This window comes from Podarcis filfolensis (assembly GCF_964270895.1).
Source record: "Podarcis filfolensis genome assembly, chromosome: 3".
In the NCBI taxonomy this organism is placed as follows: Eukaryota; Metazoa; Chordata; class Lepidosauria; order Squamata; family Lacertidae; genus Podarcis; species Podarcis filfolensis.
The window spans coordinates 114,265,680-114,337,768 of record NC_139606.1 but is presented as its reverse complement, the minus strand read 5'-3'; the positions used below and the strand labels follow the sequence as shown (position 1 = coordinate 114,337,768).

General features: G+C 45.4%; 5 long non-coding RNA genes across 5 annotated transcripts; 1 reads left to right on the top strand and 4 right to left on the bottom strand.

Moving 5' to 3' along the window:
• Positions 1–20,555: 20,555 nt before the first annotated feature.
• LOC310758889 lies at positions 20,556–28,401 on the bottom strand. The gene is made up of 4 exons (XR_014546059.1): positions 28,280–28,401; positions 26,328–26,447; positions 24,709–24,849; positions 20,556–20,718 (listed from the first exon to the last, which is right to left on the bottom strand). It is a non-coding gene; the product is annotated as an uncharacterized lncRNA (long non-coding RNA).
• A 3,737-nt stretch (positions 28,402–32,138) lies between these two features.
• LOC310758858 lies at positions 32,139–35,893 on the bottom strand. Its single transcript, XR_014546017.1, has 4 exons — positions 35,785–35,893; positions 35,221–35,346; positions 34,026–34,151; positions 32,139–32,256 (listed from the first exon to the last, which is right to left on the bottom strand). It is a non-coding gene; the product is annotated as an uncharacterized lncRNA (long non-coding RNA).
• Positions 35,894–41,065: 5,172 nt separating this feature from the next.
• On the bottom strand, positions 41,066–45,874 carry LOC310758826. The gene is made up of 3 exons (XR_014545973.1): positions 45,568–45,874; positions 44,672–44,777; positions 41,066–41,196 (listed from the first exon to the last, which is right to left on the bottom strand). It is a non-coding gene; the product is annotated as an uncharacterized lncRNA (long non-coding RNA).
• A 4,238-nt stretch (positions 45,875–50,112) lies between these two features.
• LOC310758792 lies at positions 50,113–68,970 on the bottom strand. Its single transcript, XR_014545909.1, has 3 exons — positions 68,864–68,970; positions 66,881–67,005; positions 50,113–50,286 (listed from the first exon to the last, which is right to left on the bottom strand). It is a non-coding gene; the product is annotated as an uncharacterized lncRNA (long non-coding RNA).
• LOC310758778 lies at positions 53,387–57,170 on the top strand. Its single transcript, XR_014545886.1, has 3 exons — positions 53,387–53,531; positions 54,937–55,064; positions 57,018–57,170. It is a non-coding gene; the product is annotated as an uncharacterized lncRNA (long non-coding RNA).
• Positions 68,971–72,089: the final 3,119 nt, after the last annotated feature.

The window sequence follows — 72,089 nt, the reverse complement described above, 5'->3', positions numbered from 1 at the left end:
CGGGAATCGTCGCCGTATCTGGTCGCAGTGGCGGCGCCAGCATTGCCCCCCATCCGTTAGCACCTCGTACGACACGGGACCAGTGACCCTGGTGACTGTGGCGGGTACCCATGCTGGGCCTGCCCCAAAATTCTTTGCGTACACTGGGTCCTGGGCCTCGAAGGTCCGGGGGTTCCTGCCTTCCCCCACCACTACCTCATCCTGAGCTCTATCGGGGTGAAGGCGGTCCAATCTGATTGCAAGGCGCCGACCCATTAGTAGTTCAGCGGGGCTCCGGCCAGTCGTTGAGCTGGGGGTGCTGTGTTGTGCTAGGAGGAATGTGGCAAGGCGGTACTCCCAATCCCCTTGCGTCATGCGGCGAAGGGTGTCCTTGGTGGTCCGCACCATGCGTTCTGCTTGGCCATTGGTGGCAGGGTGGAATGGCGCCGAACGGATGTGGCGGATGGCGTTCTGCGCTGTGAAGGTTTGGAATTCTCCTGACGTAAATGCAGTCCCGTTGTCTGAGACGAGAGTGTCAGGGAGCCCGTGGGTTGCAAACAGCCTGCGTAGTACCCGGATGGCTGCGGACGTAGAAGTGGACGGTACCAGTGCGACTTCCAGCCATTTGGTGTAGGAGTCCACCACTATGAAGAATGTTTTCCCCTGAAAGGGGCCAGCGAAGTCCACATGCAGGCGTGACCATGGTGCTCGGGCGGACTCCCAGGACTGGACTGGGGCCCTTGGGGGATCTGGGCGGGATTCTTGGCAGGCCTGGCAGTGTTTGACCCAGGCCTCTATCTCTCCGTCGATCCCCGGCCACCACACATAACTCCTGGCAAGGGCCTTCATTCTTACTACCCCTGGGTGTGTCTCGTGTAGGGCTGTGAGGACCCTTTTGCGGAGGGGCTGGGGAACAACGACCCTGCTTCCCCATAACAGGCACCCCTTGTGGGCTGACAGTTCATGTTTGCGGGTTGTGTAGCCGGCGAATTCTGGCCCGGGGCTGCTGCTGGGCCATCCCCTCCACACCCAGTCCAGGACCCGGGAGATGACCCTATCTTTCTTGGAATGGTGTGCAACTTCTTGTGCCTGAATGGGGCGGTCGGGAAGCAGCTCCAGGCTCATAACCTCTTGTGCAGGTGCTGGGTCGGGGCCTGTTTCCGGTAGTGGTAGCCTGCTGAGGGCGTCCGCATGGCCCATCGCCTTCCCAGGGCGGTGAATCAGTGCATACTGGTAGCTGGCAAGGAAAATTGACCACCTGAGGACACGAGGAGACAGCACTTGGGGGGTCTGCTTTTCGGAGGCAAACAAGCCAAGCAAGGGCTTGTGGTCAGTCACCACGGTGAAGGGCCGCCCGTACAAGAAATCATGGAATTTTTTTACTCCCTTCACGATTGCCAGACCCTCCTTGTCGATTTGCGAGTAGTTCCGCTCGGTTGCGTTGAGTGTCTGGGAAAAGTATGCCACCGGTACCTCTCTTCCATCCGGGAGTTGGTGTCCCAGGACAGCGCCAATGCCATAGGGTGAGGCGTCGCATGCTAGCACCACCGGCAGCCTCTCGTCGAAGTGTGCCAAGACCGAGTTTGAGACAAGCAAGTCCTTGACTGCCTGGAATGCGGCCTCCTGGCGCTGGCCCCACACCCAAGGGGCCCGCTTGTCCAGGAGTCTGTGTAGGGGCTCCGCTACCGCCGCCTTGTGGGGAAGGAAGGAATGGTAAAAGTTCAATAGTCCCAAGAAGGCCTGAAGTTCAGTCTTGTTCTTGGGCGCTGGGGCATCACAAATGGCCCGTACCTTGTCCCCAGTCGGGTGGACCCCTTCTGCGTCCACCATAAATCCCAGAAAGTCCACCTGAGGCACTCCTAGTAGACATTTTTCCCGCTTCACCTTGAGACCCGCCGTCTGGAAACGGTGCAGAACGGTGCGGAGGCGGTCCTCAAACTCCTCTGGTGTGGGCCCGGCAATCAACACATCATCGAAGAAGGGGGTGACGCCAGGAATCCCTTTAAGGAGAGAGTCCATTAGATTCTGGAATATGCCTGGTGCCACGCTGACACCGAATTGCAGCCGCTTTACCCTGAACGCTCCTCTGTGCGTCACAATCGTCTGTGCCTCTGCTGTGGCCTCATCTACTGGCAGTTGTTGATATGCTTGGGCCAAGTCCAGCTTGCCAAAAATTTTCGACCCAGCCAGGGTGGCAAGGACATGGCTGACCACTGGCACTGGGTATGCATGGGCCGTGAGGGCCTTGTTTATGGTACATTTGTAGTCTGCGCAGATGCGGACCGAACCATTCGGCTTGACGGGTGTGACGATTGGGGTTTCCCAGGGGGCATTAGGCACCGGCTCCAGCACGCCTTGCTCCACGAGTCGGTCCAATTCCTCGTCTATACGGGGTTTCAGGGCGAACGGGACCCGGCGGGCCTTGAGCCTGACTGGTCGTACTGCGGGGTCAAGCTGTAGAGCAATGGGGGGGCCCGTATACTGTCCCAATTTCCCATCAAAAACCCCCGGAAATTCCTTGCATATGGCGTCCACGTCCACTTGTAAGCTCGTGTGGTTCACCCCGGTGACGGCTAGCCCCAGTGGTCCAAACCATGCCAATCCCAGTAAGCTAATGTAGGGGCCCTTGACCACAAGCAAGTCCAGTTGCCGCGTCCGCCCTCGGTATTGCACCCTGAAGGTCCCCACCCCCATTGTGGGGACCTTACGTTTCTGGAAGTCCCGGAGGGTGAATGGGGCCGGCCTGAGTTTGGGACCCCCAGTAGGACACAGTTTCCTTAAGGTCCTTGCCGAGATTATGGATAGAGTTGAACCCGTGTCAAGCTCCATGCGGCATGGGGCCCCCTCTATCTGTACCTCTACATAAATTTTCTCTACGTTGGGGTGGGGCAACTGGTATACCTGGAAGTCCGTGAGCTCCGTCGAGTTGCCTTGGTGTGTTGGGCCCCGGGACCTGGGGCTCTTGGATTGGTCATCTGATGCCTGGCGTCGGGTGGGCCGAGCTCGACACACCCGGGCGATGTGTCCCAATTTTCTGCACTGCCTGCACTCTGCGTTGCGGAAACGGCAGGTCCTCCTTTCGTGACTGTCTCCACAGCTTGCGCAGTTCCCTGCTTCTCGTCGAGGCAGCTGTGGTATGTGGGCTGCTTGAGTGCGCTGCTGTACTCGGTGCACCTCCTCCCTGTTGGATCCTGAGTCGTCGGTGAGGTCTTCGTGGTGGACCCTCGGTTGGGACGGCTGGCTCGGCCGTGCCTCTTGCGTCGACCTCTCGGCAGCTTCCGTTGCCAGGGCCTCCTCCAGAGCGACCTGGAACGTTAGGTCCTTCTTAGCGTAGAGGCGTCGTTGCAGCTTCTCATCCTTCAGGCCACCGACGAGGCGGTCACGAAGCATGTTCTCCAGCTCTGAGAAGTTGCAGAACCGGGCAGCTTGGCGGAGAGAGGTCACAAACCCAGTTATGGTTTCCCCAGGGGCTTGCCGCTTTGCATAGAAGGCATTTCGACGAGCCACCACAGAGGGCTGTGGCGAAAAGTGCCCCTTCAGCTGTTCCATTATTGTTTTGTATGGAACAGTAGCGACGTCTTCGGGTGCAAGGAGAGCCCGGGCGATTTCAAACGTCTCCTCTCCGCAGACGCTGAAGAATATCGCCCTCTTCTTGGCGTCTTCTTCATCGGTGACCCCTTTGGCTTCTAGGAGGAAGGTGAAACGGGAAGCATACGCTTCCCAGTCTCCAGATGCTGGGTTGAACGGCGAGAAGCTGCTGTCGGTTGCCATTCTGAGTTCCTTGTGTCCCGGAGCTGAAGCCTGGATACACGGTGCGAGGCAGCGGTGTGGCAGGTGGCGGTGCTGCGGTGCTGTGTGTGGCAGTCAGCTCAGCGGGATCCCACCTTCGTCGCCAGTGAAATATACTCAGAGTCGCAAAGTGATTTCATGCTCTTTATTCAGCTCATAGTGGTGAGGAGGAATGAATGAAAGTCCCCTCAAGGTATCTGCTTTATATACATTATTTACACAATGGGCTGCACATGATTGGCTAATTCCGGAATTCTACTGTAAGCCAATCAGGTTGTGGATTCACTTCTATCTGGAGCATGATTGGGTGGTTCCTGCCAACCAATCATATTGCTGCATTGTTCTAGGACCAATCTGACTGCTGCATTCTGAATCCTATTGTTCTAGGACCAATCAGACTGCTGCAGTTTGGATCCTATTCAACTCAGTACATAACAGTGTTCCTCTACCAACTCTCTTCCTCTCTTGCGCTGAGGTCCCCTCTCTGTATCTTTTATTCTATTTTCATCAAATTATACACTTTTGGAAGAAGACAGAGGCAAAGTAGGTGTTGAGGAGTCCAACCTCTCTCGGTCACCCAAAAGCATTTCTCCATCCACTCCACGCAGAAAACCTACTCCTTGTTTGTTCTTTGCCTTCCTTCAAGCATAACCAAACAACCCTGTTCATTATCTTCACCTTCTTTTCCAACTCATGAATGCGGCCCATAACAAAAAATTAGCATGTTACCTTTCTTTCGGCAGCATTAGACATGATCAGGATGATGGCAGGAGGTTGTTGAAGCCACATATTCTTTACGTGAACACCTTGGTTTGCAGCGACCTTTACACTTCATTTGCTCGGTGGGAGTGGATTCTGGAGAAATATTATGAAGATAGAAATCCATCCTTCAGATGAGAAGAAATTACCAACATCTCTAAGCATCTCAGTGAAAGCAGTCACTGAGATTTCATTACATTTTCCACTAAATAAAACTATGCACAAATGTCATAGTTTCAAATGAGCTAATGTTTTGTCCAAGGTAGAGTAGCAAAAGACACCAAAATGGACTAGACTTTTTTTTTACTACAGTCCATTGGTAGAACAGACCTTTATTTTTTACCCAGGAAACTATAACAAAATCAAAAAGAGAACCAGCAGGGCAAAGGTTATAACCACTGAATGTAGGAGTCACAAAAGTCACCTTCTGGCTCAAAGATATTGCAGGAAGAGAGCGGCTATCTCTGAAGCGGGGTCGGTGCACTGACCCTCTCGCTCTCCAGGCTTCAGCAAAAGCAACACCAAGCCTCCGGAGCACGGAGGAAGCGCTCCCTCTGCGCTTCAGAAGCTTCGTGTTGCTATCGCTTGAAGCCAAGAAGCCTGCATTTGATGTGTTTAAGCTTGCTCCGATCTTAGACCACAGATTTGGAAAACACATTCTGTATTTTGCACCCAGTAGTATCCTGACTGCGTTTTCCTTGCTGTATGGAATAGCACATCAGTCAGAACTTTGCATTTAGTCAGTGAAATATTTTAAACTTACTTAACACTTTGTGGTCTGTTCTTTTCAAGAGAGGGAGAAAGATGAGCTTTAGAGTAGACCAAATGGGATATGCAGGAGGACTGAACAGCCCACCTTCCACACTACTTAACCATGTGAGTGGTTTTAAACTCTGATGGGAGCTCTCTTGTGCTAGAGAGGTTGCAACGCCGGCATTTTGAATCTAGGCACTCAGCCAATTGTTTTGTTCATTGGCCAAGACAGGCTGGATCTATCTTTCACCTCCACAATTAAAGCACGTCAGTTCCAGTGCTGGGGTCTGTCTTGTGTCAGGGTTTTGTGCTGTCTGTGTTGGAGTCAGTCTAATGAAGTAACACAGCTTCAAACTCACAGATTCAAACTGTCTGTACAAGTATAATCTACAAAGCCTACATGGTGGGTGGGTGTGGGTGGGTGTGTCAACATTCATGTATTCTGAATGTTCTTATGTGATGCCAATAAAGGTTACTTGACTTGATATCAACATCCAGAAATGTATTACTGAAGCCTTATCTTTTGCAGCGGCGAGCTATTTTGGACCTTAAACTGCCTCTGTGGGGTGACTGGATCTGGGGGCAACATCCACAAAGTGGCTATCTCATTTCAGTTTTCCAGTAATTACCGGTCCTTTCACATAGGTAGACATGATCAGGATGATGGCAGCAGTTTGTTGAAGCCCCATATTCTCTCTTTTTTTTTAAAATAATATTTATTAAAAGTTTAAAGATTACAGAAAGAAGAAGAAAAAAAGAAAGATTAAACAAAACAAATCAATACATTACAATGCATAAAAAAACAAAAAAACAATACATCAAAACAAAAACAAAAGCAAAAACAATTAAAAACACATCCAATATTTCCATGTCTTTGTCTTTCATTTACTTGTTTCATCGACCTCCTCACACCTCCCTTTTTTGTATTCTAGTTATTAATTATTTCAGCAAATCCTTTCCATCTTTCTCTGTTTTCTGTCATATAATTATCTTAATTTATTTTAACCTTATCTAACATTAATACCATAAAACTTATTTGTACTTAACTTGACAGCAGCACCAAAAGGAGAAGTAGAGGGGCAGAGGTCTTCATGGCTGAATGTTGGAGCCACCAGAGTTGCCTTCTAGCTCAAAGATATTGCAGAGAGAGAAAGGATCCTCTATTTGTACTTCCCAAGGGAATGGTGAGAGGAAGCTTTCAGGGCCAAGGAAAGGACTGTGTGTTCCAAACATTCTGCTAATGATATTCATGGCTACCATGCACCCTTTCAGTCTTGAATAATTAATTCTTGCTCCCTTTCTCTAAAATAGATGGCTTTTAGAGGAATAGATAGAGGAGAGCCAGTGTGGTGTAGTGGCTAAGAGCGGTAGACTCGTAATCTGTTAAACTGGGTGTGCTTCCCTGCTCCTCCACCTGCAGATGCTGGGTGACCTTGGGCTAGTCACCCTTCTCTGAAGTCTCTCAGCCCCACTCACTTCACAGAGTGTTTGTTGTGGGGGAGGAAGGGAAAGGAGAATGTTAGCCACTTTGAGACTCCTTCGGGCAGTGATAAAGCGGGATATTAAATCCAAACTCTTCTTCTTATTCTTCTAGACAAATTCATGGAAGAGAAGACTGTTAATGCCTACTAGCTAGGATGACTATGCTCTACTTCCACAGCTGGAGGCAGCGATGCTTCTGAATGGCCGTTGCTGAAGGGCTGACTGCTCTTGTGCTCCTCATTGGATTGGCCAAAGCGAGAACAGGATGCTGGACTTGATGGGCCATTGGCTCTTCTTACATTCCTCATAGAATAATGGAGTTGGAAGGGACCCCATGGGCCTTCAAGTCCACCCCCCACCCCCCGCGATGCAGGAATCTCAGCTAAAACACCCAGGACATCATCCTGGACATTCTGAAACCCAAATACCCCTAACTGACCAGTTGGGTCTTTTAGAGCAAACTGCTGTGCTGAGAATAGCTGACCCGCCCATGGCAAATGTAGCAGTATGAAGAAGGAAACAAATAATGGAATAGAATGAGACATGTGTGGTTGAACACTGGTTCTGCTCCAGTCTCCAGGAGACTCACAGATATAATCAAAAGTTTCCCCTTATTTATGGATCATTGATGAAGGATGTTGTGGCACCCACAAGGAAAAGAACAAACAGGCTACTTGTTCTCAACAGCCCATCTCAATGGCTAGACAATATGTACCTTTCTGATGACTTCGTTTTTCCCTGAAAAGCAACCATCAGGAAAATCAGTAACTGTGTCCTCTTTGGGTGGAAACCCTGACCAAGATAGCCAGCTGGAGTCTCTCCTTTATTGATCCCTCGAGCTCCTGAAAACTGAAAGGAGAAGTAATTAATTATTATTATTATTATTATTATTATTATTATTATTATTATTATACCCTGCCCTCCCCGGCCAAAGCTGGGCTCAGGGCAGCTAACACCAATAAAATTAGAATAAAAACGTAATAGAAAAAAAATAAAGCAATTTAAAATACAGGTTAAAATGCAATTTAAAATGCAGCCTCATTTTAAAAGGAGCCCATAGATCAAAACCATAAAGGGAGGGAAACATAAGGGTCAGACGGAGTCCGCCAGGCGGAACAGCTCTGTCTTGCAGGCCCTGCAGAAATATGTCAAGTCCCGCAGGGCCCTAGTCTCTTGTGACAGAGTGTTCCACCAAGTCGGGGCCAGTACTGAAAAGGCCCTGGCCCTAGTTGAGACCAATCTAACCACCTTGTGACTTGGGACCTCCAAAGTGTTGTCATTTGTGGACCTTAACGTCCTCCGTGGGGCATACCAGGAGAGGCAGTCCCGTAGGTACATGGGTCCTAGGCCGCATAGGGCTTTAAATGTCAAAACCAGCACCTTAAACCTGACCCTGTACTCCACCAGGAGCCAGTGCAGTTGGTAAAGCACTGGATGAACGTGGTCCCGTGGCAAGGACCCCGTAAGGAGCCTCACCGCAGCATTCTGCACCCACTAGAATTTCTGGGTCAGCTTCAAGGGCAGCCCCATGTAGAGTGAGTTACAATAATTGAGCCTGGAGGTGACCATCGCATGGATCACTGTGGCCAGATCAGGGTGAGAAAGGTAAGGGACCAACTGCTTAATACGGCAGAGATGGGAAAATGCCACCTTTGCTGTGGCTGCAACCTGTGCCTCCATGGAAAGGGAGGCGTCAAAGGTTACACCCAAACTATTGACCGAAGGCCCTGGGCCCCTGCATATGCATAGTTTGTTAGATTGCTTAAGGACTGTGTCACTGTTTTTCGTGCCCGATTTAAGCATGCTATTTCATGCTGTAATTAACCCTTCTGAACTTTCCTCCACTTGTGCTTGGGTTCCTCTAACTCCAAAATGACTCTTGCATTTTGCAAAATACCAGCCAGCTGCTGAGTGGTTGGGAGCTTGCTTTTCTCAATCAAAGTAAAGTTTAAAGCTCCCAATTGTTCCTTTGAAGTCCCATTCTGACCCACGTGTTATCATGTATGACAGCATGAGAGTGTGGGGCTTCTTAATGGGGAAATCTGGAGGGAGTTATCCTCCCTCTCTGCAGGGCTGAGTTTCACCATCCCTGCCATAGTGGAATCAAACATTTGGCCAAAGTAGAGCTAGACTCTTATAATATGCCCCTTTTCATTCTAGGCCACATTCATGTTAGACAATACATTTGGCACCCAAGTCATATTCAGCATCATTGAATTGTTTGAATATTAGCCATTTTCAAGTGTTGCTTTGAAAATTTGGCTATGACTTCCCCCATCTAGTAGACAAATTGATATGGAATCATCATAGGGCGCCATTTTGTCCTTTACCTCTGAAAGAAAAATGCCTCAGGCCAGCTCTTATAATATACGTGCATGTCATCAAGTGTAGGACATACACAGTATCCCTGTGAGAGGGAGGGGGAAACCCAGGAACATCTTAAAAGAAGCCAGCTATTATCTTCCTTCTTGCTTGCTCAATCCCACCCAAAAAAAATATGTTCTGAAGGTCAGTGTGCACAAAACAAAGAAAGCACCGACAGAGAAAAACATAAGAAAAATATATGAAACCTCAAAAAAAAAAAACCCTCAATGGACCCAAGGAGGAGAAGAGGCCTCCTTTGCTTGCAAAAAGGTTTGTCCATCCGCTTTACATCCATAAGCAACCAAGAGGAAACTGCTTATTCAGTGAGGGCAGCCCATTCCATAAAGCTCTTTTTGCCTTTCTACAAGATGGCTACAAACATTCGTGGAAACTTCCTGTTTCAAGTATAATGTAGAAAAAGAACAATGCTGTAATCCTGTTCATAAGACAGGACCATAGACAACAGCAACGGGTGAGAATTCCCTGGACAATTGAATCATTCATTATATTCCTAAATTGTGGAATCTGGGGGCTTTCCAAGAACCTTTGCTGCAAATAAAATTTGCAACACCTGAAATCTAAACAGCATATTATTATACTTATTAACATTTTTATTGAGGCTGTTCTGCTTGTTTGGGACAATTTTGAGCTTCTACAGCTGCTCATTACATTATCCCTCTGATGACAGGGCAGGGAGAAATCTGCATATGTGTCTAGGAGACTGGGGAAGATGGAGCCTTTTGCACCTGGCAATGTGTGCCAGTTCAGTTTGAAGTGAAGGAGGAAGCAGGAGAGTCACAGGAGACTAGTAAATACAAACACACACCAGACATTGTCCTTTCAAGCTGAGTTCCCTTCCTTTGAAGCCAAAGAAAACCAGAGAAGTTTTTAATTCCACCATATAACAATGAAATAAAGAAGATAACTTTGCCTCCCAGTTTGCACAGAAAAAGATGACAAAGGACTTGGTCTGCAGAACAGGTTTGGTTTTATTAGGGGCAGAAAGGAATGAGATAGTTAATTCCTGGAAAGACTCTTGATAACCAAAAGTAACATCTGGAAGATTGTTCATATATCAAATGCTTCAGAATAGCAATGGAAATAGGGCTCCATTCTTTACGAAGACACAGGTGCGACTTAGGAATTTCCTGTTACAGTCTTCCATAATCTGCTATTCTTCCCCTATCAAAGAGAAGAGAACAAGATATGCTAAATCTCATGCAATATTCCACACTCAGGAAAACATATATTACATGAGCAAATTAGAAAAGCCAGAATTCTTGAGCATATATTTCTAACCGGAATGCTTTGGAAAGCATATATCTTGAAAGATAAAGAATGATTAGCTTCCCATCTTGCCATTTGATCTATGCATTCATTCTCAAGGGTTAGTACCCAAAGTTAGTCCGAGTCTGGTTAAAACCACTGGTAAAAATTGGCTTGACTAACTGAAGCCCATGAATTTTAATACTCCACTCTGAGTATAACTTAGTTGTCCTTTTCTTAAAGTTGCATCATCATTTTGCATGTTAATTAAAATAAAATTTTATATAATTAACTTAGATATTCCTTCCCAAAACTTTAAAGTTGTCAAAGCCATCAGCCCATTTTTTTCTGGAGCGGCTGTCCAAGTTAGGGGTTGTTGGTACTGCTTTGTGGTGGTTTCCCAAGGGTGATGCTTGCAGCCCCATGGAACCTTCAATGTGGGGCTCTTTAGCATTCCGTGTTATCCCCATGCTGTTTAACACCTACATGAAATCTGGTCTCTCTTTTTCTCTTTTACTGAAGAGCAGGATGTTTTAATGCCATCACAATCACAGAGATGTCTGTTGAGGGGATATATTGATGGAAACTGTCTACACCACGAGATCAGTAGTTGGATTCCTACTGAGGATATTTGGCAAGCCAACATGACAGTGTTGTGGGATCGAAGATTGGACTGATCATTCCGTGATATTGTGGCAGTGGACAAGAATGCATTGTATCTTTTGAATAAATGTTTTGTTTTTTTGGGGGGGGGGGTTAAGCATCTACATGAAAGCATTGAATGGGGTTATCCAGAGTTCTGGAGTAGATTGTCATTGATATGCTGGTGACACACAGCTCTACTTCTCCTTTACATCTGCAAGTGTGCCACTGGAAGTGATGGACCATTGGCTTGCCTCGGTAATGGACTGGATGAGAGGCAAGAAACGAAAGCTCAATGCAGGTAAGACGGAGGTACTCTTAGTGGGTGGGAGATTGCCTGCTCTTGATGGGGTTACCCTCCCTCTGATGGAGTGGGTACGCAGCTCGGGGGCTACTTCTGGGTCCTTTACTATCATTTGAGACTCTGGTGGCCTCAGTGATGGAGAGTGGCTACCAGCTTCACTTGGTAGCCCAGTTGCAACCCATCTCTATACAGATAGATTAATTTCTGTTCTCTATGCTCTGTCCACTTCAAGATTAGATTACCACAATGCCTTATATGCATATGTGCTGAGCAGCAGCACTTTTTCTCTGTCACCCAATAGCATCTCTTTATCTTCTCCCACACACAGCACCTGCTCCCTATTTGTTCTTCCTCTTGCTTTGAATACTAACTACTGTTTATTATCTTCAACCTCTTTTCCAAAGCATAATAATTGCGGTCCATAACAAAAAATTAGCATGTTACCTTTCTTTGCACAGCAGTAGACCATATCAGGATGATGGCAGAAGGCTTTTGAAGCCACATATTCTGTAGCTGAACAACTTGGTTTGCAGCTACCTTTACAATGTTTATTTGCAATGTGTCCTGGAGAAAAATTGTGTAGATAGAAATTAATCCCTCAGATGAGAAGACATCACCAACATCTCTAAGAATCTCCTATTGAGTGAAAGCAGTCCATTACATTTTCCACTAAATGGATACAACATTAATCCGTTCCAGACTTTTAAAAAGAATCCCTAAAACAGCAATTTAACATGAATTGTACTGTCTAACGAGATCATTGATCCATAAAATGAAAGCAATAAACAATGTAATGAAGACAGACAATCAATCAATCAATCAATCAATCAGTAGCTGAACTGGGTTCCACTCAGTCACAAAAACTTTACATCTGCAAGTGTAGAATTGGAAGTGCTGGACCGTTGTCTTGCCTCAGTAATGGACTGGATGAGAGGCAACAGAGTCTTGTGACATGCCCGACAGTGGCATAAACAGAAATCGAACATGGTGCAGCTGGGGGGAGGTTTGCACTGTCCACCCGGGCACCCGCAACCCGCTGCCGGTCCCCCCCCCCCGCCCATGCTTGACAGGCACCGCCCGCTCCCTAACAGCGGCGGCAGATTCTGGCTGGGCAAGAAGCTACATTCAGCGGGGTGGCAGTGGCGGTGAAGCCGTGCCTCTTTGCCAACCGCATTCCCCCTTCCCTATTCATTTTGACAGCTAGGGGGAGGCTTGGGAGGCTTCCCCCCCCCCCCCCGCTCGAAGCAGCCTGGGAGCATGGGGGAACAGTGCGCCACCTGCCCTCCACTCCCAAGCCATTGGAATGAGTTTGAGAGCCTGTGGGACAACGGCAGGTTGCCTGCCCTTCGCCCCCAAGCCGTCTGAACAAAGGGGGGAGGCCGGCGGCAAACACACCCCAGAAGCAGCCTGGGAGTCCAATGGTGTTCAGCCCGCCCTCCTTCCCCAAGCCTCACCTGAGCTGTCAAAATGAAGGGAGAAGGGGGGAATGCTGTCAGAAAAGTCGAACTGTCCCACCCTTACCCCCGACAGCTCGGGGAAGGCTTGGGAGTTGTGGGTGGGCATCATGTTGTTGTCACGCAACCCCGATGGCCCTCCTACGCAGCTGTTTCAGCAGCATATCACAAGGTCACGATTATAAGCCGCATTTTAACTTTTCCAGATTGGAATTCTGGAAAGATGTGAGGCTTCTAATCGGGCCAATACGGTAGCATCTCTCTTCTATGAAATGCTTCTTCTGGACTTCCTGGCATGGTGTGCTCAGCGATGGGTCGGGGAAAGCACTCTGCTGCAGTAAGAGCGCTCCCAGTTATGGGTACGGGCTAAACGGACGGGAAAGCAAGGGCAACGTGAACCCTGAAGAGGTCTCAGAGGAGGTTCCAGACTGAAGAAAATAGATCCAAGCAGAGCATAAAGGGGTTTTCTGCCGTTCTAGCACAAAAAGTGGAGGAAGGTGGAAGAACCTCAGCACAGAAAGATCGCACACCCGACAGTGAGATGCCCCTTAGAGCCAAATGAGAAAGCACCTGGCTGCTCCAAACTAAAACTGTAAAATCAAGAGTACTCCTGAAAGGAAAAAAGTAACAACGTTGGTTTAAAATAAAAGGAGTACGGAATAAGATTAGAAAGGAGAGTAAAGCTAACTGAGAGAGGAGCTTCAGCGTTCTGAGACTTAGCAAGTTGTGAAAAATAAGCCTTGTAAAGAGGCGGAAAATAAAAACGGACATACCGAGTACCTCCTTCTTCAAGGGGAATCACTGTTGAGAGAGACAAGGAGCTGAAACAGCAAGCAGCAGCAGCAGTGACAACAAAGCAGTGGCCTTTGAGAAGGAGATCAGTGCAAGACAAAGGGGTGAGTGAAAAAAAATGCTTCTACTGTTGAAATCCATAAACTTTGACTAAGACGTTGCACTTTTGGAATTGGAAATGTTTGATATATAATTGCTTTTTCAAAGCTGCTTTCTCACTCTGCTTCACATTAATCAAATCGTCTCACCCTCTGAGCACCTCCCAAATAAACACCACCACTAAATCAAAATAGTTGTGGCCCATAACAAAAATTAGGGATGTTACCTGTCTCTTTGCAGCAGTACACATACTCAGCCACATGGCAAATCATTCCAGAACCCTCACGTTCATCACTTGAACAACGAGCCTTGCAGCGACCTTTACAATCTTCTTGCAGGCTAGGAGTGGATTCTGGAGAAATATTAGGAATATAGAATTCAGTCCCTCAGATCAGAGATCACCAACATTTCTAAGCAATGCCTGGGATACCCAGAATACCTGGGACTGCAATACCCAGAATACCTGGGACTGACAGCAGCACCAAAAGGAGAAGTAGAGGGGCAGAGGTCTTCATGGCTGAATGCTGGAGCCACCAGAGTTGCCTTCTAGCTCAAAGATATTGCAGAGAGAGAAAGGATCCTCTATTTGTACTTCCCAAGAGAATGGTGACTGGAAGCTTTCAGGGGGGAGGAAACGACTGGGTGTTCCAAACATTCTGCTAATGATATTCATGGCTACCATGCACCCTTTCAGTTTTGGATAATTAATTCTTGCTCTCTCTCTCTAAAATAGATGGCTTTGGAATTCATGGAAGAGAAGACTGTTAATGCCTACTAGCTAGGATGACTATGCTCTGCTTCCACAGCTGGAGGCAGCGATGCTTCTGAATGGCCGTTGCTGAAGGGCTGACTGCTCTTCTGCTCCTCATTGGATTGGCCAAAGCAAGAACAGGATGCTGGACTTGATGGGCCATTGGCTCTTCTTACGTTCCTCATAGAATAATGGAGTTGGAAGGGACCCCATGGGCCTTCAAGTCCACACACACACACACACACCCCGTGATGCAGGAATCTCAGCTAAAACACCCAGGACATCATCCTGGACATTCCGAAACTCAAATACCCCAAACTGACCAGTTGGGTCTTTTAGAGCAAACTGCAGTGCTGAGACTAGCTGGCCCTCCTATGGCAAATGTAGCAGTATGAAGAAGGAAACAAATAATGGAATAGAATGAGACATGTGTGGTTGAACACTCGTTCGGCTCCAGTCTCCAAGAGACTCACAGATATAATCAAAAGTTTCCCCTTATTTATGGATCATTGATGAAGGATGTTGTGGCACCCACAAGGAAAAGAACGAACAGGCTACTTGTTCTCAACAGCCCATCTCAATGGCTAGACAATATGTACCTTTCTGATGACTTCGTTTTTCCCTGAAAAGCAACCATAATAGAAAAAAATAAATGTCATTTTGTCCTTTACCTCTGGCAGAAAATTGCCTCAGGCCAGCTCTTATACTATATGTTGTATCTATTGTCTTGATTCAAGAAACACATTGTTCCTTTAAAATCCCTTTTGAGTTTATTTTGTGCATTTTGGATCGTGTTGTGGTGTCATAATTTTAGCAGCATGTCAAGATATTATGAGAGGAAGGGGTCGTTGCTCATCCTAGTACACACAATTCAATTACTGAAGAGTGGAATCTGCAGCTGAAAGGATCAGAGAGCAGACGACTTGAAAAACTGAGATGTAAGGGAGCAGTTCGGAGTTATAGTCAAGAATACTACACCAGCAAAAGGCAGCTTCCTAAATGCTTACACAGAAAGAACAATCTCCTTATTGCTACTTGCATTTAAGGATCATCTGCACCTCTGCAGGGAAAGCAATTTGGATTCAAAGTTCCTCCTCAGGTGCTTTGCAAACAACTTAATCCCTCCAGATCCCTTCAGCTGCACTTGGGAGCCCCAATGAAGAATCCCTGGAGCAGCTGGTCCCCAACTGCCCTTTGAAACTGAGCATCTGTGCTTTGAGAGGTACCGTATTTTTCACTCCATAGGGCGCACCGGAACATAGGGCGCACCTAGTTTTAAGGGGGGGAAATAAAGAAACAAAAAATTATCGCCCCCCCCCCCGTCCAGGAGCGGCGGCAAGATTGCGCGCAACCTCGCCACCGCTCCTGGAGCTTGCGGGGCGGGGGGCGGGGAAGCCCGAGCTTCCCCCGACCCCAGCCCCCAGAACAGGCAGCTATCCTCAAGCCTTCTGAGTGCAGCAGGAACTCCCGCCGTGCTCAGAAGGCTTGCGGATGGCTGCCTGAAGCCCGGTGAGCGCAGCCGGAGTTGGCGCAGCCGGAGTTGGTGCAGCGCTCGCTGGGCTTCAGGCTGCAGGCTGCTGTCCGCAAGCCTTCGGAGCGCTCTGAAGGCTTGCAGAGAGCTGCCTGAAGCCTGGAGAGTGAGAGGGGTCAGTGCGCACCAACCCCTCTTGCTCTCCAGGCTTCAGCGAAAGCCTGCATTCGCTCCATAGGACGCACACACATTTCCCCTTCATTTTTGGAGGGGGAAAAGTGCGTCCTATAGAGCGAAAAATATGGTAGCTGCACTGCACTTTGAATCTCTGACAATTAGCTGAGAATAGCGCCATGCCAAACCCAGACACAACATTGCCTGCCCCACACGTGCCAACATGCATGTCATCAAGTGTAGGACATACACAGTATCCCTGTGAGAGGGAGGGAGAAACCCAGGAACATCTGAAAAGAAGCAGATATTTTCTTCCTTCTTGCTTGCTCAGTCCCACCCAAAAAAACATGTTCTGAAGGTCAGTGTGCACAAAACAAAGAAAGCACCGACAGAGAAAAACATAAGAAATAATAATAATAATAATAATAATAATAATAATAATAATAATAATAATAATTTATTATTTATACCCCCCCCATCTGGCTGGGCCTCCCCAGCCACTCTGGGTGGCTTCCACAGAAACCAAAAATACAGTAAAATATCACACGTTAAAAACTTCCCTAAACAGGGCTGCCCTAAGATGTCTTCTGAATGTCAGGTAGTTGTTTATCGCTTTGACATCTGCTGGAAGGGCGTTCCACAGGGCGGGCACCACTACCGAGAAGGCCCTCTGCCTGGTTCCCTGTAGCTTTGCTTCTCACAATGAGGGAACCGCCAGAAGGCCCTCGGCGCTGGACCTCAGCATCCGGGCAGAACGATGGGGGTGGAGACGCTCCTTCAGGTATACTGGACCGAGGCCGTTTAGGGCTTTAAAGGTCAGCACCAACACTTTGAATTGTGCTCGGAAACGTACTGGGAGCCAATGTAGGTCTTTCAAGACCGGTGTTATATGGTCTCGGCGGCCGCCCCCAGTCACCAGTCTAGCTGCCGCATTCTGGATTAGTTGTAGTTTCCGAATCACCTTCAAAGGTAGCCCCACGTAGAGTGCATTGCAGTAGTCCAAGCGGGAGATAACCAGAGCATGCACCACTCTGGCGAGACAGTCCGCAGGCAGATAGGGTCTCAGCCTACGTACCAGATGGAGCTGGTAAACAGCTGCCCTGGACACAGATTTGACCTGTGCCTCCATGGACAGCTGTGAGTCCAAAATGACTCCCAGGCTGCGCACCTGGTCCTTCAGGGGCACAGTTACCCCATTCAGGACCAGGGAATCCTCCACACCTGCTCGCCTCCTGTCCCCCAAAAACAGTACTTCTGTCTTGTCAGGATTCAACCTCAATCTGTTAGCTGCCATCCATCCTCCAACCGCCTCCAGACACTCACACAGGACCTTCACCGCCTTCACTGGTTCTGATTTAAAAGAGAGGTAGAGCTGGGTATCATCCGCATACTGATGAACACCCAGCCCAAACCTCTTGATGATCTCTCCCAGCGGCTGCATGTAAATGTTGAAAAGCATGGGGGAGAGGACAGAACCCTGAGGCACCCCACAAGTGAGAGCCCAGGGGTCTGAACACTCATCCCCCACCACCACTTTCTGAACACGGCCCAGGAGGAAGGAGCGGAACCACTGTATGACAGTGCCCCCAGCTCCCAGCCCCTCAAGATGGTCCAGAAGGATGTTATGGTCGATGGTATCAAACGCCGCTGAGAGATCCAGCAGAACTAGGAAACAACTCTCACCTTTGTCCCTAGCCCGCCGGAGATCATCAACCAGTGCGAGCAAGGCAGTTTCAGTCCCATGATGAGACCTGAATCCCGACTGGAAGGGATCCAAATGGTCCGCTTCTTCCAGGCGTGCCTGGAGTTGTTCAGCAACCGCTCGCTCAATCACCTTGCCCAAGAATGGAAGATTTGAGACTGGGCGATAGTTGGCCATTGTGGCCGCATCTAAAGATGGTTTTTTAAGAAGCGGTTTAATAACCGCCTCTTTCAGCGGGTCTGGGAAGGCTCCCTCACGGAGGGAAGCATTCACCACCCCACGAAGCCCATCGCCCAGTCCTTCCCGGCTAGCTTTTATAAGCCAGGATGGGCAAGGATCCAGGAGACAGGTGGTTGGTTTCACTCGTCCAAGCAGCCTGTCCACATCCTCAGAGGTAACAGATTGGAATTGATCCCACTCAACTTGACTAGACAAAACTCTAGCACTCTACCGCCCTGGCCCTGCTCCCACGGTGGAGTCTACTTCTTCCCGAATCTGAGCGATTTTATCTGCAAAAAACTTTGCAAAATCATTGCAGGAGAACATGTGGCCCGTACTGGGCCCCGATGTTGCAGGTGGTTCCGCTAAATTGTGAACCACCTGAAAAAGTCTCCTGCTGCTGTTTTCTGCAGATGCAATAGAGGCGGTGAAGAAATTCTTCGCCGTCGCTATCGCCACTTGGTAGGCTCGACGTGTCCGGTCAGATTCGGAATGAGTTATCCGCCACCGACACTCTAGCCGTCTCAACGATTGTTTCATTGCCCTCAGATCCGTGGAAAACCACGGGGCTGTCCGGGCTCCATGCAATCGGAGAGGGCGCTTCGGAGCCAAACAGTCAATAGCCCTGGTTAACTCCACATTCCAGCGGGCCACCAGGGAATCAGCTGAAAGGCCATCAACATGGGATAAAGCATCCCCTACCACTCTCTGGAAACCATTTGGATCCATTAAGTGGCGCGGGCGGACCATCCGAATTGGTCCCGCCTCCCTGCAGAGGGGATGGGTCACAGAGAAGTCCAGTTGCACCAGGAAGTGATCTGACCATGGCACTTCTTTCGTTTCGCTTTTACTTAGTGTCAGATCACCAACATCCATAGAAGTAAACACCAGGTCCAAGGCATGTCCGCGGCTATGGGTTGGGCCAGACTTATTCAGGGACAGCCCCATGGAGGCCATGCTTTCCACGAAGTCCCGAGCGGCCCCTTGTAAGGTCGTGTCGGCATGGATGTTAAAATCCCCTAGGACGACCAAGCTAGTTGTCTCCAGGAGAACATCTGCCACGACCTGCAGCAGCTCGGGCAGGGAATCCTTGGTGCAGCGGGGAGGTCGGTACACCAAAAGGAATCCTGTACTGCCCCTATTGCCCAACTTCTAGAACATGCACTCGGAAAACTGGGTCTTCCCAATAGGACGTCTGGTGCAAACTAATGACTTCCTAAAAATCACTGCAACCCCCCCTCCCCACCCACATGACCTGGGTTGCTGTGCGTAAGAGAAACCTGGTGGACAAGCAGCGGCAAGGACAGGCCCATCTGCTTCATCCAACCAAGTCTCTGTTACACATGCCAGGTCAAGTCCTCCATCCATGATCAAGTCATGGATGGCAGTGGTCTTATGAATCAGTGACCTGGCATTGCACAGCAGCACCTGCAGGTCATGTGGGTATCCCTTGCTGATTCTAGTATCCATCCGGTCAAGACCAGACCCGGAGGCAGGAATAGTCCTCAGACAACGACTAAACCTGCCCCCTCTGTAATGACATGGTCTAGTCTTAGCGTAACTCCTCCTCCTACCCGTGATCACTGAGATCAGTTGCCCCAGTGCATCCCCCCTGCGGGACATGCCCCAGCCATTTTGTGGGCTGGGGCCCACTCCCTGGCAGCCCTGACCCCTCCCCTTAAGAACAAAATAACACCTTAAACAAACAAACAAAACCAATAAAGCAATACAAACAAAAAAACTGTAAAAATTACAAAAACATCAAAATCAAAAAAATTCCCCAAGCCCAACCAAACATCCATCCCACCCCCACCCCCCACATACAAAAAATACAAAAGAAATTTTTAAAAACATTTTTAAAACATTTTAAAAAAATATATATGAAACCTTAAAAAAAACCTCATTGGACCCAAGGAGGAGAAGAGGAAACTTCCTGTTTCAAGTATAATGTAGCACCTTCAATGCTGTTATCCTGTTCATAAGACAGGACCATAGACAACAGCAACGGGTGAGAATTCCCTGGACAATTGAATCATTCATTATATTCCTAAATTGTGGAATCTGGGGGCTTTCCAAGAACATTTGCTGCAAATAAAATTGACAACACCTGAAATCTAAACAGCATATTATTATACTTATTAACATTTTTATTGAGGCTGTTCTGCTTGTTTGGGACAATTTTGAGCTTCTACAGCTGCTCATTATATTATCCCTCTGATGACAGGGCAGGGAGAAATCTGCATATGTGTCTAGGAGACTGGGGAAGATGGAGCCTTTTGCACCTGGCATTGTGTGCCAGCTCAGTTTGAAGTGAAGGAGGAAGCAGGAGAGTCACAGGAGACTAGTAAATACAAACACACACCAGACCTTGCCCTTTCAAGCTGAGTTCCCTTCCTTTGAAGCCAAAGAAAACCAGAGAAGTTTTTAATTCCACCATATAACAATGAAATAAAGAAGATAACTTTGCCTCCCAGTTTGCACAGAAAAAGATGACAAAGGACTTGGTCTGCAGAACAGGTTTGGTTTTATTAGGAGCAGAAAGGAATGAGATAGTTAATTCCTGGAAAGACTCTTGGTAACCAAAAGTAACATCTGGAAGATTGTTCATATATCAAATGCTTCAGAATAGCAATGGAAATAGGGCTCCATTCTTTACGAAGACACAGGTGCGACTTAGGAATTTCCTGTTACAGTCTTCCATAATCTGCTATTCTTCCCCTATCAAAGAGAAGAGAACAAGATATGCTAAATCTCATGCAATATTCCACACTCAGGAAAACATATATTACATGAGCAAATTAGAAAAGCCAGAATTCTTGAGCATATATTTCTAACTGGAATGCTTTGGAAAGCATATATCTTGAAAGATAAAGAACGATTAGCTTCCCATCTTGCCATTTGATCTATGCATTCATTCTCAAGGGTTAGTACCCAAAGTTAGTCCAAGTCTGGTTAAAACCACTGGTAAAAATTGGCTTGACTAACTGAAGCCCATGAATTTTAATACTCCACTCTGAGTATAACTTAGTTGTCCTTTTCTTAAAGTTGCATCATCATTTTGCATATTAATTAAAATAAAATTTTATATAATTAACTTAGATATTCCTTCCCAAAACTTTAAAGTTGTCAAAGTCATCACCCCATTTTTTTCTGGAGCGGCTGTCCAAGTTAGGGGTTGTTGGTACTGCTTTGTGGTGGTTTCCCAAGGGTGATGCTTGCAGCCCCATGGAACCTTCAATGTGGGGCTCTTTAGCATTCCGTGTTATCCCCATGCTGTTTAACACCTACATGAAATCAGGTCTCTCTTTTTCTCTTTTACTGAAGAGCAGGATGTTTTAATGCCATCACAATCACAGAGATGTCTGTTGAGGGGATATATTGATGGAAACTGTCTACACCACGAGATCAGTAGTTGGATTCCTATTGAGGATATTTGGCAAGCCAACATGACAGTGTTGTGGGATCGAAGATTGGACTGATCATTCCGTGATATTGTGGCAGTGGACAAGAATGTATTGTATCTTTTGAATAAATGTTTATTTTTTTCTATTATGTTTTTATTGTAATTTTATTGGTGTTAGCTGCCCTGAGTCTGGCTTTGGCCGGGGAGGGCAGGGTATAAATATTCTTATTCTTATTTATTATTACTTCTCCTTTGCTTTTTCAGGGAAAAATGAAGTCATCAGAAAGGTACATATTGTCTAGCCATTGAGATGGGCTGTTGAGAACAAGTAGCCTGTTCATTCTTTTCCTTGTGGGTGCCACAACATCCTTCATCAATGATCCATAAATAAGGGGAAACTTTTGATTATATCTGTGAGTCTCTTGGAGACTGGCGCCGAACCAGTGTTCAACCACACAGGTCTCATCCTATTCCATTATTTGTTTCCTTCATACTGCTACATTTGCTCTAAAGACCCAACTGGTCAGTTTGGGGTATTGAGTTTCAGAATGTCCAGGATGATGTCCTGGGTGTTTTAGCTGAGATTCCTGCCTCGGTGGGGGGGGGTGGACTTGAAGGCCCGTTGGGTCCCTTCCAACTCCATTATTCTATGAGGAACATAAGAAGAGCCAATGGCCCATCAAGTCCAGCATCCTGTTCTCGCTTTGGCCAATCCGATGAGGAGCACAAGAGCAGCCGGCCCTTCAGCAACTCTGGATAACCCCACTCAATGCTTTCATGTAGATGCTTAAAAAAAACCCAAAACATTTATGGATGCTGGACTGGGTAGGCCATTGGCTCTTCTTATGTTCCTCATGAGTCTGACCAAACTGCGGGAGGAAGTGGAAGACAGGTGTGCCTGGCGTGCTCTGGTCCATGGGGTCACGAAGAGTCGGAAACGACTAAACGACTAAACAACAACATGTTCCTCATAGAATCATGGACATTTTGAAACCCAAATACCATTTTTTCACTCTATAGGACACACTTTTTCCCCTCCAAAAATTAAGGGGAAACGTGTGTGCATCCTATGGAGCGAATGCAGGCTCCTTGGCTTCAGTGATAGCAACGCGAAGCCTCTGAAGTGCAAGACTCTCCTGCTTCAGCGAAAGGAACCCGAAGCCTTAGGAGCACAGCGCGAGGTCCTGCTGTGCTCCAAAGGCTTCAGGCGACTATCCCTGATAGCAAGACTCTCCTGGCTTCAGCAGAGAGGGAGAGCTGCGCAGCGCCCCTTCAGCGAGGCGGGAGGAGAAATGGAAGGGGCTCCGTTTCTCCTGCTGCTTCGCTGAAGGGGTGCTGAGCAGAGAGGGGGAGAATTTTTTTTTCTTGTTCTCCCCCTCTAAAACAAGGTGCATCCTATGGTCGGGTGTGTCCTATAGAGTGAAAAATACGGTACCCCAAACTGATCAGTTGGGTCTTTTACAGCAAACTGCAGTGCTGGGAATAGCTGGCCTTCCCATGGCAGATGTAGCAGTATGAAGAAGGAAACAAATAATGGAATAGGACCTGTGTGGTTGAACACTGGTTCTGCTCCACTCTCCAGGAGACTCAAATATATAATCAAAAGTTTCCACTTATTTATGGATCATTGCTGAAGGTTGCCGTGGCACCCACAAGGAAAGGAACAAATGGGCTACTTGTTCTGTACTTGGACAACTTGGTTTGCAGCTACCTTTACAATCATCATTTGCGATGTGTCCTGGAGAAATATTGTGAAGATAGAAATCAATCCCTCAGGGGGCTACTTCTGGTCCTTTACTGTCATTTGAGGCTCAGGTGGCCTCAGTGATGGAGAGAGCCTCCCATCAGCCTCAGCTGGTGGCCCAGCTGCAACCCATCTCTATATGGATAGCTTAATTTCTGTTGTCTATGCTCTGTCTATTGACATTTCCATTCCACCTTAATGAACAGGCATGAGATTGTTGCGTGTCACATGTCTGTTTACATTCCAGCACAGTATGCTGGGAACTTCCGTTTGTGTATAGCTTTTGCTTTTCTCTCTGAGACGACATGAGAGAGAGACGACATGTTTCTTTGTTCTGATTTATGTTTAATAAATCTGTAGTGTAGCATGACTTTACACACCTCACGCCTACTTCTGTGTGCACAGTACACTCTGCTAATAGCATGCCCTGGCTTTTGAAGTCCGGGTCGCTGATGCTGGTGACACACAGCTCTACTTCTCCTTTACATCTGCAAGTGTCAGATAGGTAGCCGTGTTGGTCTGCCATAGTCAAAACAAAAAAAATTTTTTTCCCTTCCAGTAGCACCTTAAAGACCAACTAAGTTAGTTCTTGGTATGAGCTTTCGTGTGCATGCACACTTCTTCAGATACACACTGAAGAAGTGTGCATGCACACGAAAGCTCATACCAAGAACTAACTTAGTTGGTCTTTAAGGTGCTACTGGAAGGGAAAAAAATTTTTTTTGATCTGCAAGTGTGCCACTGGAAGTGATGGACCATTGTATTGACTCGGTAATGGACTGGATGAGAGGCAAGAAACGAAAGCTCAATGCAGGTAAGACGGAGGTACTCTTAGTGGGTGGGAGATTGCCTTCTCTTCATGGAGTTACCCTCCCTCTGAAGGAGTGGGTACGCAGCTCAGGGGCTACTTCTGGGTCCTTTACTGTCATTTGAGGCTCTGGTGGCCTCAGTGGTGGAGAGGTCCTTCCATCAGCCTCAGCTGGTGGCCCAGCTGCAACCCATCTCTATACAGATAGACTAACATCTGTTGTCTATGCTCTGACCACTTTAAGATTAGATTACCACAATGCCTTATAGTTATATGTGCTGAGCAGTAGCACTTTTTCTCTGTCACCCAATAGCATCTTTTTGTCTTGTCCCAGACACAGCACCTGCTCCTTATTTGTTCTTCCTCTTGCTTTGAATACTATTGTTTATTATCTTTAACCTCTTTTCCATAAGGTCACAATTATAAGCTGCACTTAATTATAATTATAAGCTGCACTTTTCCAGATCAGAATTTGGGGGGGAAGTGTGGCTTATTATTGGGCCAATACGGTATCATCTCTCTTCCATAAAACGCTTCTTGTGTTGAAATCCATAAAGAATGAAAGAATGAATACTTAACTAAGGTGTTGCTCTATTGCAACTGGAAATGTTTGAAATAGAATTGCTTTGTCAAAGCTAATTTCTCGTTCTCCCACTCTGCTTCACAGTAATGAAAATGTCTCACCCTCTGAGCACCTCAGCCCAAAATCCCATCAAAATAGTTGTGTTCCATAGCAAAAATTAGGGATGTTACCTGTCCATTTGCAGCAGTACGCATGCTCAATATTATGGCAAGTCATTCCAAAACCCTCATATTCATCTCTTGAACAACGTGGCTTGCAGCGACCTTTACATTCTTTCTTCTGGGTGTGAGTAGATCCTGGAGAAATATTAGCTATAAAGAAATCAATCCCTCAGATAAGAGATCATCAACATCTCGAAGCATTTCATATACAGAGAAAGCAGCCCATTACATTTCAAAGAAATAGATTTTTTTAATACTGGACAAATGACATAGTTTTTCCTTTACAAAGGCACAGGTGCAATTTCAGAATTTACACCATTTTATGATCTGCTACTTTGCCCCTGTTGAAGAAAAGAGAACATGTTAAATCTCGTGCAATAGACCACATTCAGGAAGAAAGAATAATTAAATAAAATAACTGTATGGTCTTTTGGAAAACCCAGATTCTTGAACCCATATCAGCTTTCTAACAGGAATGCTTTGTAAAGGAAATATCTTCTAAGGTAAAGAAGACTAGTCAGATGCCCACAGATTATTTTCCAGATTCTTTTTCTAGGGTTAGTACACAAAGTTAGTCATACTGCAGATAAACCCACTAAAATTAATTCAAATGACTAATTTAAGTTCATTAATTTTAATGTTAATGACTCTGCTCTGAATACAACTTAGTTGTCCTTTTCTTAAAGTTGCAAATTCATTAAAAGACATTCTGAACCATTTGCAAAGAATTCCTTCCCAAAAAGTAAGGCTATGTTTTTCAGAGGGAGGGTGGAGGAATCACATTATCAAAGAGCCCGTTGAGACATTTCTTTTATGAACTAAATCCATGAGTATATCTGAATGAATATGTCATTCTTCACTGCAGGCCTGGCAAACCTCCTTCATTCCAGATGTTGTTCACTTACAGTTTCCATCATTCTTGACCTTTGATTCTGGGTGGGGCTTGTGGGTTAAGGGACTCCAACCCCTGCAATGCACCACTAAATAATCCCTGAAAGATGGCCATCTAACCTCTGTTTCTAAATCACCAATGAAAGCAAAGTCCAGCACTTTCCCAAGCAGTATGTTCAGCTTTGAAACAGCTCTTATCATGAATTCTTTCCTATGTTTAGTCAGAATCTCATTTCTTGCAATGTGCCTGGGTCCACTTTTTTCACTTTTCGAAGATGGCGACAAAGTTTGTCCACTTCTCATCTGCACGGACACCACCTGTTCTCCAAGGATTCCCATATATTATATACAGAGGCAGTGAGATTCCATCTGCAATTTCATTTAGTATGTTTGGGTGCAGATCATAAGGCCCTGAAGATTTGAATTCATTCAGAGAAGCTAGGAGTTCCCTTACCACCTCCTTTCCTCTCTTGGGCTGCAGCATCCTCGCTGCATCATTCATTCTATTATCACCACGTTGTACACTGTTGTCCTTATGGGTGAAGACAGAGGCAAATTAGATGCTGAGCAGTAGCACTTTTTCTCTGTCACCCAATAGCATCTCTTTATCTTCTCCCCCACACAGCACCTGCTCCCTATTTGTTCTTCCTCTTGCTTTGAATACTACTGTTTATTATCTTTAACCTCTTTTCCAAATCATAATAATTGAGGCCCATAACAAAAAATTAGCATGTTACCTTTCTTTGCACAGCAGTAGACCATGGCAGGATGATGGCAGAAGGCTGTTGAAGCCACATATTCTGTACTTGAACAACTTGGTTTGCAGCTACCTTTACAATAATCATTTATGATAGGTCCTGGAGAAATATTGTGACGATAGAAATCAATCCCGCAGATGAGAAGACATCATCAACATTTCTAAGAATCTCCTATTCAGTGAAAGCAGTCCATTACATTTTCCACTAAATGAATACAACTTTAATCTTGCACAAATGACATACAGTGGTACCTTGGTTCTCAAACTTAATCCGTTCCAGAAGTCATTTCAAAAACCAAAGCGTTCCAAAACCAAGGCACGCTTTCCCATAGAAAGTAATGCAAAATGGATTAATCCATTCCAGACTGTTAAAAACTGTGGGATGTGAAACACAGAGCAGTCAAATACAACATTCCTAGAGTGTACATAAAAATCGGAAAAGTTCACAAACCGGAACACTTACTTCCGGGTTTGCAGTGCTTGGGTTCCAAGTTGTTTGAGTACCAAGGTATTCGAGAACCAAAGTACTACTGTACCATCAAATGAGCTAATATTTCGAACAAGGTAGAGCAGCAAAGGACACTCAAATGGGGTAGTTATATATTTATTATTTTACTACAGTCCTGTGGTTTGAGGGACCTTCACATTTTGTCCAGGGCAGTAATCAGCATCAAAAGCATCATAAGTCTATCATCATAAGTCTTAGGTCTTCATAGATGAATGCTAGAGCCACATGAGTCATCTTGACTGAAAAATATTGCAGAAAGAGAATGAAAGTATCCTCTGTTTATATTTCCTAAGGGAATAGTGATATGCCCAGAGACAGGCAGCAGAGAAGTTTTCAGGAGGAAGGAAAGTGTCTCCTAAGGATATTCTTCCAAGCTCTTAGTAATCACAGCATCCTTTTCTTTCTGTCTGGTTATCAACTGAACTGATTACTGAAGCCCTATCTCCTGCAGCAGTAAACTTATGCTGCCTCTGTGTGGTGACTGAAACTGGGGTCAACTTCCACAAAGTGGGTATCTCATCTCATATTCCCAACAATTACCATATTTTTTGCACCATAACACTCACTTTTTTCCTCCTAGAAAGTAAGGGGAAATGTCTGTGCATGTTATGGAGCAAATGCCTACGGATGGTGGGGGGATCTGCTGCAGTCGTGAGCAGAGGATCCATGGTTCCCATTCCTTCCCTCCTCCGTGGCTCGCTTTGAAACAGCAAAGCGAGAGAAGAGCCGCTGAGTGAGGAGGAGAGAGGAACAGAGAGCCTGCTTGCTTTAAAGGAGCAAAGCGGGAGAGGAGAGGAGCCGCTTACACTTGTGTAAGCGGCTCCTGTCCGGTTGGCTCCTTTAAAGCAAGCAGGCTCTCTGTCCCTCTCTCCTCCCCACTCAGCTGGCTAAATAGCAGCAAAGTTTTTCAGTGAGCCGGGGAGGAGGAGAGAAGCAGAGCCTGCTTGCTTCTCCTCTTATACCCCTCTTCTGCATTATTAACAGCATCCTTCTCCACCCACCCCACGCGTGTTCCTTGTCCCTTGAGTGCTTTTCCTTCCCTCCCCACTTAAAACGTGGTTACAAAGCACGGATCCACATGGATCCTCAGGATTTTTGCACTGGGTCACCCCAAATTCACCATCAGATCACATAGCATGTCCATGGCTACAGCTTGCACCAAAAAAATAACGCACCCACTGTTGCCTGGGGCCGGAGTGGTGCAAAAACGTGGTTACAAAGCATGGATCCACATGGATTCTCAGGATTTTTGCATTGGGCTACCACAAACTCACCGTCAGATCACATGTCTGTGGCCACAGCATGAACCACAAAAATCATACATCCACTGTTTCATTTAGAATATTTTTTTTCTTGCTTTCCTCCTCTAGAAACTATGTGCGTGTTATGGTCGGGTGCGTGTTATAGAGCGAAAAATACGGTACCTATCTTTCTACAACAGAAGACATAACCAGGTAGATCACAGCGGTCTAATGAAGCCACATATTCTCTATTTGAACATGATTGTGAGCAGTGACCGCTACAATTATCGTTCAGGGTGGGAGTGGGTCCTGGAGAAATGTTAGAAAGATAGAAAGATAGAAATCAATCCTTCAGATGAGAAGAAATCACCAACATCTCTAACCATTTCTTAAGCAACATAAGCAATCTATTACATTTCCTACTAGATGAAGAAATAGAACTTTAATTTTGCTCATATGACATACATGGTACCTATGGTTACGTACTTAATTTGTTCCGGAGGTCCATTCTTAACCTGAAACTGTTCTTAACCTGAAGCACCACTTTAGCTAATGGGGCCTCCCGCCACCGCGCGATTTCTGTCCTCATCCTGAAGCAAAGTTCTTAACCAGATGCAGCCTAGAATTGCATAAGCTTTCTTCCTGCTGCATCAGTGTTGATTCATGTTAAATTTGTTGTCTACTAAAAAAGAATTGTTGTCTACCCCTAAATCCTTTGCACATGTATGGTCTTTTGGAAAACCCAGATTCTTGAACCCATATCAACTTTCTAACAGGAATGCTTTGTAAAGGAAATATCTTCTAAGGTAAAGAAGACTAGTCAGGACTTCCGGGTTGGTGCCACTGTTTAATGGCGGATTCCCTCCGAGCTCCGGAGGGAATCGGCTCCGTAGCGTCTGGGTCTGGCCGCTGCGGCGAAGCGGGGACCCTTAAAATCACAGGCGCGGATGCCTGTGAACACAGAGACTCGGCGGGCACCATTTGCGCCCCCCCAATCCGCGACGGAGCCTCTTTAAAGGCTTCGGAACGGAGGCAGGGTAAGGCGTGGTGCTGAGAGTACTCCCTCGCCTACGGAGTGAAGCCGCAAGCCATTGACAGAGAGCGCCAACTTCTTCTAAGAGTGATTGGATCCTAAAACATCAACCCGTGAGTAATACGGAGATTGGAACTTTAAAAAATTTCTTATCTTGGATTTGGAACGAGCGGGAAGGGGCTAAAAAGGAAGTCCACCCCCCCCTCTTTGTAAACAACTTAAAGCAAAGGACTGGGCAGCTAAGGTCGAGAGAATCTGTTTTTTGCTTTTCTTAACAAAGATCCTGACCTCACGGTTTGGACATTATAAGAAGATATTCTGGAGGATAAAAAGAATTTTGGGAGCTGAAACTACACCCCCCCCCCCTAGACCCGGGAACGTCCGATGAGAAAGCCTGTTGTATGGAAGATTTTGACAGCTGTCAAGTGAGCTGCTAGTCAGCTAGTTGTCAGCTGGAAAAAGAGAACATTGTTTCTGCTGTTTTTGCTGGTTTATTCGGGATAACTTGTTGAAAATAAGGTTGATACAAAATAACTGGACTTTTGGTTTTTGAGCTGAAAGGAAGATTAAGGAATTAAATCCCCCTAGAGGGGTAACAAGGATACTACATTACAAAAATGGCTGGAGTGTCTAAATTCCAAGCAGAATTGGACAGAGCACTGGTTCTCTTGGGAAACTTACAAGATGAGTACGATGCTTTGTCTACAGAGGTATCGCTATTACACTGGACAGTAAACAACAGCTTGGAGTCTGATAAGGATTTGAAACAGGAAGCCTATTCAACTGAACAAATAAATGAAACCGAAAGCGTAGACACGATGGAGCAATATGTTCTTTTTGAAGAAAACGAAGGAGGAGATGGAGGTTTGCAGGAGTCAAAGGAGAGCTACAATATGAGGCCTGACATGATGATAAAAAAGGACAATAAAAACTGGATGCGGAAAGCCTGGTTTGATTGGGAATTTGGAAAATGGAGAGATCCTCTTTTGAGGAGATCTGAAGACCTGAGGATTATAAATTTGTTGAAGGTGGAAGCTGGAGCTGTGGGGACATTTGGATTTGAAAGAAATTTGAAACAAGAGTTGGAATACCCCATAGGCTTTGCTTTTGCTTTTAAGTATGGAGGACTGGCTAGAAGTAACACCGATTCTGTTGGGCCGGAGCCCCTCCGAGACCTGGGGCTTAACATCAAGGTCTATCAAAGAGACCGGCAGAAAGGAACTGAGAGAGACATAAGGGCCTCGGACCTGAGATCTCCAGGCTAAATAAATAATATAAAGACTGATGGATATTGGTTGGGGACTGGAACCGGGAGAAGGGTGGGTGGAGGTTGGGAATCCAAAGGCTACATAAGGATAATGTGCATTGCTTTATTTGTTTTATATTTTGTTAGTGGTAAGGAAATTGGGTAAACCGTGGAAGGGAAATTTTGGTCGACCTTAGGAAAAAGGTTTAAGAATAAATTAATGAGGTATAAGTATTGATGAGTAATTTCAATAAGGTGAAACTGGTTTTTTTTTCTTTTTTTTAAATTAAGTGAAAATAAGGCTGTTAAAAATAAATGGAGGAAATGGAAAAAAGAAATAAAGTAAAATAACAGTATGTTAGAATAAATGTTTAAGTTAAGGTGAAGAAATAAGTTAAGGACTTGCTGAATTGACAATTTAAATTGGAATACAAGAAGGGGAGGTGTGAGGAGGTCTGAGAAACAAGGTTGAGGAAAATAAGTATCAGAAACTGTATGTGTTTTTTCTATTTTTCTGTTTAGTTTCGAATATGCTTTTTTGTGTTGTTTTTATTTTGTTTATTTTTTTGTTTTTGTTTGTTGTGTGTTTTTTTTTTTTTGAAAATACCAATAAATATTTAATAAAAAAAAAAAAAGAAGAAGAAGACTAGTCAGATGCCCACAGATTATTTTCCAGATTCTTTTTCTAGGGTTAGTACCCAAAGTTAGTCATACTGCAGATAAACCCACTAAAATTAATTCAAATGACTAATTTAAGTTCATTAATTTTAATGTTAATGACTCTGCTCTGAATACAACTTAGTTGTCCTTTTCTTAAAGTTGCAAATTCATTAAAAGACATTCTGAACCATTTGCAAAGAATTCCTTCCCAAAAAGTAAGGCTATGTTTTTCAGAGGGAGGGTGGAGGAATCACATTATCAAAGAGCCCGTTGAGACATTTCTTTTATGAACTAAATCCATGAGTATATCTGAATGAATATGTCATTCTTCACTGCAGGCCTGGCAAACCTCCTTCATTCCAGATGTTGTTCACTTACAGTTTCCATCATTCTTGACCTTTGATTCTGGGTGGGGCTTGTGGGTTAAGGGACTCCAACCCCTGCAATGCACCACTAAATAATCCCTGAAAGATGGCCATCTAACCTCTGTTTATAAATCACCAATGAAAGCAAAGTCCAGCACTTTCCCAAGCAGTATGTTCAGCTTTGAAACAGCTCTTATCATCAGTTCTTTCCTATGTTTAGTCAGAATCTCGTTTCTTGCAATGTGCCTGGGTCTACTTTTTTCACTTTTCGAAGATGGCGACAAAGTTTGTCCATTTCTCATCTGCACGGACACCACCTGTTCTCCAAGGATTCCCATATATTATATACAGAGGCAGTGAGATTCCATCTGCAATTTCATTTAGTATGTTTGGGTGCAGATCATAAGGCCCTGAAGATTTGAATTCATTCAGAGAAGCTAGGAGTTCCCTTACCACCTCCTTTCCTCTCTTGGGCTGCAGCATCCTCGCTGCATCATTCATTCTATTATCACCACGTTGTACACTGTTGTCCTTATGGGTGAAGACAGAGGCAAATTAGATGCTGAGCTGTAGCACTTTTTCTCTGTCACCCAATAGCATCTCTTTATCTTCTCCCCCACACAGCACCTGCTCCCTATTTGTTCTTCCTCTTGCTTTGAATACTACTGTTTATTATCTTTAACCTCTTTTCCAAATCATAATAATTGAGGCCCATAACAAAAAATTAGCATGTTACCTTTCTTTGCACAGCAGTAGACCATGGCAGGATGATGGCAGAAGGCTGTTGAAGCCACATATTCTGTACTTGAACAACTTGGTTTGCAGCTACCTTTACAATAATCATTTATGATAGGTCCTGGAGAAATATTGTGACGATAGAAATCAATCCCGCAGATGAGAAGACATCATCAACATTTCTAAGAATCTCCTATTCAGTGAAAGCAGTCCATTACATTTTCCACTAAATGAATACAACTTTAATCTTGCACAAATGACATACAGTGGTACCTTGGTTCTCAAACTTAATCCGTTCCAGAAGTCATTTCAAAAACCAAAGCGTTCCAAAACCAAGGCACGCTTTCCCATAGAAAGTAATGCAAAATGGATTAATCCATTCCAGACTGTTAAAAACTGTGGGATGTGAAACACAGAGCAGTCAAATACAACATTCCTAGAGTGTACATAAAAATCGGAAAAGTTCACAAACCGGAACACTTACTTCCGGGTTTGCAGTGCTTGGGTTCCAAGTTGTTTGAATACCAAGGTATTCGAGAACCAAAGTACTACTATACCATCAAATGAGCTAATATTTTGAACAAGGTAGAGCAGCAAAGGACACTCAAATGGGGTAGTTATATATTTATTATTTTACTACAGTCCTGTGGTTTGAGGGACCTTCACATTTTGTCCAGGGCAGTAATCAGCATCAAAAGCATCATAAGTCTATCATCATAAGTCTTAGGTCTTCATAGATGAATGCTAGAGCCACATGAGTCATCTTGACTGAAAGATATTGCAGAAAGAGAATGAAAGTATCCTCTGTTTATATTTCCTAAGGGAATAGTGATATGCCCAGAGACAGGCAGCAGAGAAGTTTTCAGGAGGAAGGAAAGTGTCTCCTAAGGATATACTGAAGCCTTATCTCCTGCAGCAGTAAACTTATGCTGCCTCTGTGTGGTGACTGAAACTGGGGTCAACTTCCACAAAGTGGGTATCTCATCTCATATTCCCAACAATTACCGTATTTTTTGCACCATAACACTCACTTTTTTCCTCCTAGAAAGTAAGGGGAAATGTCTGTGCGTGTTATGGAGCAAATGCCTATGGATGGTGAGGGGATCTGCTGCAGTCGTGAGCAGAGGATCCATGGTTCCCATTCCTTCCCTCCTCCGTGGCTCGCTTTGAAACAGCAAAGCGGGAGAAGAGCCGCTGAGTGAGGAGGAGAGAGGAACAGAGAGCCTGCTTGCTTTAAAGGAGCAAAGCGGGAGAGGAGAGGAGCCGCTTACACTTGTGTAAGCGGCTCCTGTCCGGTTGGCTCCTTTAAAGCAAGCAGGCTCTCTGTCCCTTTCTCCTCCCCACTCAGCTGGCTAAATAGCAGCGAAGTTTTTCAGCGAGCCAGGGAGGAGGGAGAGAAGCAGAGCCTGCTTGCTTCTCCTCTTATACCCCTCTTCTGCATTATTAACAGCATCCTTCTCCACCCACCCCACGCGTGTTCCTTGTCCCTTGAGTGCTTTTCCTTCCCTCCCCACTTAAAACGTGGTTACAAAGCACGGATCCACATGGATCCTCAGGATTTTTGCACTGGGTCACCCCAAATTCACCATCAGATCACATAGCATGTCCATGGCTACAGCTTGCACCAAAAAAATAATGCACCCACTGTTGCCTGGGGCCGGAGTGGTGCAAAAACGTGGTTACAAAGCATGGATCCATATGGATCCTCAGGATTTTTGCATTGGGCTACCACAAACTCACTGTCAGATCACATGTCTGTGGCCACAGCATGAACCACAAAAATCATACATCCACTGTTTCATTTAGAATATTTTTTTTCTTGCTTTCCTCCTCTAGAAACTATGTGCGTGTTATGGTCGGGTGCGTGTTATAGAGCGAAAAATACGGTACCTATCTTTCTACAACAGAAGACATAACCAGGTAGATCACAGCGGTCTAATGAAGCCACATATTCTCTATTTGAACATGATTGTGAGCAGTGACCGCTACAATTATCGTTCAGGGTGGGAGTGGGTCCTGGAGAAATGTTAGAAAGATAGAAAGATAGAAATCAATCCTTCAGATGAGAAGAAATCACCAACATCTCTAACCATTTCTTAAGCAACATAAGCAATCTATTACATTTCCTACTAGATGAAGAAATAGAACTTTAATTTTGCTCATATGACATACATGGTACCTATGGTTACGTACTTAATTTGTTCCGGAGGTCCGTTCTTAACCTGAAACTGTTCTTAACCTGAAGCACCACTTTAGCTAATGGGGCCTCCTGCCACCTCGCGATTTCTGTCCTCATCCTGAAGCAAAGTTCTTAACCAGATGCAGCCTAGAATTGCATAAGCTTTTTTCCTGCTGCATCAGTGTTGATTCATGTTAAATTTGTTGTCTACTAAAAAAGCATTCTTGTCTACCCCTAAATCCTTTGCACATGTACTACTGTCAAGCCAGGTGTACCCAATTCTATATTTGTGCATTGGATTACTCCTGCCTTAGGGTAGAAGAAGAAGAGAGGAAGTTTGGATTTGATATCCCGCTTTATCACTACCCTAAGGAGACTCAAAGTGGCTAACAATCTCCTTTCCCTTCTTCCCCCACAACAAACACTCGAGAGACTTCAGAGAAGTGTGATTAGCCCAAGGTCACCCAGCAGCTGCATGTGGAGGAGCAGGGAATCGAACCCAGTTCACCAGATTACGAGTCCACCACTCTAATCACTACACCACACTGGCTCTCACAGCATTCTTCTGATCTACCAAGCCTGCCACTCTATCCAAAAATAAAAAAGATTCATCTGCCATGACTTGTTTCTTTCGAGAAACTCCTGCCAGTTTTTAGTAACCACGACATCCTTTTCAATGTGCTCACAGATCCACTGTTTAATTATCTTTTCTAATGCTTGTTGAGCAGTTCCACCTTCACTCCGTCACACAATAGCACCTCTCTGCCTTCTCCACGCAGAACCCCTGCTCCTTATTTGGTCTTCGGCTTGCTTTGAACAGAGCAGCACAAAACCCTGCTTCTTATCTTTTCACCACTTTCCCAAATCATAATGATTGCAACCCATAATAACAGTTTAGCACGTTACCTTGCTCTTTGCAGCAGAAGACGTGACCAGATTCCTGGCAGGGGTCTAAAGAAGACTCATATTCTCCAGCTGAACAGCGTCGCTTGCAGACGCCATTACAAAGTATATTGTTGGTCGTAGTTGGTCCTGGCGAAATATTATGAAGATAGGAATCAATCCCTCAAGTGAAAAGAGATTACCAACATCTCTATGCATTCCCTATTGTATATGTGAATGGAGGTAGGGCTCTTAGTAACACCCAAGGCCAGCATGAGCATAACATGAGTTAACAATGTGATGCAGCAACAAAAAGAAAAGCTTATGCTATTCTCGGCTGCATCAACAGAAGTATATGCATGGCAGGGGATTGGGCTAGATAATGCCCTTCCAATTCTACAATGCTACAATTCTATTCAGCAAAAGCAGTGCATTCCATTTCCCACTTAATCAGGAAATAGAACTTCAATCTTACACAGATGACATAGTATCAAATGGGCTAATATTCCAAGCACTACAAAGCAGCCAAGGGGCTAGTTTGGCAGGTCTTCTTGGAGTGCTGTGGATGGACAGCCCTTTAGATTTTACCTGGGACTGACAGCAGCACCAACAGGAGAAGTAGAGGGGCAGAGGTCTTCATGGCTGAATGCTGGAGCCACCAGAGTTGCCTTCTAGCTCAAGGATATTGCAGTGAGAGAAAGGATCCTCTATTTGTACTTCCCAAGGGAATGGTGACAGGAAGCTTTCAGGGGGGAGGAAAGGACTGGGTGTTCCAAACGTTCTGCTAATGATATTCATGGCTACCATGCACCCTTTCTGTTTTGGATAATTAATTCTTGCTCCCTCTCTCTAAAATAGATGGCTTTGGAATTCATGGAAGAGAAGACTGTTAATGCCTACTAGCTAGGATGACTATGCTCTGCTTCCACAGCTGGAGGCAGCGATGCTTCTGAATGGCCGTTGCTGAAGGGCTGACTGCTCTTGTGCTCCTCATTGGATTGGCCAAAGCGAGAACAGGATGCTGGACTTGATGGGCCATTGGCTCTTCTTACGTTCCTCATAGAATAATGGAGTTGGAAGGGACCCCATGGGCCTTCAAGTCCACACACACACACACACACACACCCCGCGATGCAGAAATCTCAGCTAAAACACCCCAGATATCATCCTGTACATTCTGAAACTCACATACCCCAAACTGACCAGTTGGGTCTTTTAGAGCAAACTGTAGTGCTGAGAATAGCTGGCACTCCCTTGGCAAATGTAGCAGTATGAAGAAGGAAACAAATAATGGAATAGAATGAGACATGTGTGGTTGAACAGTGGTTCTGCTCCAGTCTCCAGGAGACTCACAGATATAATCAAAAGTTTCCCCTTATTTATGGATCATTGATGAAGGATGTTGTGGCACCCACAAGGAAAAGAATGAACAGGCTACTTGTTCTCAACAGCCCATCTCAATGGCTAGACAATATGTACCTTTCTGGTGACTTCATTTTTCCCTGAAAAGCAACCATCAGGAAAATCAGTAACTGTGTCCTCTTTGGGTGGAAGCCCTGACCAAGATGGCCAGCTGGAGTCTCTCCTTTATTGATCCCTCAAACTCCTGAAAACTGAAAGGAGAAGTAATAAATAATAATAATAATAATAATAATAATACCCTGCCCTCCCCGGCCAAAGCTGGGCTTAGGGCAGCTAACACCAATAAAATTAGAATAAAAACGTAATAGAAAAAAAAATAAAGCAATTTAAAATACAGGTTAAAATGCAATTTAAAATGCAGCCTCATTTTAAAAGGAGCCCATAGATCAAAACCGTAAGGGGAGAGAAACATAAGGGTCAGACGGAGTCCGCCAGGCGGAACAGCTCTGTCTTGCAGGCCCTGCAGAAAGATGTCAAGTCCCACAGGGCCCTAGTCTCTTGTGACAGAGTGTTCCACCAAGTTGGGGCTGTTACGATATGAGAGCAACGAAGCTGCAAACTGGTAGCTTGTTTACATCACACGATGTGACTAGCTGTGGGAAAGAATCTTCCCGGAAGTTCACAGGCTTCAAAAGTCTTTTCTCTGTGTGTAATATGAGACCTTCCTGTTGTGTATGTGAAGGAAGTCTTTGTCACTTGCTTGCTGAACACTGAACTGTTCGGACATTTTTTTTGTAGAGTTGCACAGTCAGCAATAAACAACGTGTTAAGCACTTTCTGACTATCTTCTTTCCCTTGCTGGGATGCAAGGAGGGAAGGGGGTGTGCATTTTCCACGCTGGGAAATGTCGCCTATCGAGATCTCCTGGACTGTGGGGATTGCAGCCAAGGCAGATCACTAGTAAACAAGCCCGGGAGCCTGGGAGAGTTGCCAGCCTCTCCCGATGGGGCTTGTTTTCCAACATATGGTAGCAGATGGAGGTCGATGGATCGTAAACATCCTCTGCAAGGAAATGGTAGCACGCGGGTGGTGGCTACAAAGTAACGGCTACGGATGGCTGGTGGAGACGTGTTTGCTGTTTTGCTATGTTCCACGGACCCCTGACGATTACTGATTTATGGCTGGATAGTGAACGCGGAAAGAATCGTTCTCCGGTGATTTTACCTGGGACCGACACCAGCACCAAAAGGAGAAGTAGAGGGACAGAGGTCTTCATGGCTGAATGCTGGAGCCACTAGAGTTGCCTTCTGGCTCAAAGATATTGCAGAGAGAGAAAGGATCCTCTATTGGTACTTCCCAAGGGAATGGTGAGAGGAAGCTTTCAGGGCCAAGGAAAGGACCGTGTGTTCCAAACATTCTGCTAATGATATTCATGTCTATTATGTACTCTTTTAGTTTTGATTGGTTAATTCTTGTTCTCTCTCTTTCTCTAAAGTGTGTGTGTGCTTTCTAAAGGTGCACAAAACAAGGAAAGCACCAACAGATAGCGACCTAAGGAAACCTATGTCTTCAAATGGAAGCTTGATTCAGAAATGATGGAGATAATGGAATCGGAGAAGACTTCAGTGGTTGAGCCTTAGTTCTGCTCCATGAGGCTCAAAGATATCATCAAAAGAGAACAAAAGTTTCCCTTTATTTATGGATCATTGCTGAAGGATATCATGGCATCCACAGGGAAAAGAACACACTGGAGATCATGGTGCTACTTGTTCTCATCATCCCATCTCAATGGCCAGACAATGTGTACAGTAAGTCTCTCAGATGGGGTCTGACCCCTGGAGATTCATCAGAGGCCCTGGCTGCGATGGGGCTGCATACTGGCCAACTGGCGTCTCCCCTTTATTGATCCTTGGAGCTCCCAAGGACTGAATGGGGAAGTGTTTTACTGTGCAGTCATACCTCATGTTGCGTTTGCTTCATGTTACGTTTTTTCAGGTTGTGTCCCGCAGCGACCCAGAAGTACCAGAAAGGGTTACTTCCGGGTTCCGCTCTCGCGCATGCACAGAAGTGCCAAATCATGCCGCGCACCTGCACAGATACGGTGCTTCAGGTTGTGGGTTTTTCATGTTGTGAACGGGCCTCTGGAACAGATCCCGTTCGCAACCAGAGGTACCACTGTATCTTGTGCACGCTCTGTTAGTTTGCTTGAAGACTGTTTCATTTTTGCTGTGATTGCCCCTGACTTCAAAATAACTCTTGCATTTGACAAAATACCTACCAGCATGCCTTTGTCTGTCAAAGCAACAATTGGGAGCTTAAAACATCATGCATGTCATCAAGTGTAGGACATGTGGGCATGGCTTGGCCAAAATGGTAGGTCTGGTGGGACAAATTGGACCCAGAGGCTAGAGGGCAGCTCTCCTGCAGCCAACACACTGCCTTCCTGGTTTGATGATGATGATGATGATGATGCCACATGGGGCTCATTAATCTGGGAAGGTAGCGCATCCAGGAGAAGGAAAACTCTGATCCTAAACCTTCGCTGCCTTTTGGGATATCTTCAGGAGAAGAACAGGGCTAAGGAATAAACCCTACAGAAATCCAGAATGGTGTCCCTGAATCTCTGCATCTGCTAATCTGCAGGCATCCATCTTGCGTATGTAAACTCTTTGCTCCAAGTTATTTAAGAGAATGGATGTGCTTATCTCTGTTCTCCAGTAAACAGCCTCAGGCTATTGGAGGTTGTTTGGTGAAGAGACGGAGAGTTTATTTTCAGTTCAGGTTGCAAGATATTTGTAATCTAAGACAGTGATCTAGAGCCAGTGTGGTGCAGGGGTTAAGAGCGGTAGTCTCGTAATCTGGTGAACTGGGTTCGTGTCTCCGCTCCTCCACATGCAGCTGCTGGGTGACCTTGGGCTAGTCACACTTCTCTGAAGTCTCTCAGCCCCACTCACCTCACAGAGTGTTTGTTGTGGTGGAGGAAGGGAAAGGAGATTGTTAGCCGCTTTGAGACTCCTTCGGGTAGTGATAAAGTGGGATATCAAATCCAAATTCTTCTTCTAAGACAAATATGCTGAGATAAGTATAAGAAATTGTGCAATGATCTGAATGCAACTTTTATTGCTTTAAGCTGTTTTGGAGTTAAGTTCCATAAGCAAAGTTTTGAACCATATTTTTGGGCTGGAAAATTTTTATTTCAAAGAAGAGCGGGCTTTTATTTAGCCAATGGCTTCCATATGCGCTATATTGATAACTCCAATATATGTAACTGAAGTGGGGGGACTTTTTTTAGCCCAGCAGGCACATTTGCAAGCAAGAGACATTATCACAGTTCAATGACATATTCTTGCCAGGCAAAAGTACTTGAGGAGGGTGCAGAACAGAGCCAGTCTTGTTGAGAAGACATGGCCTAGTGAACCAATCAGCATGAAAGATGATTGTGTTGGCCGCTGAGAAGAGTCTTCTCACTTGGCTGACATGCTTCCTTGTCCTCTTGTGCTGCTTAAAGCAAATCAGAGTGGAAGGCGGGGAGTTAGCCAGTGAGGAGACCCTTCCTCTACCCTTTCATGCTGATTGGTACTGAGAGACGGCTGCTGTTGTGGGAGAAGGCAGGCGTGGAACAAACACCAAGGAGGAGTGCTGACTTGGAGATGATGATGATGGAGAGAAAGTAAGCAATTGACAGAGTTTGCAAAGAAAGAGGGTCAACAGTTAGCATAATAGCCAGCAGGAAGGAGGGGAAGAGGAGGAGGATGTGGTGAAAGAGGATACCAGTGAAGGAGGAACCACAGAGGGGTTTGGAGAAGGCAGTGGAGACAAGTGAAAGTGGAAAAGGAGAGGAGATAGAAGAACTTGGGCTGAAGGTGCTTAATGGCTGTTGCCTCTCCTTGCTGCAGGACCCAGCTGAAGAAGACCTAGGGGTTCAGCGTCTGGTGGGGCGGGGTGCAGGTGCCTCTTCATTCAGACACAACAGGCCTATAATGGAGATCTGTGTTATCTTTGCACTTTTCCTTGGGTGCATGCTGGCCCAACTTTTAGAAGAGGCAGCATAACTAAGCATTCTCTCTCTCTCTCTCTCTCTCTCTCTCTCTCTCTCTCTCTCTCTCTCTGTCTGTCTGCTTGTACTTCCTTTGTTTGGTTTTTTAACAAGAATCCCAAAATCAAAAAAGTGGGGAAGATGTGTGAGAAAAGATGTATGGTTTTGTTCCAGCCCAAACCCAGTAGCAACAGAGGAAAAAAGAGAATAAGTTTGGGGCGAGATGAAGTGTGTTTGTATAGTTCAGTCCACTTAGAACAGAGTCTGGATGTTTCTGTTGAGGTGGCAATATAATGTAGGAGATTGCAGGTGGTCAATGCTGTGGGGAGCATATACATAACAAGATGCATTCTTGGGATGGTGAGTGATGGGATGAAACTTCAATAAGTTATCATTGCCTTCTTTCCCACTCAACCTCAGAAAGACATACCCTCCTCTGGCATTCATAACTCAACAGAACTTCAAACAAAGTACGAGACTAAAAGCCCATTTTTATTGTATAATTTCAGGTGGTTGGCTGTGGCTGTGGGGGGGCATCGTGGACTCAGAACATCTGGATTGGCTGATACACAGCACACAATTGGTTGACGCTCTTCAGTCATCTACAATCATAAGAAACAGAACATCAGAATAAGAACCAAAGAGCACATTGGAAGAGTTTATAACAAAATACTAGACTCGTGTGAGATAAATTTGGCCCAGGGTCACCCAGTAAACATCATGGCCGAGCTGAGATTTGAACTTACTCTACTTGGCCTGAACCACCACCCTGACCCTATACAGCATATTGAGATTCCCCACCTCATCTTTATCAGTAAAAAGGTAAAGGGACCCCTGACCATTAGGTCCAGTCGTGGCCGACTCTGGGGTTGCGGCGCTCATCTCGCTTTATTGGCCGAGGGAGCCGGCATACAACTTCCGGGTCATGTGGCCAGCATGACTAAGCTGCTTCTGGCGAACCAGAGCAGAACACAAAAACACTTTGACGTGCTTTCGAACTGCTAGATTGGCAGGAGCAGGGACCAAGCAATGGGAGCTCACCCCGTCACGGGGATTTGAACTGCCGACCTTCTGATCAGCAAGTCCTAGGCTCTGTGGTTTAATCCACAGCGCCACCCACGTCCCAATCTTTATCAGTCCTGGGTACCAAAATGCCTTTCTTTGGTTCAGAAGGGGTCACTGCCATCACAATTTATAATCTGGGCTCATGCCGCAATAACTGTACATTATCCTGAAGTAAGTCCCACTGACAACAGATGGAGTCAGAGCCAACCCAAAGGGGCTAGAGAAGAAGCAATCCCCTACAATTCAAATGTCAGTTACAGCATTTTTTTTCTGCCCAGAGAAAGATGGGAGGGACCTTTTTTCCATAGCTATCACTCACATCAAATAGAGCCATACTTCTAAAACAGGTTGAGGATTCACCAAAGACATCTGTGAGTGCTGGAAGACTTGTTCCCTGCCTTGCAGGCCTTTTCTCACCTGGCCTAGGAAGGTAGGGCCTGGACTGACTCCAGCTACAAAAGCTGAGGCTACAGGCAGTGGCGTAGCGTGGGTTGTCAGCACCCGGGGCAAGGCAAGTAATTTGCGCCCCTAACCCGTGGATTTGCGCCCCCTAACCCGTGGATTTGCACCCCCTAACCCTAACCCCCAGATGTTGCGCCCGGTGCGGCCGGCCCCCCCTGCACCCCCCACGCTACGCCACTGGCTACAGGCCCTTGGGCTGGGATCTTGTTTAGTGGGGGTTGTAGAATAGTGGGGGTTTTGCTGTTATTTATATAATCTTTTTGTATCTTTGTTTTTAGATGATTCATGATTTATGTGAAAATTGCTCAGTTGGATTGTGTATTTATTGTTTATGACTGATTCTGTTCAGTTTGTAATTGTGTGATTTGTTTTCATGTTGTAAGCCACTTTGAGCATGGTTTCAACTATGGAAAGGTGGCAGCCAAATAAAATGATGTATGCATGCATGCATGCATTACTGTGAACTGTTGCCTTGAAGATAATATAATAATAATTTATTATTTATACCCTGCCCATCTGGCTGGGTTTCCCCGGCCACTCTGGGCAGCTTTCAACAAAAGATTAAAAATACATTAAAACATCAGTCATTAAAAACTTCCGTAAACAGGGCTGCCTTCAGATGTCTTCTAAACGTCAGATAGTTGTTTATTTCTTTGACATCTGATGGGAGGGCGTTCCACAGGGCGGGCACCACTACGAAGAAGGCCCTCTGCCTGGGTCCCTGTAACTTCGCTTCTCACAGTGAGGAAACTGCCAGAAGACCCTCTGAGCTGGACCTCAGAGCTGAACAATGGGGGTGGAGACGCTCCTTCAGGTATACTGGGCTGAGGCCATTTAGGGCTTAAAGGTCAGCACCAACACTGGATTAGTTGTAGTTTCCGAGTCACCTCCACTTCTTTGCCGCCACTATCACCACTTGGTAGGCTCAACGTTGAGCTCTAACCCGTGTCTGGTCCGATTCAAAATGAGTTTTCCACCACCAGCTCTCTAGCCATCTCAGCGATTGTTTCATCGCCCTCAGCTCTGGGGGAAACCATGGGGCTGTCCAGGTTTCATGCAACTGAAGAGGGTGCTTTGGAGCCAGACAGTCGATAGCCCTGGTTAACTCTGAATTCTAGCAGGCCACCAGGGAATCAGCTGAAAGGCCATCAACATGGGATAAAGCATCCCCTACCACTCTCTGGAAACCATTTGGATCCATTAAGTGGAGGGGGCGGGCCATCTGAATTGGTCCCACACCTTCCCACTGGCGGAGGAAGGTGGGTGTGGGTGTGGTGCACACCGGGTGTCAGCCGTGAGGGCGGGTGACATCACCGCGCCGCCACCCCCCACACTCGCTACATGGGCGGCACCCCCAGACGCTCACTGCGCAGGCGGTAGGCTGCTAGGGATGCTGCTGCTGCATGCGGCTAGTGGCGCCCCTCCAGAAACTCGCCGCGTGGGTGGCAAGCAGCTAGGGACGCTTGCCATGCGGGCAGCTAGCCCCACCCCCCGGGCCGGCTAGCGTCCCCCCCGCCCCACTCCAGGAGCCAGGGCAGATAGCTCCTCCGCTGCACCTCCCTGCAGAGGGGAAGGGTCGTGGAGAAGTCCAGTTGCACCAGGAAGTGATCTGACCGTGGCACTTCTTTTGTTTTTTGTCAGATTTACCTACATCAATAGAGGTAGACACCAGGTCTAAGGCATGTTAGCACTATGAGTTGGGCCAAACTTATTCAAGGACAGCCCCATGGAGGCCATGCTTTCCATGAAGTCTGGAGTGGCCCCTCGTAAGGTCGTGTCAGCATGGATGTTAAAATCCCCTAGGACAACCAAGCTAGGTGTCTCCAGCAGAACATCCGCCATGACCTGAAGCAACTCAGGCAGGGAATCCTTGGCACAGAGAAAAATCTTACAATCCACTGCAGCAATAGAGCCCTGTACCACATGTCCCAATATTTTGGGTCTTAGTGTCACATGGGACCTTATTGCAAATGCCTGGATGCTTGGCACACTTCTTTAGACAGTTAACTGCCATGCTGATTTCACCACCTACTCCTCAACTCTCCTTATTCTTTTCTGTCCTCTCACCAGGGCCTCTGAAATTAGAAAGTTTCCACTCTCTTCAATCAGTGGTTTTCAGTAGACTTGTATCTTAGTACCAACAGCCAGATGGGCTGGATATAAATAATAAATTATTATTATATTATTATAACACCTTGAACTTGGGTCTGTGGCAGATCTGCACCAGTGCAAATCCTGAAAGCAGGGTGTTATATGCCTTTTATTGGAATCAAACAACTCAAATCATAGAGCGCCACCATTCCTTCTCATTCGCCTTTTTTGGATCCTAACTCCCACATGTTCTGAGCATTGCTAAAGATGCTACTATACTGTCCTTTCACACAAAAATTGGCATACCTGTTTGCTTCAGCATACTCACTCCTACACAGGCATTCTCTCATATTCTTCTTCACAGTTCCCATCATACTCCCAGCCTGGACCCTGCATTCCATTTAATGCAAGACTGATCTTGCAGATCACAAATGAGCACTTGAAGGAAACTTATCTTACTTTTCACAGCAGTAGATGTTGTCATGTTGTTGGCATATCACGCTTCCAGACCATTGCTTTTCATCTTCACCGCACTTATCCTTGCATTTGCCTTTACAAAATGGTTCTGGATATATGTTTCAAAAAGAGAGAGTTGGGTTAGATGAGCAGCTAAGGATGGTGAGCTGGAAGCTGTAGAATCTCATATCCCATAGCCATGTCCTCTGACGAGAATCTCTTGGTTGCAGTTTTCTATATGGGCTGGTTCAGATGTCCTATTCATTCAGCATTCATTCTTAATTACTTACACAAAGCTTATGCTGAGGTTAGGTTATATCTTTTTTAAAAAACCAAGTTTTTATTCCAATTCGTTTGTTGGAACACAATGAACATTCATCCTGACTTGCTTGAAAGGTTCTTTTTATATGATTTCACCATGTTATCCAACCCACATTTCCGGGCATTATCCCATCACTTTCCTAACCTCAGAAAGTCAGTTTCCACTTTTAACATGGATTTGTTCAACCAGGGCAACAAATAACTTATTATCCAGTTTAATTGAGCAAACCTAAATCTCTCACTATGTGTTGGAACCCCTCTTCCAAAATACCAGCAACCCACAGGCACCCAAAATTTCTTGTTTTTCCTACCTTAAATTTAGTTCACCACAGCTCTCCATCGGTTTGCTTTCTTTAAGCTCTCGTGAGAATATATCCCCATTTTGAAGATCTCACGAGAATATATCCCATTTTAGCACACATTTCTTATACACATTCTTGTATAATATTTTAGCTTTGGTGCCCCCTATATTTTTGGGGTAGGGGGGTCAACTAGACCCCTGTGAAAGCAAGCTTGAGCTGTCCACATAGCTCTTTCAGTGCATGTCACAATCTAAGCAATATGCCCCTGTACCATACCTGTGGCCCTTACTAGGAAGGGAGAGAAGAAGAAGAAGATGAAGAGGAAACCATAGATCAGGCAAGAGAACTTCATGGCTGAATCAACTTGCGGGAAATTCTGAGGAGGGAACAGAAGGTGCTCCTTATTTATAAGCCATTTAATGACAGCAGTCCATCGAGGGACAGAGGAGGAGTTTGAAGTGCAGGTCTGTAATGTTGGGATGGGGAGGGGCCTTTTTCTGTCACATTCCCATCTGGACAGCTTTCAGAGGGTGCACAATGCATTAAACAATACCAGGAGACACCAACAGTTGCACACAGTGATGGAGTTGGGCATTTTTAGAATCTAGATTTAAGACCACATGAACATAAGAAGACCACGATAAAAAGACTCCCCAGCCACTCTGGGCGGCTTCCAACAAAAGATTAAAATACAATAATTCATCAAATCTTAAAAACTTCCCTAAACAAGGCTGCTTTCAGATGTCTTCCAAAAAGTCAGATAGTTGTTTATTTCTTTGACATCTGATGGGAGGGCGTTCGACAGGGCGGGCGGCACTGCCGAGAAGGCCCTCTGCCTGGTTCCCTGTAACTTCGCTTCTCGCAATGAGGGAACCGCCAGAAGGCCCTGTCCAGGCAGAACGATGGGAGGTGGAGATGCTCCTTCAGGTCTACTGGGCCTTTGAGGCCATTTAGGGCTTTAATGGTCAGCACCAACACTTTGAATTGTGCTTGGAAACATACTAGGAGCCAATGTAGGTCTTTCAGGACCTACAGAATAACCCCATAGTTTGATCAAGTCAAAGACCCATCTTGCCAGAGGTGGATTGAGGGTAGTGTAACCAGTTTGGCCACACTGGGTGCCAGTGCCACGTGGAGTGCCACAACAATGATGTTGAATGGAGCACAAGAGGTGGGGGTGCCAAATTTTACTATCACACTGGGTGCTGCTGAAATTTGAGAGCCCCAAGTCCACCACTGATCTTACCCAACAACTCATAGCAGCCAAGCAGGTCCCACAAGCATGACCTGACTGCAGCAACACTTTCCCCATTGTGAGTCCCAGGAAATGGCAGTTAGAGGCATCCTGCCCTCAACTTAAGGCTCCTACAGGGCCCCACTTATTTAACTTGTAATGTCTACTACTTCACTTAATTCCCAGTGCGGAAAACCGGCTGCTTCTGAGGCCCTCCTAGTCACTTTGCTGCTGAGTAGAGTCTTGGACTTCTGCCCCAAAGCCCAGTCTTGGTGGCACCACTAGTTGAACCCAGGAACTTCAGCTGGCAAATGATGCTCTCTGACACGGAAATAAGGCCCCTCGCCATAGATGGCAATCTGTAAATAGCCCATGAGGAAGCCATAGCTAATAGTCCATGAACGATCAGGATGCAGCCTGAAGGATACAGTGTTCTCTTAAAAAGCCACTATTAAAAATGTATGCATTATAGTGTATTCAAGCATGTAGTTCCTGATCACCTGCAGGCATTTTGAGAGGAGGCCTATTTGCTAGATTTCTTGTAGTCTAGATTCAGACCAGGCCTGAGAATGGCAATCAGGATTCCATTTCTTAACAGTTTTAGCAGGAGGCTACAAGGTGTGGCGGTGCGCGGGTGGCGCTGTGGGTTAAACCACAGAGCCTAAGACTTGCTGATCAGAAGGTCAGCGGTTCGAATCCCCGTGACGGGGTGAGCTCCCGTTGCTCGGTCCCTGCTCCTGCCAACCTAGTAATAATAATAATAATAATAATAATAATAATAATAATAATAATAATAATTTATTATTTGTACCCCGCCCATCTGGCTGGGCTTCCCCAGCCACTCTGGGCTGCTTCCAACACAATATTAAAATACTCTAATACATCAAACATTATAAGCTTCCCTGAACAGGGCTGCCTTCAGATGTCTAGCAGTTCGAAAGCATGTCAAAGTGCAAGTAGATAAATAGGTACCGCTCCGGCGGGAAGGTAAACGGCGTTTCCGTGCACTGCTCTGGTTCGCCAGAAGAGGCTTAGTCATGCTGGCCACATGACCCGGAAACTGTATGCCGGCTCCCTTCGCCAGTAAAGCAAGATGAGCGCCGCAACCCCAGAGTTGGTCACGACTGGACCTAATGGTCCTTTACCTTTTTACAAGGTATGGCATAACCCAGGGGTCAGCAAAGTTTTTGTGGCATGGGCCAGTTCACGGTCCCGCAGATGTCCCGCACATGCGCACACACACACACATGCGCAAATACTATTTCCGGCGTTCCTTCCAGTGCGGAGGAGGCATGCGCAGCTTCCCATTGGCTGCAGGAAGGCGGCCCCCGCTCTGCTCCGCGCTGATTTAGTGCGGTGAACGGGAGCCATCCGAGCGGGTGGGGGGGTCCATGTGCCGGTTAAGCGACTCCCAGGGGCCTTAGGTTGCTGACCTCTGTCATAGCTACCATCTGCTGGAACGTCCTCTTGCAGGACTTCCCAGTTGCTGCTGTGGTCTCTCTGCTATCACCTGCTGGTTAAGAGTTTCTTACTGTGCTACTCTCAAATTCTGTGACTAGAACAACCTCACTCAGCTCCTCATGGCCTCCACGACAACGATGGGTCTCTCTCAGGTGGTCATTGGTCCCACACACCAGGAAGGTCACGGTCCTGTTGTGATATTTGCCCTAAGAACGCAGTGTCATGGTCAGACCATAATCTGGTTAAGTTTAGACTGACAAGGGCAGTTCCCCCCTGTAAGGGTGCTGGGCCTGTTTGGATGGCCCACCTTCAGAGACTTATGGAACCAGATATGTTCCTGGATGGTCTGGGGAATTTTCCAGCAGAGAAAGGTGGTCATTCTATTGAAGCCTTGGTCTCGCTATGGAATGGTGAGATGAAACGGGTGGTTGACATGATCACTCCTGAATGTCCTCTGCAGTGTTTTGGAGCCCAAGCAGCTCCTTTGTCCTCGGAGCTATGAAACTCTGAACTATGAAACAAACCAGATAAAGTCTGGAGTGCAAGTAGTGCAAATCTTGCTCTGAAGCCAACCCAACACTGGTAAAAACACAAAAGCTCATTTTGCAGGTCACATTGCATCCTCTAGTAGTGATCAGTGGAGTTATTTTGGATGGCCTGGACTCCCAGTATGGGGAAGGGACCTGTGCAGCCCTTGAAGACCCACTGTGACCAACTGGCTACACACTTTGAGGATAAAGTCACTTGACTTTGGCATGATCTTGACTCTGCACTTGTTACAGCTCAAGTACCCTATGTTGTCTTATGTGATCAGTTTCATCTGACGCAATCAGCTGATGTCAACAAGATGTTGGTGGCAAATGCCCCCTTGACCCCTGTCCTTCCTGGCATATCAAATCTAGCAGAGAGAGAGCTGGCTGGTTGGGTCCAGAGTGTGGTTAATGCTTTGCTGTGTGAGAGGGTGGTCTACGTTGAAAGAGGCAGTGGGTGATTCCTAAAGAAACTCGCTCTGAACTCTTTGATGAAGAAGGGCTAACTTCCTCTGCAACATTCCCATCCTGGGAACTGGGGTTGCCATACGTCCAGATTTTCCCAGATGTATCCGGAATACTGCAGTTGGCAGCATTGTCCAGACATAAATCTGTAAAAAATGTCCAGGAAAATCTGGCAGTGCCTTTTCTTGCCACTTTCCCCATAAAAATAGCTCAAAAGCAGCATTTTTTTTCACAGCGATTTTGCCCAAAAAGAAAAAAAACATTTTCTGTCCAGATTTTCACTGTTTGAAGTATGGCAAACCTACTGAGAACACTAGTTTGTTAAGTGTGTTGAGTTGTGATGAGATAAGTAACCATCCAGCATTCAGGAGACATCTGAAGACAGACCTGAATAGGGAAGTTTTTTATGTTCAATGTCTTATTATGTTTTTATGTATGTTGGAAGCCACCCAGGGTGGCTGGGGCATATCATATTCATGCATATCAGTTAATATCTTGACCCTGCTCCACTGAATTGAAATTTCAGCCTTTACGACATAGGAAAACGGCCAAGTAAACAGCGATTTTCGTAGAGGAGGGTCAAGATATTAACTGAAATGCATGAAATTTCAGATATAGCTATATAATCCCTAGTGTAGTAAGATAAGACCTTTGGAGCAGGCATTTTTAAAAAAAGTTTTTTATGAACCGTCCTAATGGGCAGAGTATTATTATTATTATTATTATTATTACTATTATTATTATTATTATTATTATTATTATTATTATTAGATAGGACGTCGCTATTTTCATCGGAGAAAAGTGGTGCTTACATGCACATGATCAGAGATGATGGCGGTGGTAGGAAGGTATCATGTTGTCCATCCCTACCTTAGCAGGACAAACTTTGGAAAAGTAGCTGGTCCCTTAGGTAAACTCATAGAATCATAGACTTGTAGAGTTGGAAGGGACCACAAGGGTCATCTAGTCCAACCTCCTGAAATGAAGAAATGTTTTGCCTGATGTGGGGTTCAAACCCCGCAACCCTGAGGTTAAGAATCTCATGCTCTACTGACTGGGTCTTCCTAGGATGCACCGTGAAAAAATCTCCTCCACAAACTACTTCTCCAAAATACAGAGGCACCAATAATATAGCTGCTAGAATACATGCTTTTTTAATTAACACGGACAATTCGATACAGCATCAGCTCCATTAAAAGCACAGCAAATCAGGAGAAGGGATTGTGGAGCGAAATAAGCTGGGTCTATGAGGGTTCAAGCCATGGAAGTAACGCTGGAATCCACTGTGAGTAGCCGTGGCATTATCTGCAGCAAAGAGAAAAACACTTTCAGATTCTGCAGTCTTTAATGTGGAATTATGTAGATAGAAAAGATTTAAAAACTTAACACAAATAAATCAAAACCAGAAGCACATACTTAAATATAAAGAAAGGGTGTGGAAACACATAGTTATTTTATTTAAATCAGAGGTCGAGAACCTGTGGTCCTCCAGATATTGTTGAACTCAACTCCACCATTGACCCCAACATAAGAAATTGTCAAAGGTGAAGGAGATCTGCAAGCTGAGAACATCTGGAGAAGCACAGATCAGCATCTCCTGATTTGAATAACTTCTGAGCAAGGTGATTTGTCGCTTCCTCATAAAAAAATACAGAATAGCTAGAAATATACCAGTCATTTTTATCCCCACCCCTCCTTGAAATGTAATATCAATGTTAACAAGACAATGGATTTGTTAATTGGGGTAGATATTGATGGCTAAAACAAAAGCTTTCCTGTGGTTCTGTTCTTCTTACTCTTGATGTTATTTAGTAAGAGTGAAATCAGTTCATTGAAACTATTTCCACTAGCCTTCAGACAGCCCATAACTATGACCCCAAAAAGCTAGATGTATGCAACGGCAGAGGAAGGCTCCCGGGCACCTGGTGCAGTGTGCCCAGGGGCAGAGTGAAACAGCCCCTGGGGTGGAGTGGGGCAGAACTGCGCAGTTCTGCTGTCTACCTGCTGCCTCCCCCCCCCCCCCCAGCTGTAGAATGGTGGCGCAGCAGTCCTGTGGGCCTCAGCCACCTTACAGCTAGGGGGAGACAGCGTGGGCAGACAGCGCGGAGCCTGCGGGCACCGGAGATGCGTGTCTCTAGTGCTCTGCAGGCCCCGCAGTGAGTGCCACCTGCCATTTTGACACCCTGTACTCAGAGTAACACGTGGGGCATGCTGCCTCCCTCGCCGCCCCCCCCCATACGCCCCTGGATGTATGCAGCCAATCCCTGACAAAAGCGTCACCAACTACAAATGCTAAAATTTGAGGCAGAATTGGGTGTTGTGTGGAATATCCAGTGGACAAGCCCTCATGCACCTTCATTTCACTTCTGTATTATGTCTGTCACAGAGATCTGGGTCATTTTGCCTTCCTGTTGTGTTGCACATCATAACCGAGAGACCACAATAAAGTTGCCCAGGTGATAGGGTCGCCTTCCCAGTCTTACGGCTCTGTGCTGCAGTTCAGCACCAATATTTCAGAAAGCATCATCAATCCATAGTGAGTCAATTGCTCCTCCAAGCATCCTTCACTGATGAAGTGTTGAGGCAGTCAGTGAAGAAGCACGGCTGGTGACTCATACAAATGAGGCATCTGTTGTTAAGTATAGGGACGCGGGTGGCGCTGTGGGTTAAACCACAGAGCCTAGGACTTGCCGATCAGAAGGTCGGCGGTTTGAATCCCCACGACGGGGTGAGCTCCCGTTGCTCGGTCCCTGCTCCTGCCAACCTAGCAGTTCGAAAGCACGTCAAAGTGCAAGTAGATAAATAGGTACCGCTCCGGCGGGAAGGTAAACGGCGTTTCCGTGCGCTGCTCTGGTTTGCCAGAAGCGGCTTAGTCATGCTAGCCACATGACCTGGAAGCTGTACGCCGACTTCCTCGGCCAATAAAGCGAGATGAGCACCGCAACCCCAGAGTCGGCTACGACTGGACCTAATGGTCAGGGGTCCCTTTACCTTTACCTTTTATATGTATTGATGAAGGTTTAAAATGGAAAATACCCAAAAGTATATTGCTAACACTGGGGGTTTTCAACAAGAGTTTTCTAAATATCTCCAAGCTCCTTGCAGAGTTGATGGTTAATGAACTGACTGTTGTTCTCTGGTAGCTAACATGTGAGGGTTGTAAACCTGGGAACATGTGAGAGTTATTGGGTTGCGTTCTTGATTTTGAAAGGAGTTGCCTCTGACTCTTTGTCTCCCAAACTCAGATGCAAATGGAGCTGTCTCTCTGGATGCTACTGGGAGAACAATGCAAGTAAATGGCTCTCCTGAAGGAAAGGGGAGCAAACAGCCTGGAGGCTGCAAAGCAGCCGAGAGAGAGAGAGTGGGGTGAGGTTTGCTTATTATTTCTTTCATATTTTGCAAGATGCTGAACCTGTGCTGGACAGCACAATATATTTTATGGTTATTTTAATTCTGTTTTAAAGAAACTTCTTCCAGTAAAACTTTGAATAATGTTTTCATGGGTCTGGACAATGCTTCACTTCCAAAGGAGTTAGTTCTTCTGCTTCCAGTCGCTTCAAACTGCACAATATTTGTGCAGGCGCCCAAGCAGCTTCCTCTGCTGCTGCTGCTACCACTGCTATTGCTTACATGAACATGAGTGGTGTCTTGTAAAGCTCATAAGCAGGCATAGGCAAACTCGGCCCTCCAGATGTTTTGGGACTACAACTCCCATCATCCCTAGCGAACAGGACCAGTGGTTAGGGATGAGGGGAACTGTAGTCTCCAAACATCTGGCGGGCCGGGTTTGCCTATGCCTGCTCATAAGCATGGCAGGTCCAATCCAAATGTCAACATGGGGAAGAAGAGATTTCTAACTGCTTGGAGCAGCTGCTTGCTGGGGTCAAGAAAATGTTTTTAGCAAAAAAAAAATATCTGGAAATGGTAGCAGTTTATGCCACGCCACCAGTTGTGGAGAGAAAATGCTGGTTTTCCCATGTACCATCACGGGGCAGATTAGGCTGAAATACCTCATGCTTGCTGGCCCAACCACACCTTTATTTGATGGTGGGTCAGTGGTGGGGTACATTCATTGCACAGGGGAATGGTCTTAAATTCAATCCCTGGTTTATGCAGGTAGGGTCTGAGAAGACTCCTATGTGGAAATCTGGGCAGCTGATTTCAGTCCAACTAGGCAATACTGAACTAATTGGAAGATCAACTAGCACATAAGGCAACACCACCTGCTACCTCTTTCAGGTCCTGTCTAGATAATTACATGCAATATCTAGATAACAGGCTGTTGACTTTGGGCTGTAACTTCCTTATGAATCCTTTCCCAATTATCTAGGAAAATATTTGCACAATCGTGCTAATATCCAACTGCAGCAAAAACAAAAGCAAAGCACCCACGCCATGCTGTGACACGTTCCTCTTTGCCCTATAAATACAAGGACTATGCTAACATCTCTACATCCTGTCAACTCTTGAAACGCTATCTAATTTTTCAGCCATGAAGATCTTTGCTCTTTTCACAGCTGTTCTCTTCTTTGTGCTGATGGCTGCTCCAGGTAACAATATTTATTTATTTAAAAATACAGTCAAATCTCGGTTGTCGAACACAATCCATTCTGGAAGACAATTCGATTTCCGAAACGTTTGACAACTGAGGCGTGGCTTCTGATTGCAAGAGCTTCTTGCACTCAAGCGGAAGCCGCGTCAGTCTGTTAAGGATACGTTGCTCCAAAACAATGAGCTGCTTTCTGATTTTAACATTTTTATATCATTTTTTTCTTGTATGATTTTACATACAATATTTGTAAATGGCCCTGATATATATATTTATATATAGTGGTACTTTGGGTTACAGACGCTTCAGGTTATGCGATTTCGGGTTGTGCACCGCGCCGAACCCAGAAGTACTGGAACGGGTTACTTTTGGGTTTCGGCGCTCGCGCATGCTCAGAAGCACTAAATCGTGCTTTGCGCATGCGCAGAAGCATCGAATCGTGACCCGTGCGTGTGCAGACGCGGTGCTGCGGGTTGTGAACGCTGCAGGTTGTGAACATGCTTCCCGCACGGGTCACGTTCACAACCCAAGGTTCCACTGTATAAATATAAATTTATATGTAAATGGCCCTAATATATATAAATATAAATATTGGGATAGATTCCTTTATAAATGAATTAATAAGTGATAAAAAAGATGTCTGTGCCTGGGAAGTCCATTGAATGTGCAGAAATAATTCCCTTATTATTGGGGTGGTTTCCAATAGGGGAAGGGGTCACCCAAGTTCAGTATGAGAGGGAGGAAGTGGGAAGTGCTGCTTGCCTTCTATCACTGTGCCATTGAGAGCATGCTCACTTATGGCTTATGTGTGTGGTACGGAAGCTGTACTACCCAGGACAGGATGGGGTTGTGCAGAGTTGTTAAGGCAGCAGAGAGCATTGTTGGCTGCCCACTCTCCACCTTAGAGCAGATTTATGCCACAAGGTGCCATAGGAAGGCACTGGACATAGTAAAAGATCCATCGCATCCTGGTCACTGTCTATTCGAGCTCCTGCCGTCGGGACGGAGATACAGGACGATGAAGACAAGAACGAGCCGTCTTAAGAACAGCTTCTTCTCCAGAGCGATCTCGGCCCTGAATGGGAAGCCTGGACTTTGAAAGTCATCTAATCTTCCTTGCTGTACTATACTGTATTGTTTAATTAGTGTTTTTATGGAGCAGTCAAGTAATTTCGTTGTCCCCGAGAGGGGGCAATGACAATAAAGATATTATTATTATTATTATTATTATTATTATTATTATTATTAATTGCACCCACATGTTGCAGGCTGGGGTGCCCCTGTCCAGTGCTCCAGCCACAGCCCCTTCTATTAATTTGGCTACAGTCCTATTGGCACTCACCAGCTGAGTCTGCTATTAGCAGGAATGACAATGAGAACACAACTTGTTCTTTCTTTTGCTACAGCACTTGCACAGACGTCAGAGGCAGAATGTCGCAGGATGGGTGGCAGCTGCCATAATGGCTTTTGCCCAATAGGCAAACATCATAAGGGACATTGTGGTAACCCAAAAAGATGGTGCTGCAGAAGATAGGTAAGAATTCTAGATGCATCTCCTGTCCTGTTGTCAGGATTGTTTTGTCCATTGGTTCTTTTTATCTAAGCCAATTTGGAGAAGTCCCAGTCCAAGCCAAAACCCGGGCTGGCTTTTAAGACATATTAATGTATCCGGCTGGGATGTGGCGCTGTGGGTTAAACCACAGAGCCTAGGGCTTGCCAATCAGAAGGTCAGCTGTTCGAATCCCCACGACGGGGTGAGCTCCCGTTGCTCAGTCCCTGCTCCTGCCAACCTAGCAGTTCGAAAGCACGTCAAAGTGCAAGTAGATAAATAGGTACCGCTCCGGCGGGAAGGTAAATGGCGTTTCCGTGTGCTGCTCTGGTTCGCCAGAAGTGGCTTAGACATGCTGGCCACATGACCCGGAAGCTGTACACCGGCTCCCTCAGCCAATAAAGCGAGATGAGCGCCGCAACCCCAGAGTCAGTCACGACTGGACCTAACAGTCAGGGTCCTTTACCTTAATGTATCCGGCAGGAGAATAAGAATAGCATATTTGTATACACAACGCAATAAGTAGCAATACTGCTGGCCAGAGTGAAAAAATAGCTTGGCATGTTCTTGTGCCTGTTACATGTGCCTGATCTGTAGAAGATGCTGGGGCCAAGAAATGACTCATCCAGAACTTCTACATGCTTCTTCATAGGCTGTTAGGTTCCCACCTCAATTCCATCCATGCTGGAAGAGCCTATGAACTTGGCCCACTGTGTGTTGGTGATGTTTTCTGAAATGCTGAGCTGTACCATAGAGGCTGAGTCTGTCACCTGGGCAACTATCTCTCTCTCCTGTTCTTCTGTTTATGATATGCAGGAAAGCAAAATGGTCCAAATCATTGTGAAATAGTTAATATAGAAATGGAGGTGTTTTCAAGACTTTTCCAAGGGATAGTTTCCCCTCCAATCCCCAATTCTGCCCCAGTATTTCTTCCAGGCCCTGCTATGGCTTAGCATTTGCAGTTGCTGATGCTTTCCTTAGGAAATACATGCTAACATCCAGCTTTTTTGAAAGAAATTGGGGCTTCCTGAAGACTGGCAGAACCAGAAATCAGAATGAATTGCTTTTGGTCATGCTAAGCTTAACATGTGCAGAACCAGTGGGTAGCTAAAGCCTTTCAATCACTATCCCCCCATTAAAAAATTTTATTGGCCTTGACATAGTGTATTAAGTTTAGAGGAGGGGTCGATAGAAATTTCAAGTTATTCTGTATCTTTAATGAGGAAACAACAAATTCTGCTGGTGAAAACGTATTCAAAGCAGAAGAGGCTGATCTGTGTTTTTCCAGATGTTGCCAGTTTCCAACTCTTCCATCACCCTTGTCTCCCTGCCATGCTGGCTGTTGGGGCCATCGGGAGGAAGAGTCTAACAACATCTGGCAGGCTAGAAGATCCCCATCTCATTTTAAGGCTAAATAACGTATCAATATAGGGATGCGGGTGGTGCTGTGGGTTAAACCACAGATCCTAGGGCTTGCTGATTAGAAGATCGGCGGTTCGAATCCCCACGACGGGGTGAGATCCCGTTGCTCAGTCCCTGCTTCTGCCAACCTAGCAGTTCGAAAGCATGTCAAAGTGCAAGTAGATAAATAGGTACCACTCCGGCGGGAAGGTAAGCGGCGTTTCCGTGCGCTGCTCTGGTTCGCCAGAAGCAGCTTAGTCATCCTGGCTACATCACCTGGAAGCTGTACGCCGGCTCCCTTGGCCAATAAAGCGAGATGAGTGCTGCAACCCCAGAGTCGGTCACGACTGGACCTAATGGTCAGGGGTCCCTTTACCTTTACCTTAACATATCAATATATTTCCCCTCTTTCTCTTTGTATTTAAATATGTGTTTGTGTTTTTGAGATGTATGCGTTCAGCTTTTTAGTCCTGATTATCTATGTAATACAACATTAAAAACTACAGAATCTGACAATGTTTTTTCTCTTTGGTGCAGATAACCTCAAGATGTTGTCTACTCACCATGGATTTAGGGTAGCTTGAACATTTGATGGTAATGCTCTTCTGATTTGCCTCCAGCTTTTAATGGAGCTGATTCTATGGTGATAGTTAAATAAAAATAATTAAAGACAATATATTTGAGCATCTATGTTTTTTGTGTGTCTGTGTATTGAAGAAGTAGATTGTCAAAGAGATCTTTTCGGGGTGCAGATGTAGAGAAATTCACACTTCTCTGAATATTGCAATGTGGTTTTCTTGCTGAGTTATGTCTACAAAAAATGCAGTTATTAGGGAAAATTGCACTGCAAGGATGTCTATATTAGATAAGATTACATACAGAAATCTGCATAGTGGGGAAAATGCGCATTTAAATGCTGATGAATTTTCATGAGGACGTTTAAGAAATGCAAAGCAGTTTGGAGAACTGATCTTAAGATAAGGAAAATGAGCAACTGAGGAAAACTGAAATTAATAGATGCAGGCTAATGACAATTGTGGTCTCAACCATTTTGAGGGTGTCACATTGCCTACTCCAATTGAAGGCACCAGCAGGTTGCCATCTTCCAAAAAAAACAACCCCAAACATCTTTGTTGTTAGGAACAATACTTTAGCTTTATAGAAGCCTTTGCTAATTGCTCAGAGGATATACACAGAATCTCATAATACTGAAAAAAAACCTTGCAGGGGAGGCCAAAAATTATAGCAACCACATCAGGCAGTTAAACCCTGGAACATAGATGGGTGTTGGGGATGCTTGAGACTAACAAATAATAGCTTTAGCCAGGTCAGTTCATGGCTTAACTGATCTTTGGATTCAGGACAACCTACAAATAATTCATGGCCGTAACCTCTATGTTACAAAATAGCCAATGCAGCTGGCTTCACAATTCGGGATTGGAAGAGGGCAAGGTGGGTTTGTTGACACCTTGTTGCCTCACAAGAAGGACTTTGCAACTAAACTGACAGCTGGCTCCATATACAGTAGTACCTCTGGTTACGAACTTAATTCGTTCCGGAGATCCGTTCTTAACCTGAAACAGTTCTTAACCTGAGGTACCACTTTAGCTAATGGGGCATCCTGCTGCCGCCGCACAATTTCTGTTCTCATCCTGAGGTAAAGTTTTCAACCCGAGGTACCTCTGGGTTAGCGGAGTCTGTAACCCGAAGTGTTTGTAACTCAAGGTGTTTGTAACCCTAGGTACCAATGTATGCCCCAAGCTCAAACCATTTTGAGTTTTTAAAAAAGGAAACTCTTTTTTAAATGCTGGACATTTTGAAGATTTTTCTTCTTCACCCCCTTATTTTTCATTTCACTTTAAATTTGCACACCGTCTTTCCGTATTGCGATACACAAGGCGATTTTCAAGTTGAAGAAACAACAAAACAGACAGCAAAGATCACACACCTGATAACGGTCTGATCGAATTCAAAGAAGTCATAATAAAAGCATAACTTTGAAATAAACAACTTACGTTATATCAAATAAAAGAATATTCAACAATCCATTAGAATGTAATAGTAAATAGACACTGCCCTCCTCCAGAGAAATATCCTGGCACAATGGCTCAGTCATAGCCTGAAGGGATTCAGGGTGTTGTTTTTTTTCAGCTTGATTTCCAAATATGCAAAGCAATGCTCACTTTCCTGGCATATGCTTCCGTGGTGAAATGATTATGATTTTGAAACAATCCCATCAAACGCATTCAAGGGCAGGCTGAGCATTTCAATGGAGGGAGGAGAGAGATTCATGTTTTTCCCTCCTGCATGTATATTTTGTTTCCCTGCCTGACAGAAGCAAAATCAAATGCCATAATCTTCAGCCCAAGCAGCTGAACACATCTGTATGACTCACCTAACATTTCATCCTCGACATTGATTTCCACTTATAAGAATTAGGTCCCATGCCCTAACATAACTCAGACTATAGCTAAGCCTAGGGATGTATGTATTTGCCAATTTCATTTTCACTTAGTTGCATTTTAAGTTTGGTTTGCAGCATTTCTGCATATATTTGCCTTAAAAAAAATCTTCATGGAGATTTGTACATTTTCGTGTTTCTCCTAACAGATGAATTTTTGTACACATTTTTTTGTCTGGTATGCACATTCTCACAAGCAATTTCCCCACTAATGTGCGAATAATTCACTAATGTGCGAATAATGCACGTTTTTGTAGTCTACTTTCACAGCAGACCATTTGGAGACCTGCTGTGATGAGCTCTTGAGACGCTTTGAGGGGAATAAAGGCCTTTGACTTCATAAAAATATTGATGCCATGATTTTCCAGTTTAGGTGGCCTGAAGATGCTGGCCAGCATCCAATCTCTAGCAAGGAATGAGGTGTGTTGTGCTGCAGGGGGTACAATGTGTACACAACAGGGTGTCTTCAGTTGCATAGACTCCTGGAGCCTATTCCAATGAACATGCAAATATTGGGACTGAGCTCTCACCCACTGAGCCACTGACAGCTGGAACTAACCACCGGATAGGACATCACCATACCCATATTGCCTAAATAATGCACACATTAAGGACATGGCCCTTAACAGCCGTAGTTTCCTGGTACGTTCTGGAGTTGCAGTAAATGAAGAACAAAACATGTTCAACTGGAAAGGCATTTAAGAGTCTGGGATGAACAAGTGACTTACAGGAAGAGGAGTAAAGACTTCATCCAGCAAATCAGGATGAACGCAGGATATGAAAGCTCTTTGTCATACAACCATCCTGCTAATAAATCAGAATGAATGCTCAACCAAGACCAGGTTAACAGACTATTTGGGTGTTCTTTTAATTATGAATTCATGATGTTCTGTGCCCAGGGTGGTACCAGGGCAATTATATGTGACCCTGCTTTCAGGACTGTTCATGTCAGTAAAAATTTAAGGGGGAAATGCTGTGTTGTTGCCAATCAGTTCCAATCAGTTGTTTCCAACCCTGTGGCTTCTTGCTGAAATCCTGTTACTTTCCATACCACAAATGCATACCCTCCAAGTGTCCTGATTTTCCAGGGAGTGCCGGGATTATGAAAGCTATTCTCCCGGCTTTTGATTTGATCCTGGAATGTCCCTATTTCCCCTGCTAGTGCCAGTGCCGCAGAGCTCAAGGAGGAGGATGGATCAGCGCTTGTTGTGGGTGGCGGCTGCAGTGGCCGCAGCTTTGAAGGAGCCTCCCATTGCCTTTCCTTGGCCTCTTCTGCTGGCCTCTTCCCTTAGGCATAGTGGCTGCTGGACTGCAGGTGAGGAGGAGGAGAGGTTGTGACTGCCGAGGACCAGTCCTGCTGGCTCTGAAGGGCAGGCAGAGGACAAGAAAGAGGGAGTGGAGTCATCATTAAAAACAAAAAACAAAAATCGCTTTGTGTGTCTGTGTCCAGTCTTGCCCCACTTGAAAATTTATGCATTGAGGAATATCGAAACAAGAAACAACTAGAGAATGGATAATATTTAAGAATTATGTAAAACTTTATTGTACAAATAACTCCATATTAGCAGAAACTGAGTGATATTTGTAAAGAAAAAGATCAAAGCAGAAAGAAATGATATTATATAATGTAAACCTATGTAAAAAAGAATTTTATTTCAACCAGTATAATGAGAAGGGTGGGAAGAATTATGTCGATGAGTTCTTTTATTATGTAAATAATTTTGTCTTTTTTTTATTTGTTTCTTATCTCTGCTACTTCTTTATTTTTTCCTTTTCTCTTTCTTTATAAATTTTCTATTTTATATTATTTTCTTTTTTCTACCTGTTCAGAGATAGTACATAATATTTGTATAGACATGCAAATATTTTAATCAACAAAGAATATTAATAATAATAATTTATGCATTGATGTCTTTCTTTCTTTCTTTCTTTCTTTCTTTCTTTCTTTCTTAATAATTTTTATTAAAGATGTTCTTGGGTTACAAAACTGCATGCATCACCTCTATTTTCATGTCTTTTCAACAAGATCAGTTACATTCGGCGTGAGACATTAATGTTGGATACAGTATAAGATTGGGGCAGAAGAGAGATGGGGAGAGGGAACGAATTTCTATTCATTCATTGTTTTTCCACGTGTGCTTTTCTTCTTGTAAATCTGCAGAAGAATAAAATAAAATAAAACCAGGATTAAGGGGGTTTCTCTGAGGGATGGGGGGCATGTGCTCTGTGCCCTGTTGGTGTACTGGTGGTGGCACTTGCCCTCCCTTTGGTAGGAAATGCTCTGTAGGGGGGGCTGGGGGGACAGAAAAAAGGGGAGGGGTCAATGAGAGTCAGATGGGGGGGGGGGAAGTGAGAATGCCAGGGGTGGAAAAACAGACATCGAAAGGATAGCATACCCTCCCTATTTTGACCTAAGGAAGGTTGGAGGTTATGAAAATGTTCCAGGGAGTTGTTGTTGTCATGAAGTAGTGATTCTGTCAGCAAGTATCGCTGGGTGGGGCCCCTCAGGCAGGTGGTAACAATTTGTCCCCAAAATTGGAGCAGATGATGATGATGATGATAATTTACTTGTACCCCCACCCATCTGGCTGGGTTTCCCCAGCCACTCTGGGCAGCTTCCAATAAAGATTTGTTGTTTAGTCATTTAGTTGTGTCTGACTCTTCGTGACCCCATGGACCAGAGCACGCCAGGCACTTCTGTCTTCCACTGCCTCCCGCAGTTTGGTCAAACTCATACTGCGGGCTGCGAGAACACTGTCCAACCATGTCATCCTCTGTCACCCCCTTCTCCTTGTGCCCTCCATCTTTCCCAACATCTGTTGCATTCTGAGGCCAAAGGAAAGGACCGGACCCTGATTAAAATAAGACACGAGGCTTTGACCGGCACGCCTCTCGGAGGAAGTGCGTAAAACCACACCCCTAACCAGGCCATTTTATTAACAAAAGAATCCTTCACACAGTGCTCATGAGAACCAATCATATTTCCTCTGAGCATTTCATCAAACCCCACATGGGAACAAAGTTACACTACAGCACTAATTAGCATGCATACCCCGCAGGTGAGAAATATACAGAAGTGTGGATTGATCAAGAATCATATCAAAATAGTTTAAACCCAGTCAACGCAATGCTTTCATTGCTGACACAGATGGCTTACTCTATATTTGTTATAATTCCTCACAGCAATCCCAGCTGATCACTACAAACATCAGGGTCTTTTCCAGGGAGTCTTCTCTTCTCATGAGGTGGCCAAAGGATTGGAGCCTCAGCTTCAGGATCTGTCCTTCCTGTGAGCACTCAGGGCTGATTTCCTTAAGAATGGATGCGTTTGATCTTTTTGCAGTCCATGGGACTCTCAAGAGTCTCCTCCAGCACCAACAAAGCTTAAGAATACATTAAAATCAGGCTGCCAGTCTTCCTTGGCCCCATAAATCTTCAAGTTAACTTGCCGAGAGGAGGGAGAGAGCACGTCGTAGATTAGACTGCCGTTTGATGTCTGTAGCTGGTGCCAGAGAACTCAGTAAAACCTGATAACCCATTCGGTGCCTATGTGTGTTATTAGAAGCTTGAAGGGGCGGCTCAGGAAAGCGATCTCCTGCTTGACAGCCCCCCCCCCATTTTTGTTGTGCTGGAATCTTGCCTCCAGATGGTAGCATTGCCATCACACTGAAAGACGACGTGAGGCAAACCAAATATGGGTCTTCTGTTCTGGAAGACCATTCAACTTGCAAAACGTTCGACAATCAAGGTGCGGCTTCCAATTGGTTGCAAGAGCTTCTTGCACTCAAGCAGAAGCTGTGACAGACGTTTGGGTTCCAAAAAATGTTTGAAAACCGGAGCATTTACATCTGGCTTTTTGGTGCTCAGAAGCCAAAGCGTTTCAAAATGAAGCCGTTCGTGAACCGAGGTTTGACCGTAACAGGTTATACTTATTAAAACATTAAAAGAGGATCTGTTGATCAACATAAAGAAACCTATTGCCCAATCAAACAAGACTGGGCAAGTGAGCTGGGATAATAGGCTGATCTAATCAATCCCATTTCATGACGCATGCAGCAAGGTTTGACAAATAAGCCAATCATAACATGTAACATGGCCCAGCTGACCCACATTCACCCTGATGCACCTGATAGGCCAAAGCCCAAACCGGCTCAGATATTAATCTGATAGTTTCTTAAGTCTACCCAGCCACCCAGACCAAATGTCAAGAAGCCAAATTCTTAAGCACCACTCCAGTCATACAGATAACAGTGTAAAGTTGGCAAAAAAAGAGGAGACATAGGCTGATTGGTGTCCCTCCCCAAAATCCCCCCCAACAATTAGCAAAACCCATACAGCTGGTGGCGCTGTGGGTTAAACCACAGAGCCTAGGACTTGCTGATCAGAAGGTCGGCAGTTCGAATCCCTGCAACGGGGTGAGCTCCCGTTGCTCAGTCCCTGCTCCTAGCAGTTCGAAAGCACGTCAAAGTGCAAGTAGATAAATAGGTACAGCTCTGGCGGGAAGGTAAATGGCGTTTCCGTGTGCTGCTCTGGTTCGCCAGAAGCGGCTTAGTCATGCTGGCCACATGACCCGGAAGCTGTACGCCGGCTCCCTCGGCCAATAAAACAAGATGAGCTCTGCAACCCCAGAGTTGGCCACTGGACGTAATGGTCAGGGGTCCCTTTACCTTTATACAGCTAGAACAGGAGAGTGGGGGTCACAAGTAGAAGGGTGAATGCAGTGTAGAGAGGCTTAAATTCTGGAAGTATAAGGTGGAATGATGCATGGATGGTCCGGTATAAACCCACCACCAATGAACTATTGACATGTTGCAGGATATATCTGCAAAGAAACCAAAACCAAAGCCAATGTAGAGGGGCCAATACTCTAAACTCGGCTTTGTGCAAGCAAATCTGCATGGTTGTTGAATGAATGGGTCAGCAGGAGGGACCAGGAAAGAAACTAAAATTGCCTCCCACACATACCTTTGTTAGATGGTGGAACTGCAGGTCAGTGGTGGAATACAGTCTCTGCTGTGTCTCAGTTCTCCAAAGGACCATTGACCATGGGTAAGCAAACTAAAGCCTGGGGGCCGGATCCGGCCCAATCGCCTTCTAAATCCGGCCCGCGGATGGTCAGGGAATCTGCATGTTTTTACATGAGTAGAATGTGTCCTTTTATTTAAAATGCATCTCTGGATTATTTGTGGGGCACAGGAATTCGTTCATATATTTTTTTCCAAAATATAGTCCGGCCCCCAACAAGGTCTGAGTGACAGTGGACCGGCCCCCTGCTGGAAAAATTTGCTGACGCCTGCCATAGACCCTGGTTGAGTGCCTGGAAACTTGCTGCAGCTCAGCAGAGAGTAGGGGTGGCACCTAACTTTTGTAACAATATGCTGCCTTATCTCCATGCCCTATCTAGATAATTACACGTAATCAAATTTTTAAAATATTGTTTTCGTACGTGAGGATAGTTAATTACCTTTAAGGTCAACAACTGGCTGTTGTATTAAGGCTATGCATTTCCTAGAAATACTTTCCAAAGTAACTAGGGATATACTTGCAAAATAATACCATCATTAGATTGCAGCAACCCACAACAAGCAGCACCCACAAGATCTTCATACCATGATATGAACACTCCCCTTTGCCCTATAAATACAAGGACCTTTCAAGCACCTCTCCATCCTGCCGTCTCCTGACACCCCATTCAATTGTTCAATCATGAGGATCTTTGCCTTCCTTACAGCTGTTCTCTTCTTTGTGCTGATGGCTGCTCCAGGTGAGTTTTCAATTGATGATCCACAAATGTGGACTTGGGGAGGGGATGTAGCTGCTGGTTCCATGCTCTGCTGTATGGTGGACCACCAATGGGCTCCTAGATGTCTTGGGAATCCAATTCCCATCAGCCTCAGTCAGCATAGCCACAGCCCAGTCTGGGAGGGTGGGAGGTTGGGAGAGTCCAGCAACAACTGGAGACCCATAGATTGCCTGTACCTGCTCTATAGGAACCAGGCTAGTAAGTAATATTTCCATGTCTTAGATAGGGAGCCCTTACTCCCATGAGGACAGTCCCAGGAGATCAGCATTCTCAAGCTCAAGCATGCCTTACAGTTAATATTATGTAGATAATAAAGATCTAAAAACTTAACACAAACAAATCAAAACAAGGAGCATATACATAAATATAAAGAAAGGGTGTATAGTTATTTTATTTAAATCAGAGGTCGCGAACCTGTGGTCCTCCAGATATTGTTGAACTCAACTCCACCATTGGCCCCAACATAAGAAATTGTCAAAGGTGATGGAGATCTGTAAGCTGAGAACATCTGGAGAAGCACAGGTCAGCATCTCCTGATCTGAATAACTTCTGAGCAAGGTGATTTGTCGCTTCCTCATTAAAAATACAGAATAGCTAGAAATATACCAGTCTTGCGCCTCTGTGCTGCAGTTTAGCACCAATATTTCAGAAAGCATCATCAACTCACAGTGAGTCAATTTCTCCTCCAAGCATCCTTCATTGATGAAGTGTTGAGGCAGTCAGTGAAGAAGGACAGCTTGTGATTCATACAAATGAGGCATCTGCTGTTAAGTATAATGGTTTAATTCACACAGAAATGAAAGATGTATATGTATTGATGGAGGTTTAAAATGGAAAATACCCAAAAGTGTATTGCTAACACTGGGGGTTTTCCAAAAGAGTTTTCTAAATAACTCCGAGCTCCTTGCAGAGTTGATGATTAACAAACTGACTGTTGTTCTCTGGTAGCTAACATGTGAGGGTTGTAAACCTGGGAACATGCAAGCAGTGGCGTAGCGTGGGGGGTGCAGGGGGGGCCGGCCGCACCGGGCGCAACATCTGGGGTTAGGGCAAATCCACAGGTTAGGGGGCGCAAATCCACGGGTTAGGGGGCGCAAATCCACGGGTTAGGGGGCACAAATTACTTGCCTTGCCCCGGGTGCTGACAACCCACGCTACGCCACTGCATGCAAGAGGTATTGGGTTGCATTCTTGATTTTGAAAGGAGTTGCCTCTGATTCTTTGTCTCCCAAACTCAGATGCAAATGGAGGTCTCTGGGTGCTACTGGGAGAACAATGCAAGTAAATAGCCATCCTGAACAAAGGGCGAGCCTGGAGGCTCCAAAGCAGCTGAGAGAGAGGGCAGGGTGAGGTTTGCTTATTATTATTATCATATTTTGCAAGATGCTGAACCTGTGCTGGCCAGCACAAGATATTTAATGGATATTTTTGATGTTTTAATTCTGTTTTAAAGAAAGTTCTGCCAGTAAAACTTTGAATAATGTTTTCATGGGTCTGGACAATGCTTCCCTTCCAAAGGAGTGAGTTCTTCTGCTTCCAGTCGCTTCAAACTGCACAATATTTGATATCTTCAACATCTGTTACAGGCACAAGAACACACCAATCTATTTTTCTTTCTAGTTAGCAGCATCCCTGCTTATTGTGTTGTTATGTACTGAGTTGAATAGGATCCAAAATGCAGCAGTCTGATTGGTCCTAGAACAATAGGATTCAGAATGCAGCAGTCTGATTGGTCCTAGAGCAATGCAGCAGTATGATTGGTCCACAGGAGCCACCCAATCCAGCTCCAGGTGGAAGTGAATCCACAACCTGATTGGCCTACAGGAGAATCCCAGAATTCACCCATTGTGTAAATAATGTATATAAAGCAGGTATTTTGGGGGAACATTCATTCCTCATCACTACTATGAGCTGAATAAAGAGCATGAAATCCACTCTCGACTCTTGAGTATATTTCATGTGTTGAACAGAAAAAAAATATGCTGTTCTTATTCCCTGTGGGATACATTGATATTTATTAAAAGCTAGCTGTGATTCTGGCTTAGACTGAGGCTGCTCCATACAGGCTTATATAGAGAGAACCAACAGACAAAACAATGCTCAAAATAGGACAAACACTTTTTCTAGAATCCTTACCCCTTATTGGCAGCAACGTACATGACGTGCACACTCTCCAGTTTGTCTCGTATGGTGTGGGCAAGAATGGTGGCAGCTGCCACCGTCAAGATAACAATCACCAATTGTCTTTGGCTGCACGAGTGCTATACCAAAAGAAATAAAAGAACTGCATTTTCATCACCACTCCAGCTAATAGCAGACTTAGCTGCTGAGTGCCAACAGGACAGTAGCCAAAATAATAGAAGGGCCCATATCTGGCTGGCCAGAAAACTGAACAGGTGTACACCAGCCTGTAACATGTGGGTGCAAGCCCCACATCTTTCCTCTCATACTGAACTTGAGTGCCCCTTTCCCAACTATATATGTTGTGTATGAAATATATTGGCTTAAATGTAATTATGCAAAGGATTTAGAAAGTAAGAAATGTTAGATTCTTATGTTAGATTCTTATTTCATAGAATCATAGAATCATAAAGTTGGAGGAGACCACAAGGGCCATCGAGTCCAACCCCCTGCCAAGCAGGAAACACCATCAGAGCACTCCTGACATATGGTTGTCGAGCCTCTGCTTAAAGACCTCCAAAGAAGGAGATCTTTCATAGATGGTGTGTGAGAAGGTGAACCCAAGATCTCTGTTTAAGATAAAATTAGAACCATTAGCCATCTGTTTTGCAGGGAATAGGGCAAGAGGGGCCAAAGGTTATCTGGTAATTAAGGTGCCTGGTCGAGGTAAATGTAAGATATATGACTACTTGTCTGCCATTTATAGATAGAAGGAAATATAGCTCTTTGTCTCCCATAAAAGGTAATACGAAATGGGTGTATCTTTTATGATTGGTTCTAGCAAACAGCCAATAGGAATTTCAACCAGGCTGATTGGACAGAGGCAGCCAAAGGAGGAGCAAGGGGGCTGGGCTGAGGGAATATAAGTGGTGGCCATCAGGGCAGAAAGGGCAGAGCTTTGGTAACCATATACCACTGTGTCTCTCATTTATTTGTCTGACAAATAAATTATTATTTTAATTTCTCTATTGCTGCGTTGAATATTTCATTCCAGCTAAGCGTTAACCACAAGCAAGGTGCTACAGCCGATCAGAAGGTCGGCAGGTTCGAATCCCCGCGACGGGGTGAGCTCCCGTTGCTCAGTCCCTGCTCCTGCCAACCTAGCAGTTCAAAAGCACATCAAAGTGCAAGTAGATAAATAGGTTCCGCTCCGGCGGGAAGATAAACGGCGTTTACGTGCACTGCTCTGGTTTGCCAGAAGCGGCTTTGTCATGCTGGCCACATGACCCGGAAGCTGTACGGCTGCTCCCTCGACCAGTAAAGTGAGATGAGCGCCACAACCCCAGAGTCAGTCACGACTGGACCTAATGGTCAGGGGTCCCTTTACCTTTATGTAGTTTTAGGCACCAGGCAAAAACGTTCATCTTCAACCAGGCCTTTGGCTGATTAATATCCTACAGCCTTTTAAATGGACATGTGGGGAGGCTTATTGTTTTGCCGGTTTGATTTTAATTATTTACTTGTTTTTATCCTGTATTTTATTCTGTGAACCACCCTGAGACCTTATGATGAAGGGCAATATATAAATCAAATCAATCAATCAATCAAAGCACTACACTCTGGGTGGTTACAGAACTAAGAAAATGCAAGATTTGTCTTATGCACAATGGGGAAAGAGTGGAAATTTATTAACTGTAAGGCATGCTTGAGCTGGAGAATGTTGATCTCCTGGGACTGTCCTCATGGGAGTAAGGGCTCCCTATCTAAGATATGGAAATATTACTTACTCGCCTGGTTCCTATAGAGCAGGTACAGGCAAACTATGGGTCTCCAGTTGTTGTTGGACTATCCCAACCTCCCACCCTCCCGGACTGGGCTGTGGCTATGCTGACTGAGGCTGATGGGACTTGGAGTCCCAAGACACCTAGGAGCCCATTGGTGGTCCAGCTACATACCCTCCCAAAGTCCACATTTGGGGACTATCAATTGGAAACTCACCTGGAGCAGCCATCAGCACAAAGAAGAGAACAGCTGTAAGGAAGGCAAAGATCTTCATGACTGAACAATTGGATGGGGTGTCAGGAGACGGCAGGATGGAGAGGTGCTGGAAAGGTCCTTGTATTTATAGGGCAAAGGGGAGTGTTCGTATCATGGTCTGATGATCTTGTGGGTGCTGCTTGTGGGTTGCTGCAATCTAATGATGGTATTATTATGCAAGTATATCCCTAGTTACTTGGAAAGTATTTCTAGGGAACGCATAGCCCCAATACGACAGCCAGTTACTGACCTTAAATGTAATTAACTATCCTCATGCACGAAAACAATATTATAAAAGTATCATTACGTGTAATTATCTAGATAGGGCATGGAGATAAGGCAGCATATTGTTACAAAAGTTAGGTGCCACACGCACTCTCTGCTGAGCTGCAGCAAGTTTCCAAGGAGTTCCAGGCACTCAACCACGGTCTATGGCAGGGGTCAGCAAATTTTTCCAGCAGGGGGCCGGTCCACTGTCACTCAGACCTTGTTGGGGGCCGGACTATATTTTTTAAAAAATATATGAACGAATTCCTATGCCCCACAAATAATCCAGAGATGCATTTTAAATAAAAGAACACATTCTACTCATGTAAAAACATGCAGATTCCCTGACCATCCGCGGGCCGGATTTAGAAGGCGATTGGGCCAGATCCGGCCCCCAGGCTTTAGTTTGCCTACCCATGGTCAATGGTCCTTTGGAGAACTGAGACACGGCAGAGACTGTATTCCACCACTGACCTGCAGTTCCACCATCTAACAAAGGTATGTGTGGGAGGCAGAAGACATTTCAGCCTAAAGTCCATTTCTCCTGATTCTGCACCATAATCGTAAATTGGGGGCAGCCATCTTTTTCTCTCAATGCAGGAAATGGTCGCATGGCATAAATGGTGGCAATTTCCAGAGGGGGTTTTTTGCGCGCGCACACACACAAACACACACAAATATTTTGCCAAGCACCTCCCTTTCCAGCTGCTCCAAGCAGATAGAAATTTCATCTTCTCCATGTTGATATTTGGATAGGAAGCTTCTCAGGTTAGGGACCTGAGCTGTGTAAGGCCCCGTTCATGTTGGCGTTGTAGCAGCAGTATTAGTACTAGCAGCAGTAACAAGAACAGCAGTTCTCATCCACATGAGATAACAAGTTATCCTTTAATTAGCCTTTAATTTTTAAAAGCAGACATAGATGAATGGTGAGCAATGACAAACCTAGTCAGCATCTTAAAAAGCAGAGACATCACCTTGCCAACAAAGGTCCATATAGGTAAAGCTATGGTTTTCCCAGTAGTGACGTATGGAAGTGAGAGCTGGACCATAAAGGAGGCTGATCGCCGAAAAATTGATGCTTTTGAATTATGGTGCTGGAGGAGACTTTTGAGAGTCCCATGGACTACAAGAAGATCAGGCCTATTCATTCTGAAGGAAATCAGCCCTGAGTGCTCACTGGAAGGACAGATCCTGAAGCTGAGGCTCCAATACTTTGGCCACCTCATGAGAAGAGAAGACTCCCTGGAAAAGACCCTGATGTTGGGAAAGATTGAGTGCACAAGGAGAAGGGGATGACAGAGGATGAGATGGTTGGACAGTGTTCTTGAAGCTACCAGCATGAGTTTGACCAAACTGTGGGAGGCAGTGGAAGACAGGAGTGCCTGGCATGCTCTGGTCCATGGGGTCACGAAGAGTTGGACACGACTAAACGACTAAACAACAACAAAGATGAATGGTGACCATCATTTCAGACTCTGAGCAAACCTTTCAATGCAAGCTTGCCAATAGCCCCTTACCTGGCCATCACCTGTGCTAAGCATAGCTTTCCACCAGCAGCAGCCAGTAACCACAAGGAACACTTGCCAAAGAACCTGCTTTTCTTCTCTTTTGTAGCCCAAAAGGATGTAAGGATTCACCTTAAGCAGAACAACTGGTAACATTTTGGTTGGTTGCTTAACCAAATCAGAAATTTAGGGGTTTAAAGGTCAGCACCAACACTTTGAATTGAAGAAGAAGAGTTTGGATTTGATATCCCGCTTTATCACTACCCAAAGGAGTCTCAAAGCGGCTAACATTCTCCTTTCCCTTCCTCCCCCACAACAAACACTCTGTGAGGTGAGTGGGGCTGAGAGACTTCAAAGAAGTGTGACTAGCCCAAGGTCACCCAGCAGCTGCATGTGGAGGAGTGGAGACGCGAACCCGGTTCCTCAGATTACGAATCTACCGCTCTTAACCAAAACACCACACTGGCTCTCCAATTGTGCTTGGAACCAATTGTGCTTGGAAACATACGAGGAGCCAATGTAGGTCTTTCAGGACCTACAGAATAACCCCATAGTTTGATCAAGTCAAAGACCCATCTTGCCAGAGGTGGATTGAGGGTAGTGTAACCAGTTTGGCCACACTGGGTGCCGGTGCCACGGGGAGTGCCATAACAATGATGTTGAATGGAGCACAAATTTTACTATCATACTGGGTGCTGCTGAAATTTGAGAGCCCCAAGTGCACCACTGATCTTACCCAACATCTCATAGCAGCCAAGCAGGTGCCCACAAGCCTGACCTGACTGCAGCAACACTTTCCCCATTGTGAGTCCCAGGAAATGGCAATCAGAGGCATCCTGCCCTCAACTTAATGCTCCTACAGGGCCCCACTTATTTAACTTGTAATGTCTACTACTTCACTTAATTCCCAGTGTGGAAAACCAGCTGCTTCTGAGGCCCTCCTAGTCACTGTGCTGCTGAGTAGAGTCTTGGACTTCTGCCCCAAAGCCCATTCTTGGTGGCACCACTAGTTGAACCCAGGAACTTCAGCTGGCAAATGATGCTCTCTGACCCTGAAATAAGGCCCCTCTTCATAGATGGCAATCTGTAAATAGCCCATGAGGAAGCCGTTGCTAATAGTCCATGAACGATCAGGATGCAGCCTGAAGGATACAGTGTTCTCTTAAATAGCCACTATTAAAAATGTATGCATTATAGTGTATTCAATCATGTAGTTCCTGATCACCTGCAGGCATTTTGAGAGGAGGCCTGTTTGCTAGATATCTTGTAGTCTACATTCAGACCAGGCCTGAGGATGGCAATCAGGGTTCCATTTCTTAACAGTTTTAGCAGGAGGCTACAAGGTATGGCTACAAGATGGGACGCGGGTGGCGCTGTGGGTTAAACCACAGAGCCTAGGACTTGCCGATCAGAAG